Here is a 72,089-nt window from a genome sequence, read left to right on the forward strand (position 1 = left end):
TATTGAACATGTACAATTTGTTTTTATTTTTCTCTAAATGACACAGTATAACAACGATTTGCATAGCATTTACATTGTAGTATATGTTACCAGTAATCTAGAGATGATTTAAAGTATAGGGAGAATGTGCATAGGTTACGCTGAATACTACACCATTGCATGTCAGGGACTTGAGTGCTAGGGACTCTGGTATCTGGGGGAGGTCCTGGAACCAATTGCTCATAAATACTGATGGATGACTGTATGTTGTATCTTGATGCAATGAATAAACAAAGCAGATAACAGTAATTGACAAGCGGTAGAAGGTGAGGGAAAATGAAGGGGTTGCTATTTGCGTGTTTATATGGGATGATCAGGGCAGACCCCACAGAGGGGATATTTAACAGAAACTGAAAGTACGGGAAGCAGTCCTGAGAACATGTAGACCAAGAGAGCTCGGTGTGGCCATGGGAAGGGACTGGTCAGATCTCGTGGCCCCTGGGGACTGGGTGACTATTAGCTGCTAGCCAAAAGCCGGCTGCCGCCCTGAAATCTACCACTGTCAGCCAGTAACCAAGCATGGCAGGGTATAAAGGCGGGCCTGCTGCAAGGAGGTGAAAGACCCCTCTGCTGGGCAGCCTGGCTGGAGGGTTCTACTACCAGCCTTGCCAAAAGTTTCTCAGAATTGCACTGCATTTTAAGACTTTGCGTCCCCAGCCTCCTCCAGCCCCTTCTCGTTTTCCTCCACAGGCATTTCTCTCAAATAATCTCGAGTGTCAGATACCATTCCGGTGTTTGCTGCTCCAAGAACCCAAACATACACAATGTTCCAGCAGAGGCTGCACAAAAACAAAGGCCCTGAGGAGCCTGGCATTTTCCAGGAGCATCAGGGAGGCCAGTGCGGCGTTTATGGAGAAGACATGAAACTAGGCCTCATAAAACTTAGAAACTAGGCCTCATATAAAAAAAAAAAAAATTAACACCAGGTGGCTCTGGATAGGGTCCCACCCTGCCTTGATAGGGACCCACCCTGATAGGGTCCCACCCTGCCAATTCCGGGAAACAACCTCATGGGGTCCCACCCTGCCAATTCCGGGGGTCCCACCCTGCCTCGAAGTTCCCGGAATCAACAACTCCAGGAAAAAACCTCATAAGGTCCTGCTCTAACCAATTAGAACAAGACACCTTGCTCAGGCCATAGCTAGACCCAATTACCACGCGCCTTAAGCTTTGTTTGAATTTCGCGCCATAAGCTGTGTTTGAACTTGTGTTTGCCTATATAAACAGCCTGTAACAAGCAGTCGGGGTCCCAGGGCCAACTTAGAGCTTGGGACCCTAGCGCGCTAGTAATAAATAACTCTCTGCTGTGAATCTCGTGTCGGTGATCCTTCGCCGCGACCCCTGCCCAGGAGGGAATCGACAGTTCGGTTCCAACATTAGAGGGAGAGTGGGAGATGAGGCCAGAAATGCACTTGAAGTCCTTGCGGAAGAAAAATAGTTGACTTGCTTATTATAAAACCCTTTTTGTTAAGGAGGAAATAAAAACTGTTAACCAACGGCATCTGTATCCATTACAGAATTTAACGGAAGGGCATCAAATAGCCGGTACCGTACAATCTTCCATTAGCAGCGTTCAGCACATCTGTCTAGGTAGTAAACCTAGGTAGCCCAGTTCTGGGCCATTAAAATTTTGATGTAACCCATTAACGAAACTTACGGCCTTAGTTCAAAGGGCTGTTGCCATTGTGTCTGTGAGAGCAGTACTGCAGAGTGCATTTTATGCAAATCTAATAGATTTTAATGAGTGATCCTGCTTAATAAGCTAGTTAGACCATTCGGGCATTTACTTGAGAGTGACCACAAATCCCTTTGTCTGAAACCATTTCACAGCGCTAACATTTAACAGAAACAGCACTTAACACAACGCCAGGCACACAGGGAGCACTGAGTGTTGTGTTACTGATGACGGGGATGGAAAACAGGGGTCTTACCCAGTGTGTTAGTCTCGATGCTCCTGAGTGACCCAGACAAAAAAGGACTAGAATCTTTCTTTTCAGGAGTTTGTGTCTTAGATCCTTGTTTCACCACAAAGCATAAGCTTGACGTAGCCTGAACTTGACAGCACTTTCCACAGGGCACTTAAAAATACTTTTACCTCCCTTCTTTTACTTCCATAAACCATGACAGGTCTTTGCTCAGCCTCCGATAAGCCAAAGATTAGAAACTCCCTTTAAAGTTCAGAAACAGAGCAACGCTCAGTCAGGCGGTAAAAGCTGCAGAAACTGGTCTTGAATATCATCACTGTGTATCAACTGAAATCAGATGAAGAGCTTCACAGTCACCCAAAGTTCTTTTTATACTAATCAGATGCTCTTCAAAGGTGTAATTACCATTTAAAAATGACTTTGGAGTGCAGGATGCACAATAGATTTCTAATGTCTTTTAATTTCTTTCGATGTTTCTCATATTTCATCAGCGTTTTCTTGTTTTACCAATGAGTCACAGGACTTTCAAGGACTCTTCCTCTCCCACAGTTAAAATGCTAAACAGAAGCTAAGCTCACATGAAAAACTTGTCTCAATGACCAGAGAAGGACTATACGAATTACAATTTGGATTTCAGGGATTATCAACTTGTCCGATACCCCGTTTGCCTCCACGTTGAGGAGAGAACTATTTCCAGCCCCAGAGTCAAGCTGCCTCATTGCACGGAAGAGGGGCTAAAATAAGAAGCCTGGTGAGGTGCTTATTGTCACAACTTGTAGTACAGCTGACACTTAGACTAAATCTGCCCTTGAAGCTCAACCTCTTTGCCCTACTCCTGTCGTGTGTCTTGGCATCTGGTATCATTTCAAAAGGGTAAGAATGGCATAGAGAAGGTTTCTTGTTGCTAAACATGGAGTAGGAATATTTTAGTGAAGTGTCAAGTTTTGTGGCCAAAGTAAAAACAAGTGTGCACACTTGGAGTGAGCTGCCCGCAAAGCAGCACACTTGGTTCTGGGTGGGCAGCTGGCTGAGGTCTCCTGGTCTGGAGGACAGATCCTGGCTTTTACATCTTCCATGTCTTGCTATTTCTCTTTGGATGAGGCACAAATGTCTGAAGATGTCCTCCAGGCCCAAGAGGACCTGCTGCTACTCTATCCAGTCTTGTCTTTCGTGAGCCACTGTGCTTCAGCCACACTGCTTTTCCTTCCACTCGTCTTTCCTTTTTGCCAGGTACAAGGCCTTTGCACGTTCTAAACCCTCTAACCCAGAACACTGTTTCTTCTATTTATCTCAATAACCCCAACCCCTTCTTTACATTCTATTTCAAGCACTGCTACCCAGGAAAGCTCTCCCTGCCCTCTGCCCAGCCCGGGGCCTGCTGTTGTGGGTCCTCACAGCACCAAGGGCCTCCCCTCACTGTACGCATGGGTTGTGTGGTTCTATTTGTGCATGCAAATGTTTGATTCAGGTCTACACCCTCCAGCCCCCTTACAGAATATGCTCCTAAGGGCAGGTATGGGGTCTGGTTTTGCCCACCCCTGCATCTGCATAACATAGCACCGTGCCCAGCACAGAGGAAGGAGAAAGTGCTCCATGAGCATCTGCTGACCCAATGCCTGACCCGGTTCTAGAAGGATTGCTTGTGCTCTCGTTGCACAGACGTGCTGCAGGAGCCTCGGCTGTTCTCCAGAATTCTGGCTCTCCATCTCGAAATGATTCTGTGAGTGGACCAGAGTCAGGAGCCCTGCCATCCTTCCATACCTCTGCAGTTAATGAGTTTTCAGGCACAGGGAAACCATTTAATGTCTCTATGTCTTCTCACATGTAAAATTGGATTTTTAATATCAGCTTTATTTACCTTGCCGAGTTATTCTTCTATAACAAGAACATTAAGAGCCTGGCTTATATTAGTTTGAGCGAGACATTGTTGGTGTGAAAAGGATTGGTTATGGGCAGTTTCTTACTTCCACACACAGCGGATTCCTACACATGTGTTTCAAAGTTGAATAACAAACAATAATGAGGGAGACATTTCCAGAGAACTAAAAATATATTCTAAAATTCCCAATAGTGGTTAATTATGTGCTGCCTCCCTCAGATTCAGACACCCATGAGACAGGTGAGAACTTCCAATGCACACAGCACAGGTGGCCACCAGCCATCCTGGGGATGGGAAAGGTGACCCGGGCACCTCCTCTTCCTGGCCTGACCACTCCTCTGCCCACTGCTGCAGCAGCCACAGCATTTCCACATCTTTAGGAAGCTTTGGGTGGCTGGAAACAGATATCCAGATATCGGGAAAAACAGTTCTGTCTTCTTGCCATCTGTGGTAGATTGCAAGTGTGACCCCAAATCTTTACTCTTTCTTTTTTCTCCAGCCTTTGCCATGTAGTTTTACAGAGGTCTCCCAGTTTGACACTGGGCTTAGCGCTGTGAATTAGTCAAGGTTCTCCAGAAGAATAGAAACAATAGGATACGTGTGTATATATATAAAATAATGTTGTTCATAATATTATTTTTATTTCTTTATTTCTTTGAGACAGAGTCTTGCTCTGTCACCAGGCTGGAGTGCAGTGGCACGATCTCGGCTCACTGCAACCTCTGCCTCCTGGGTTCAAGCAATTATCCTGCCTCAGCCTCCCAAGTAGCTGTGACTACAGGTGCATGCCACCATGCCCAGCTAATTTTTTTATATTTTTAGTGGAGATGGGGTTTCACCATGTTGGCCAGGATGGTCTCAATTTCTTGTCCTTGTAATCTGCCAGCCTCGGCCTCCCAAAGTGCTGGGACTACAGGTGTAAGCCACTGCGCATGGCCCATAATATTATTTTATAAATATATACTATAAGAAATTGGCTCACATGATTATGAAAACAGAAGTCTCATGATATGCATTTGCAAACTGCAGACCTAGGAAAACTGATGGACTAATTCTAGTCCAAATGCTAGTGGGCTTCCAAGAGAAATTCTGATGTTTCCGTTCAGGTCCACAGGCAGAAACACAAAACACAAAACCCAATGCCCCGGTTCACAGCGGTCAAGCAGAAAGAGTTCCCTCTGACTTGCTCTGTTCAGGCTTCCAGCTGACTGGCTGAGGCCCACCCACATCAGTGGGACAAGCTGCTGTGCTCGGTCTGCCAACGTAAATGCTAATCTCATTTGGAATCACCCTCCAGACAGACCCAGAATAATGTTGAACCAAATTTCTGGGCACCCTGTGGCCCAGTCAAGTTGACACATACAATTCACCATCCCACCATGAGATTTGCTGTTGCCAGTGGAATGTTCGCAGATGAGATGCCAGCAGAGCCTTGAAAGACTCTAGACCCATCAGGCCACCCAGGTAGTCACTCAGGAATGCACGTTGATGGAGGATGCTTTCCTGGCCACTGTGGCAGGCGAAGGGAGTGTGGTGTCCCCTGTACTGTCCTTTGCAGGAGGTGACACACGCTGTTTCCACTCGTGATTCCTGCCCGACTTGCATGAACAGTCTGCACAAGGTGGGGTGTTCCAGCCAACTCCTACAGATCTTGTCATTGCTGATTTGACATTCACTAATCATAGGGCCAAACTAACGGCCAAAGGTGTCTCCATCACCCTTCAGTCCCGCTTTCGAGGTAGCATAAAGATCATAGCACAAGCCCTCCAGCCACAGACAAATCTGTGATTTGTTTCATGCCGAATAAGGGCTCTCCCTACTTTGTGACTTCTCCCCTCTGTGGTCATGGAGGCTTCGGTCCATGCTTCCTGTACTCCTGCCTCCCACCCCATCCTGGTGCTGCCTGGGCAGCCCTGTGTGGCATGCCAGTGCTCCTTTTTCTTGGGAGCTGTAAGAAACAAGCTCTTATTTCAAAGGCAGTTGTTCCTGTCTGTGTCTATCACTTTACCGTACCCGAATTAAATCCTGAATTCAAATCGTTAAACATGGGGAATGCAAGCGTATTATGTGAGTAGAAGGAGTGGAATATCTGTGGACAGCCCTAATAACTCAGACCCTTGGTTCCCACAGTGTTCTGGGCACGCCAGCTGATCTTTGCTGACACTGACCTCCGTGCATGGCATTTGCTGCCATCCCTGGCACGACAGGAGGTTATGGTTGTTGAGTGCAGTAATTCCTTAACCACTTTGCTATCCTGCCTTTTTATTGTCAATAAACACTATAACATATGCTAAATTTGAGCGTTCTGTGAAATGAGAAAGGGGGTATGATATTGTTTCTAAGGTGGAAACCAAGACAGCGAGAGACCTTACTGCACCATTCTGTGGCTTCCCAGCACCAGGTCAGTCTGATGATCCAGGTCTCACACTGGCACCTTCAGGAAACCATGGTGCCACGAAGTTAAAATCTTATTTGAATCCAAATAAAGGACATATTCAGACTCCTAGTGGCTCATGACCTGAAGTCCAAGGTTTATTCGGAATTAGTGGAGACAGCACTGGTAAATATATATGCTTTTTTAAAATGAAGGGTCCAAAAATAGGACATTTCCCTAAGCATTAACTCAGACTGAGAAATTTGTACCACTGATTTGGAGCCTGGGGGGAACTAGGCAAAAACTTCATGAGCTTATTCCGGGACCCCCACCTGAGTAGAGGCCTCAAAGCCCTAAGGACACAAAATTTCACTGGCGGCTTGTGGCCAATAACAGAAAAGGCAGAATCATGAGCAAGCCGGCTGTGTGCCCACCCAAGAGAGTGCTCACAAACGCTTGGCGACGCTCCCCACCTGTGTACTCCCTCTTTCAGCCTGGATGGCTTTCCGCATTCACAGTGTGCATCCTCGTGACATTAAAGACATTATCCCACGGCGCTTACTCTGAGCAAAGCTTCCTCTTTTCAGCTCCCACAGCTTGGCTGATGCCGCTCAAGAGTCCCCCACAGTCCTGGCATCTGGTTTCCTTGTGGGAGGCACCTGCCCTGCTGAAAGACAGGAGGCTGGGGAAAGAACAGATAGAACAGGATCCCCGGGGCTCCGATGCTTAAGGGAAAGCAACGTGGCCTTGGCTGGGGATCTGCTCACAAGAGGCTTAAACAGAGGCCCCATTGCTGCCTACGAGAAGTTTGGACGAGCTGTGATGAGGCAATTGAAAGAAAACCTTCCGAACACAGTGCAAATCCATTTCATAAACAAAAGAAGCCTTTTGTTTGCTCTCTGTGCCCCTACATGGTACACTCAGTACACAACTACATGCTGTTCTGCGAGAAAATGAAACGACTAGAATTTTTAATATCATGTCTGAGATTTCCTGTGGGAGTTGGTGTACACTTTCTACTAAGTTCAAGGTGCAATTTTCCTCTAATTGTTTTCAATAGTTCCTTCCATTGTTAGCAACTTTCAGAAAAATATCGTCAGATTGCTTTCCCTAGAGGGAATAGAAGAGAATAAAATCCCATGATTTAATCTTTAAAAAGTTGAGAAATAAAGTCAAAAACATCCAAATTTAATGCTGCCTTTTCTAGTTTATACATGTTACGTTAATATCTAAATGATGTCCAGAAGTATTTACTTGTCTCATATTTACAAAACTTGATCACAGATTTTAAGAAAATTGTTCTGGCTTTTGTTATTAATGTTCTCAGGAACACTTGACATGAAAGTTCTGGTTTCCTATAAAGCAGAGTTTCAAAATTTTTGGAGAAACTTAAAATAGATCTACTCGGTTCTGGTGAGGGCAGAATATTCAGAGGATATAGCATGACAGTAGCATAGGATTTTGTGCCTCAGAGCATTTACCATTGATTACAGGCCTTTAGGCTGGATTCTGACCTGGAGGTAGTGTCCACTGACTTCACGGCAGTCTCTCTTCTGCAAATAGCAGTAGTGCTTTGCCTCATCCTTATGGAAATGATATAGTGGGATCTGAAGACATGTGCTAGCCCCCTCAAAGTTCTAAACATTCCAAAAGCGTCGTTTACTCACTAGATCCTTAATAGATCTTCCTTCTAATATGGATTTAAATTTTTTTTTTAATACCACTCTTGCTTTCATGATTGGAAAAGGTGTTATTTAGAGAAATAAGGCAAATGGAAAACTTTAAGATTGACATTTGCCTAAGGTGCCTCAAACATTTCTAGAACATTAGGTAGATTATCACTTGATCTGCTTTGTTTGAAAGCAAATTGGTTTCCAGAAGACCCAATGGTGAGGCCTGCGGAGGTTTTCATCGCATGTTTACCCTGAGGAGAACCCCTGAACGCGGTGGCCAGATGAAAGGCAGCTCAAGGCTGAGCTCTTGGGACTCACCTCTGCCGTCAGCCACATTTTCCTCTGAGTTTATGAAAATGATGCACCCTTACCCTCAATGCTACAGTTCTTGAGTTAGGATTGTGAAAGTTGATTATCGAAATTGAGCCATTCTTGTCATACCCAACTAAATCAGAGAGGAGGGGTCTGAGTAAAGGGCACTCAGGGTACAGAACGCCTCCCTAGAAATGCTGTTCTCTCCAAGTCCCGTGGCTGAAACTGCCTGTTACAACCAGAGACCACTTTTATCTGTAGCAGGTGAGATAACAACTGCAAACCAAGGACTAGTTTTGCCCACCACAGTCACCCACCAATCAGACCTTACCAGCCCCAAAACTTTGCTAATATCAAAGAACTTTCTCACAGGACCACACGGAACAGTCCTCTTTCTTCACCTTCTCTTTGTTCTTCGGACCATCCTGTCTGCCTCTGTATCATGAATTGCAATTATTTCTTCCCAAATATTAAATTTAGAGATTCATCTCTACATTTTTAATTTGCTTTAGAGAAGTTCAAGCAGGCACTTGCCAAACCCTGTGGTTTCTTTGTCACTGCGTGACTGGGTTCATTCCTCCTCCTTTTGTCTTCACTCAGAGCTTCCTTTGTCTGTAGCTTCCTTCTCGCTGACCCGCTCACTTTGGGTGGCTTCTCTTCTGTCGTGTCTTAAGAGGTAGCTGTGGCAAGTCTTTCTTAATTCACCAGGGAATAATGGCAGCCTCTCCAGGCCTTCTGTGTCAAGACCTCAGTCCTGGTGGCAGATAGTCTTGTTTTGCTTTCTTCTAGTCTTCAAATCCCACTCTGATTTTCAGGTTCTTTTGTTAAAGCCAGGCAGCAAGGATGGTGGAACGTGCATTGGGTGTATGGGTGGCAGGACAGCTGGTTTCTAGTCTTGGGTTGGAAAATACCAAGTGGTTTGGCTTTGGGAAAATGATTCCCCTTTTTGGGGTTAGGGATTATTTCCAGTAAATTGTAATGAAGAGATTTCATATCAGTCAACAGAAGTGGTTCTGAGCATGACCACTAAGTGGGAGCGGGAGTCATAGGGCCTCAAAGCTTATCTCCTCCAGGGCAGTTTTGTGTCCACCCCAGGAAGCGAGTACTGTGCTAATGTATTTCCTGGTCTGGCTGCCGGTCAGAAGTTGTGAGGGTGATTGCCAAATGAATTCTGTATATATAATCCAGATATCAACTGGAATTTCCTGTCTCTGTGATCTAGATGAGAGGCCTAACAAGCAGGCCACTTGCCGTAGGTGCCAAGTTTATGGTGTCTATCATTTTTTTATGTAGGCTGAACCTGGTCCACATGACGTCTGCCCAGATATACAATTCCACCTCTTCCTTGATTTCCACCTAAAATGTCACTCACCTGAGGAAAAGATCCACGGAGATTTGAAGGAGACATGTGACAGTATGCTTCAGAAAGGCACGTGCTCCTAGTAAATGTTAAATACTGAGATTCTTAAATGTTTCCTCATCCCCCAGTCTGTATTCTGTATCCCTGAGAGGGAACCTAATGAAAGGAGTTATTTTTCTCAATAAATGGAGTTCATAAAAAGGACTTTGAGATCTTTCACAATATGATCTAATATAAGAATCATTTATTTTTGGAAACACATTTGTTTATTCATTCACAGTTACATTCATTCATTCTAGGCTTTTTTGGCTTGGCCTCTACAGAAGAAATGATAAAACCAATTCTGTGGGGAAAAGAAAGAGAGATCAGCCTGTTACTGTGTCTGTATAGAAAGAAGTAGACATAAGAGACTCCATTTTGTTCTGTATTTGAGAGGCTGTTAATCTGTGACCCTACCCCCAACCTTGTCCTTGCAAGAGACGTGTGCTGTGGTGACTCAAGGCTTAATGGATTTTGGGCTGTGCAGGATGTGTCTTTGTTAAACAAGTGCCTGAAGGCAGTTTGCTGGTTAAAAATCCTGCCGGTCCCTGGGCAATGGAACATCTCGGTGTAAAACTCGATTGTATGCTCTGTTTACTGAGATAGGAGAAAACCGCCTTACGGCATAAGGTGGGACTTGCTGGCGGGACTTGCTGGCGCAATGCTGCTAAGAGGTTTGTGGAGATGTTTGCATATGCATATCAAGGCACAGCATTTGCCTTTGAACTTATTCATGTCACAGAGATCTTTACCCATATGTCTTACTGCTAATTTTCTCCCTAAAATGATCCTATTGTCCTGCCACTCGCTTATCTTTAAGATGGTAAAGATAATTATCAATAAATACTAAGGGAACTCAGAGACCGGTGCCAGCGTGGGTCCTCTGTATGCTGAGGGCTGGTCTCCTGGGCCCACTTTTTCTGTCTTTATACTTTGTCTCTGTGTCTCATTTCTTTTCTCAAGTCTCTCGTTCCACCTAAGGAGAAACGCCCACAGGTGTGGAGGGGCAGGCCACCCCTTCACAATTCAGTACTGCCCACCCCTCCCCCACCCCGCCAAACACACAGATTCCCCAAATAACAGAAGCCAAAGATTTCAGCATGTGAATTGTCCAGCTTTTAAAGTCAGCCATTTGGCCATCTGTGGCCCTTTGGTGATGTGTTACTTGTGTGTGAACTGCCACAGTTACTAGCGTGGTCCTTTCCCACAGAAGGCAGCTTTTCAGGGAAGTAGTAAAGCCAAACTGCATGAAGCAAATCCTGTGGCCGACAACAATTCGGCCAGGCTTTGCAAGATTTGCTCTAGTGATTCCAATAAACACAATTCAGACTTATCAACAGATGAAAGGAGAAAAGAAAGGAGCCTTTAAAGACAAAAAGAGGGCTTCTTTCTGCCAATGAAACATTTCTCATGTAGGATCACATCATCTCTAATATGGCTTGCAAATGTGTGGTTAAGATAATTTTTGGAACAGCCTAGACCAACCAGTTAAAGTGACTAGGGGTTAAACTCCAGGAGGCACAACTGAATATATATGTCTCTCTCTCTCTCTCTCTCTCTCTATATATATATCTTCACACCAATACACACAAAAACCTTTATCTCTTTGTTATTTCACAAACTCTAATAACACTAAGCTTCATAATATCTCTCTTAAAGACATAGGCGTTAAGAAGAAACTGCTTAGACAGATAGTGAGGGTATGGGGATCCTCAGTGGTTTTCCTTTTTAATGAAAAGCAGCCCGAAAATAATTTTCTAACAAAGATCACCCTGTAAGATTGAGCTGCAGACATAGACAAGGCAGCTGGAAGCTGGCAGGGGTGAAGGTCAGCAGGAAAAAGCTACCGGGACTAGGCATGTTCAACAGGGCGGCTCCATCTCCCCTTCCCTTTGCCAGCCACGTGTACAGGAAGGAGCAGACAAGACGGCACCGGTCAAGTGGAAAGTCCATTTGCATAATAAGATGCGGTGGGGTGGCCAGCCTTACATGCTATGTAAACCTATGTTAGCTCTACGTAAATCAGACACCGCCTCCTCAAGCCTGCCTAAAAAGTCCTGCACGCTCCTTGCCCCTGGTCTTCCCTTTGGGAAACCCCCTTTCTCTCTCCCTAGAGAGAGACTATTCTCCTTTCTCTTTCTTTTGCCTATTAAACCTCTGCTCCTAAACTCCTCCTGTGTGTCTGTGTTCTAAATCTTCGCCGCGCAAGACGATGAACCCTGGGTATTTACACCAGATAACTTTCCATATGATTTGTTGAGGCTTGTATGCTGGGCACCTCTTCTGTAGAGGCCAAGCCAAGCTGACTACGAACAGTTGAATTTGTTGTAATTTTCTAGAAACCTAGTATAATTTCCTGTTGAAGTCCAACTGACATTTGGTAAGTGTTTCTCTGTGGATTGATTCACCCAGTAGACAGCAGGCAGGAGGCCTGGACGTAGCTTGGGAAGGCTCTGCTTGCAGCTGGTGTGCAATGCGAGGAAGGTTTTCCCCATGAGCCTCTTCACTGAGGGTCCATTTGAACAGGACGTTTCTCTCCCAGCCCATCTTCAGGGGGAATCTGCCGTTGGTGAGTGGAGACAAAGGGCAGGAGTTGGGGTCTCAGTACTGTACTGCCCCCCCTACGGTCATCTCTGGAGCCAAATTCCCAATACGCTTAAGGCTTCGTCTCATATCGCACGTCCCCCACCTACTGATCTTCCAGGTCTGTGAAGCGTCTAAACCGTTTTTCATTTCAGGGCTGTTTGTGCTGTTTCCTCATCAGAGAGGCCTTTCCTGCCCCTTCCTGTCAGTCCCATTTTCGTTTTTACATAGCGCTTTCGTCAGTTTTTATTTATTATTTGTCTATTCAGCACTTTTTTTTTTCTGTTGGTCCTGTTGTACTTTTCTATTAGAATATAAGCAATGAGAGGGCAAGGCTGGGTCAGGCTTATTTGCTATTATATTTGCAGTACTTATCTTGTAGGCAGTTAATGAATGTAAATAAATTACCTTCAATGCTATGAATTATAATAGTTGCATTTGCTTCTTCACACAATCGTCCCACGATTAACATAAGCTTGTATGTGTGTTTAGGTTCTTTTCTTCATAGCATTTCCCATAAGATGATTACCTGAGTCAATGTATTGCTTAGGGTTCACCAGAGAAACGTGTGTGTGTAGGAGGGTGAGACAGAGAGAGATTCTTTGAAGGAATTGGTTCACACGATTATGGAGACTGCAAGACCAGAATCTGTAGGATAGATCAGCAGGCTGGAGACCCAGGGAAGGGCCCATGTTGCACTTTGGAAGGTCGCCTGCTGGCAGCATTCCCTCGCGATGGCGGGAGGTCAGTTTTTGTTCTATTCAGGCCTTCAACTGATTGGATGAGGCCCACCCACATTACAGAAAGCAATCAGCTTTACTCAAAGTCCACTGACTGAAGTATTAATCATATTCCAGAACACCCTCACAGAAATGGAATATAGAATAATATGTGACTAGAATAGTGTTTGACCACGTATCTGGGTGCCATGGCCTAGGCAATGACCACATAAAATGAGCCAGCACAGACAATCTGAAACTTCAATACAGACGGACTTGTCCTGAGGTCAGGACACATCATCACCCAGGTGGGGTGAGGGGCTTGCCATGTTTCCACAAGACCTGTGATTCTAAGCAATCCTTAAGTCTCTGAGATTCAGATGCCTTGTATCTATAACAGGCAGATTAGTCTAAATCCAGAGATCTCACATTGTAGCCCCCAGACCAGATCCAGCCCCTCCTGCTTATGTGTGGCAAAACAGGCTGAGAATGGTTTTTATGGATGTACATTTGGGATTAATTTGGTTCTAGGGAAGTAACTTTGAACTTCCAATAAGCAAAATGTTATCTCCTCCTCAAAGAATTCCATTTTTTCTCTTTCGTGGGCCTGTATTATCAAAACAAACAAAAACTAAATGATTATAGTTTGAATTTTGTCAAGAAAAACGTTGTGGAAATTTATCTCTTCTTTTATTAGCATCTACATAACAGCTTTGATTTTGTCTCTTGGCTCATGAAGCCTAAAACATTTCCAATCTGATCCTTCATAGAAAAAGTGCGCCAACCTTTAGTCCAAACGCTTCATGTTTTCAAGTCGTGACGTTCTGTGTGCTTAGGTGCTCATGGAATGTAACACGTTATAGGGATCAGCCATTTGGTGAGTCTCTGGTAAACCTTTTATTGAAACAGCAGCATCTTAGAGGAAATGGGCTTTGAGCGATTTGGGGAGGTAGAGTGGTGGGGGTTGGGGAAAGACTCTGCTGCAGACAAAGGGTCCTGCATGTCTGCCCCGATCCTGCACCTTCGGGCCCTCTGAACAATGAAGACAAGCCAGGGAGACCCCAGCGATGCTCTCAACTGCAGCTCAGGACAGTCTCCACTCTGCCTCAGACTTGCCCGGCTACCTTCTGGCTTGTCTGGTGTTCAGCCACGGGCTCACCTGTCGCTTGCAGCGACACCCCTGTCTTTGGAGTTGGTGCTGGTCTTTGAATCATTTCTTTAGGTGTGACTCAGTGAAGCCTGACTGGATTCAGACCAGCATGAATAGTCCTACTGCCCCTAATTCTCCCTCGTAGCTGGGCCTGCTTCCAAGCCTCCAGCATTCAGCCCAGCAAACCACGATCCAGCCCAACACTCCTTCTGGACATGTGCCTCTCCAAGATGCCGCAGGCAGAGGAAGCCGAAAGGCTGAGTGAGCCTCCCATTTGAATGTCTGCTTTTTCTAGGGCAAGCTGTTCTTTTCCATACCTTGTTTATGAGATAGAGGAATGTGCCTGAATTCTACCGGGCACTGTGTTAGTGCTTCATGCAGATGGGCCAGGTTGCTTTCAGATTAATAGTTGCATTTCATACTCACAGAGCCATTTCACAGTTTGATACCAAGCACCCAGACAGACAATATTTGGAGTCAGTGAGTTTTTTGCAAATGTCTTAGAAGATAAATTAGCGACAGTGTGAGAGATCAATTTGCACTGTGCTTTAGTTTTCCATTGTAGGCTTTTACTAACCTGATCCCATTACGGCTTTGAATTAGGAAATAATTACGGCTTTGAATTAGGAAATAAGCCTGAGGCACAAATAGCTGTGAAAGCTTTGTTTGGTTGAGTGTTTTAGAATTTGAATGCTTAACAAAAGTTTGCAAAATCCTGTGAAATTTCTTTACTTTTTCTTTTCTTTTCTTTTCTTTTTGCATTTCATTTACCTTGTCTTACTTGTTCTTTCTGTTCTCTTTAGTCTTATTTTCAAATGCAATTAAGACCACGTAGTTCTGTCATTGGCTGGAATTCCCAGGAACCAGTGACCCTACAATAGAGGTGCGTGTGCCCTTCCCAGGGGACCCAATGGGGGTCATGAGGCTCCCCTCTCCCCTTTCTCAACCAGCCCTGGAGTACGTTGGAAATAAAACAGCTAAGAATGTGGAGAAACTGCCGGCCTGAACCCAACCAGAGTGGAAAACATCCAGGGAAGGCTGGTGGCGCTGGGAAGTGAGCTGTCTCCTGGGGTTCTATAAAGCTGGAAGGACTGGAGCAGGAACCCAGCCCCACACATTCCAGCTCGTTTTGTCAACAGGAATGTGTTGCTGGAGGAAAGGCCTGAGGAGAATTTTGATTTTCTGCTACTCAAGTATATTTGGAACATTGCCGTTCCTTTCCATTGTAAACAGTTTTTTCTTCCACTGCTGATAGTCGTTGAGATGGTTAACTCCTGTGTATTTAAAAAAGAAGGGGATAAATAAATTCAGATACTAAAAATATTACTTGCATTAATTTACATATATATTAATCAAAAATTCTGAAAGTGATTGTAACGCTTACTTCATGTATGGATTTAGCAATTTTTCTACGTGAATTGATCGGAAGCTGAGCTTAAATGACAGTCACTTCCTGAGCTTTGGTATCTCTTACTCCTTAGAGGACACTTGGTTTCTTGCCTTCAGTTCAGATTGATTCGTGCAAAGTTGAACTCTTTGTCTTCCCCATCAAGTGAGTCCCCACCCACTACTTTATTTTATTCAGTTATGCCATCGTTCTTTCAGTTACCTGGACTCAGAAGCGGGAGCTGCTCGTGATATCTTTCTGTGCTCTGTCTTCCTTGTCTCTGCATTTCCAAATCATGTGACTGTATCCCTAGTGCCCCACTGGTGTTTCCACCTCCATGACCTCACCCTCCACCCCTATCCCACTGGTGTTTCCATCTCCATCCCCCCACCCTCCACCCCTATCCCACTGGTGTTTCCACCTCCATGACCTCACCCTCCACCCCTATCCCACTGGTGTTTCCATCTCCATCCCCCCACCCTCCACCCCTATCCCACTGGTGCTTCCATCTCCATCCCCCCACCCTCCACCCCTATCCCACTGGTGTTTCCATCTCCATCCCCCCACCCTCCACCCCTATCCCACTGGTGTTTCCATCTCCATCCCCCCACCCTCCACCCCTATCCCACTGGTGTTTCCACCTCCATCCCCCCACCCTCCACCCCTATCCCACTGGTGTTTCCATCTCCATCCCCCCACCCTCCACCCCTATCCCACTGGTGTTTCCATCTCCATCCCCCCACCCTCCACCCCTATCCCACTGGTGTTTCCACCTCCATCCCCCCACCCTCCACCCCTATCCCACTGGTGTTTCCATCTCCATCCCCCCACCCTCCACCCCTATCCCACTGGTGCTTCCATCTCCATCCCCCCACCCTCCACCCCTATCCCACTGGTGTTTCCACCTCCATCCCCCCACCCTCCACCCCTATCCCACTGGTGTTTCCATCTCCATCCCCCCACCCTCCACCCCTATCCCACTGGTGTTTCCATCTCCATCCCCCCACCCTCCACCCCTATCCCACTAGTGTTTCCATCTCCATCCCCCCACCCTCCACCCCTATCCCACTGGTGTTTCCATCTCCATCCCCCCACCCTCCACCCTTATTCCACTGGTGTTTCCATCTCCATCCCCCCACCCTCCACCCCTATCCCACTGGTGTTTCTATCTCCATCCCCCCACCCTCCACCCCTATCCCACTGGTGTTTCTATCTCCATCCCCCCACCCTCCACCCCTATCCCACTGGTGTTTCCATCTCCATCCCCCCACCCTCCACCCTTATTCCACTGGTGTTTCCATCTCCATCCCCCCACCCTCCACCCCTATCCCACTGGTGTTTCCATCTCCATCCCCCCACCCTCCACCCCTATCCCACTGGTGTTTCCATCTCCATCCCCCCACCCTCCACCCTTATTCCACTGGTGTTTCTATCTCCATCCCCCCACCCTCCACCCCTATCCCACTGGTGTTTCTATCTCCATCCCCCCACCCTCCACCCCTTATTCCACTGGTGTTTCCATCTCCATCCCCCCACCCTCCACCCCTATCCCACTGGTGTTTCCATCTCCATCCCCCCACCCTCCACCCCTATCCCACTGGTGTTTCCATCTCCATCCCCCCACCCTCCACCCCTATCCCACTGGTGTTTCCATCTCCATCCCCCCACCCTCCACCCCTATCCCACTAGTGTTTCCATCTCCATCCCCCCACCCTCCACCCCTATCCCACTGGTGTTTCCATCTCCATCCCCCCACCCTCCACCCTTATTCCACTGGTGTTTCCATCTCCATCCCCCCACCCTCCACCCCTATCCCACTGGTGTTTCTATCTCCATCCCCCCACCCTCCACCCCTATCCCACTGGTGTTTCTATCTCCATCCCCCCACCCTCCACCCCTATCCCACTGGTGTTTCCATCTCCATCCCCCCACCCTCCACCCTTATTCCACTGGTGTTTCCATCTCCATCCCCCCACCCTCCACCCCTATCCCACTGGTGTTTCCATCTCCATCCCCCCACCCTCCACCCCTATCCCACTGGTGTTTCCATCTCCATCCCCCCACCCTCCACCCTTATTCCACTGGTGTTTCTATCTCCATCCCCCCACCCTCCACCCCTATCCCACTGGTGTTTCTATCTCCATCCCCCCACCCTCCACCCCTTATTCCACTGGTGTTTCCATCTCCATCCCCCCACCCTCCACCCCTATCCCACTGGTGTTTCCATCTCCATCCCCCCACCCTCCACCCCTATCCCACTGGTGTTTCCATCTCCATCCCCCCACCCTCCACCCCTTATTCCACTGGTGTTTCTATCTCCATCCCCTCACCCTCCACCACTTATTCCACTGGTGTTTCCATCTCCATCCCCTCACCCTCCACCCTTATCCCACTGGTGTTTCCATCTCCATCCCCCCACCCTCCACCCTTATCCCACTGGTGTTTCCATCTCCATCCCCCCAGCCTCCACCCTTATCCCACTGGTGTTTCCATCTCCATCCCCCCACCCTCCACCCTTATTCCACTGGTGTTTCCATCTCCATCCCCTCACCCTCCACCCCTATCCCACTGGTGTTTCCATCTCCATCCCCTCACCCTCCACCCCTATCCCACTGGTGTTTCTATCTCCATCCCCCCACCCTCCACCCTTATTCCACTGGTGTTTCCATCTCCATCCCCTCACCCTCCACCCTTATTCCACTGGTGTTTCTATCTCCATCCCCCCACCCTCCACCCTTATTCCACTGGTGTTTCCATCTCCATCCCCTCACCCTCCACCCCTATCCCACTGGTGTTTCCATCTCCATCCCCCCACCCTCCACCCTTATTCCACTGGTGTTTCCATCTCCATCCCCCCACCCTCCACCCCTATCCCACTGGTGTTTCCATCTCCATCCCCCCACCCTCCACCCTTATTCCACTGGTGTTTCCATCTCCATCCCCTCACCCTCCACCCTTATTCCACTGGTGTTTCCATCTCCATCCCCTCACCCTCCACCCCTATCCCACTGGTGTTTCTATCTCCATCCCCCCACCCTCCACCCCTATCCCACTGGTGTTTCTATCTCCATCCCCCCACCCTCCACCCCTATCCCACTGGTGTTTCCATCTCCATCCCCCCACCCTCCACCCTTATTCCACTGGTGTTTCCATCTCCATCCCCTCACCCTCCACCCTTATTCCACTGGTGTTTCCATCTCCATCCCCTCACCCTCCAGCCTTATTCCTCACTGATTTCTATCCTTCCATGACTGCACGCTTTGGTGTTGCTTTTGGTGTTTCTCTCACATATTTTAAACATTGATCAACAAGCTTTTCTACACATTACACATTATTCTTCTCATTTTATAGATTAATCAACTGAGACACAAAGGAATTGATGGGCTTGTCCAGTTCACACAGATAGTTACGGATTGAGGCCAAGACTGGTATCCAACACCTGCAGAGCAGCCTGCCTGGCCTGCTGTTGCCAGTAGTTTCTCCTCTTCCATGGGTCATGCAGACCTTTGGCTTCGTTCACTGCTCATAACCAGGAGCTACGGACAAAGGCATTTTATTACCTACAGGGATAAGTCTGTTTGTTCCCAGACCAAACTGGGAGTTGGGCTGCTTATTCTTGTGGCCCAATAATGAGATGCAGATAAACTGAGAAAGAAGAGAGCTTATTTCTGTAACCAGGTACAGGGAGAAGGCCTGGAAAATACTGCCAGACCAACCGAAAATTGCAAGGTTTACAGAGCTTCTATACCTTTTAAGCTATATGTCTGTGTGTGCATGTGCATTCATGTAAAGACATAAGTGATTAACTTACTGTAATCTATAAGGTCTGAGTTTTGAAGCCCTTCCTCTGGAGCCTCAGTGAATTGACTTAATCTAGATGAGTCCAGGTACCGGGGTGATTACATTTATCCTGTCTCCTGCTAAATCATGGAGGTTTGGGGAGTTCCTTTAGACCCCCAATACAACATTTTTGTGGAGGTCTGGGGAGTTCCTTCAGTCCCCCAATAAAAAGGTGCTTGATTCTAAACAGGTCCTGTTAAGAATTCCTTCATTATCTTGTCGCGCTTCAAGGCCCAGGAAAGGCCTGGGCAAAACTCTTGGTGGGCTTTTGTTACATTCCAGCCTTTGTATAAGGACACTGGCTCTCTCAGCTTTTAGTGTGTGGCTTAACCACTCAGTCAGTGCTGAGACAGTTGTGACGGAGGCTGCCTGTTCAGCTGTTAGTGAGACCGGGCCTGCCACAAAAATCTCCTTGGTTGGCATAAACTAGCTTCTCCAATCTGTCTAATTGACTTACCTGGTCTTCTATCACTCTTTTCAGCCCCTGAAAAACTCTGCTCCAGGCAGATGAAACTCATTTTTGTCCTTCAGCTCTACCTGCACAAATCACCTCCAGATCCTGCTCATAAAGTACCCTCTGCCTAAGATGCCTTTCTTCCTCCTGCTGGAGTCCTTATTTTCATGGAGACTTTCCTGTCTGCTCACACAGACTGTGTGTGTCTGTGTGACAAGTGTGGTCAATTTCGATTGATTTGTGCGGAACTGAACTCCTTGTTTTCCTCCTCGAGTGGCTTCTTGGAAACCCGAAAAGACTACATTTCCCAGACTCCCTTATGGGTGATACTGGGAGCCTATGACCATGTTCTGACCAGTGCTGTGTAGGTGAATGTCAGCCACTTCCAAGGTTGACCATAAAACACGACTCTCTTCTTTCCTCCTGTGGGAATCCAGGAACCCACGTGTTCCAGGTGGCAGGATTACGGTACGGAAGCAGCTCCTGTCCTGTCAGTAGGGCCACTGAAGGGACAATGGCTTTGCATGAGAGAGATGTTTTATTTTAAGTCACTGAGATTTTGGGTTGTTGGTTATAGTGGCCAGCAAACATTGCTCTAATTTGACCTGGCTATCTGGTTTGTTATATCTCTCCATCTGGAGTTTAATGATTGGCATGCCACTTATTTTTTACCTTTCTCCCCTCCCTATTTCCTTTCTCATTTTCTCCTTTCTTTTCTTCATTCCCCATTTAATTTTCTGTTCTCTCGTTTGTTCCCCAGCTTTTTTGAGGTCCCTATTTAATCTTAATTCAGAAACCACCAGGTGGACAAATTCTACTAATCGCAAAAATGTAATAAAAAATTTAATAAAAAATGGTCTGAGTTTTCGAGGAAGTGACTGTTTAGTAAGAATTTTACAGTCTGGTAGTTGCTAATAATTTAAGCTTTTTGTTCCTCCATTACTCAGTTGTCTGGGCAAAACCAATGCTCAGAGACCAGTCACTGAATGCATATTGGGCTTTCCAGGTTCCTAAGGCTTCACTGGTCTTGCATGATGTTGCAGGAATGGTGAGTTGGGGCCAAAATTTACTTTCTGATCCAATAGCCCATATGTTCATTGGTTGGGTAATAAATATGATTAAGCTTCTACAGCCCTATAGGCTGCAGCACCGAGGAATTACAGGTAATCTTGATTCAGAGAGTGCATTCGGATGAGTGTTCCAGTTTATTTGCATGGCAAAGGGTTCTGCTAAGGCCACTGACTTTGTTCTCTGTGAACTCCCAATTCTCTGGGAAGCAGATAGTATAGATTACTCTGCTTTCATCAATTTCCAGTTGTATTCTTCCGAAGCACCATGAGATTTGTGTTTGGCCATTATTTCAGTTCGCATACTTTGGCCCTGGGGTGATTTTTCATCATTATGATGTCAGCCTCCATTTTCATGCCCATGATACAGTCGTACCTGTTTTTGGTTTTTGACATCCCTCTCTTCCTTCGTCTGGCAGGCATTAAATCATTGTTTCAAAATCGCATACAGCTGAAACTTTGTAAAACAGCACCAGACGATCCAGTCCTCTCTTTTCTCTTGGCCTTCGCCGACCTCCAATTTTACTTCAAACGAGGATCCAGGGGGTTGTCTTCGATTGACAATTATTTTTCCTGATCTCAGATGTATGAAAACCTGTCTTTTGTCATGAAAACCTTTCTAGAATGTAGGTATTTCTCTCCATTACTAATGCAGGGAGCTTTTCGTCATGATTTGTATCTTTCAGATTAAATTACTGGGCAACATGGCCCTTCCTGAAGGCTGTTATCTCTACGGCAAAAATAGTTCCGACTTCACTCCTTCGCTTCGGCAGCCACGATACATCACTGCCTCTCTGGCTAATTAGCAGCTTCTTTCCTGGTCTTATTTTTCCACTATGGGGATGTTTGCAAAACTTTTTTTCATGTCGAGCTTCCATCTTACCTTAGCAAGCACTTCACCTAACTGCTGAAGTTTATCGTTCACCAGGGAGACACTGCTGAAAATCCCACAGGAATCCCAGAGTGACTGTCCCTGTACGATTTAGGAGACAGTCACGGAAAATGAGGAGAACATAAGCAGCTGACCATCATGACACACACACAACTCACATACACACTCGGTGGGAGACACAGCCGTGCCCTGGGATTAGCTCATTTAATTCTTGCTACAACTGCATGAGCTACAATCGGGTAAGAAATCTGGTTAAGAATTTAGAGATTAAATAACTTGCTAAAGGCCATAGAGCTAAAAAGCAGCAGAGATGGATTCAAACACAGACATGTCTGGCTTCGGTCACTGTAAGGGAGTAGCTGATTCTGTTCTAACACCAATGCTAACACCAACACAAATGCTCATTGAAACCATGGAAAAGTCATTAGACGTAACTAACAACAGGGGAAATGCAGATGTAATTTGTGATGTGCAACCACAGATTTCAGAAGTTATTCCTATTAATATCTTATTTGTCATGAGTATGAAACTTCTACGAATATAAGCATATTATTACACTGATTGTCACAGACAGCACAATGCAGAATTTAGTGGGGATGAATCTAATTCATCTATGAGGCTACACCATGCCTGTGACTGGTGGTGGGGGGTCAGGAGTCTGAACAAACTGTGTGCTAAAAATGGGGAGAGAGAGAAGGAGGGAGAGAGAGAAAGACAGAGAGGTGGCTACTTGTAACGTACAGAGTAGAGGGCTAACCTTCCCCTCACCCCTTAGGGTCCCTTAAGGGAAGGGGAAAGGGGAAGTGGGAATGTCTTCAAGAGCCCACCATGTAGGGAGTGGGAGGACTGAAGGGCCAGGGCCAGGGCTTCCCCGCCCTGCCCGGGAAACCACAGTTGCCACGGGAGGAGCTTTTCCTTTACGGACACTTTGAGACTCTGCATTCACTTCTAATTCAGGGAAATAAATCCAGCTCCCTCATGACTTTCCCTCAGATTATCTGCCTTTCGTAACCCCTTGTGTCATGTTACATGTCACTTCTCTTCCTAATCTCCACGCTCCAGAACCCCCCAGGAAATGTCATTCGTGAATCCTCGGTTAATTAAGTCTTTGTTTTTATATCTTTCTTCTATTTCATAGGAATAGAACATAAGATAGTATAGATATGTAACACATATAAAATTATGCTCACACACATGCACACACGTTGTACTAAATATAAGACGCACTTTGACCTCTGCAATTGAAAAGCACTTTATGAGGTGGCAGAAGTTCTCAGCTGGGCTTTGCTGTGCCCATTCACACATCTGAGGTGACCCTATTTTTCAGACGGTGTCTCAGCCCTAGCACTGATGTATTTTTCCATGGATTTTTCATTGATATTTAAACACTATTTTACACTCCTTTTCTGCTTTAGTAAACGGATGATAATCCAAACTTTTCTTACTGCTTCAAGTCCACCATTACAACTTACTCTCCTGTACTTTCAATGTAGGTTTTTGGCTGATTCTACCATATTGTGTTCCCTTAAGTAAGTTCTGGATTAATTTTTTTTCATTTCCTTTTTTCTCATAAATGTACAATTAGAACGAGCAGCTGCACAGCTCCCTGGGCATCGCACATCTCAGTTGTCAGAGTCACCACATTCTCCACGAGTGACATCATCTTCTCAGCCACCTCCTTGTGCTTCGCCCCACCACGCTCCTGCTTTCGTTAGCATCTGGCATGTGTGGACCGCCCTCACAGCCTCCTCCCATTTCAGCGTTGCCGTCATCACAGTGCTGTGCTACTTGCCTTATTTTTCTCCTTGACTTCTCCCTTGGCTGATTTTTCTTCTCTCTGCATCATTTAAACACATTTTGTTCCCCCTATTTAATCCTATTCTGTCTCTTCCTCTACTTGATAAATTCTCCCTAAAAGGGACCCTCAGGACTTCTCTCTTGAGCCTATATATTCTCTGTGATCTTTGTGCTTTTATGTATGTGCACCTTTGAGAAAGAATTTCCTCTGAAGTCTAATCCGCAGCGGCTCCTTAAGCAGTGCGACCTCTTTCTTCACCTGGGGATGGAGTGCTCGTCCACAGTAAGCTACGGGGTCTGGCTATCCAGCAGCTGGCTTCATGCACGGGACTCTGAGGGGACTCTTTTTGTTCTTCCCATTATCTCACATGTTTACACAGTGCAGAGGGATTTTTCCTGGTCCACGGGTCTGAGAGGAGAATTCTAGTGCACTGCATCTAATCCTTTCATTTGTATCCAGTTTCACTTGGGCTGCTAATCCCACTTCCTAATTGATATAAATGGATCCTGACTGTGCTCATGGCTATCTGTGCCTTTCACCTTTGAAATTTCTGTTATGAGAGTCTGTAAAGTCGCCATTTCTCAGAGGCAAAGACAGAATTGTCCTAGAAATACAGAACACTTGTTAGAAGGGCTTTTACAATTTAATTCTTGGAATGTTGCTCTCCATTGAAGAATAGTTAATCATTGGTAGAGATGGGTCAGTCTCACACTGCAGCTTACATACAGTCATGTGTAGCTTAATGGCCAGGATTTGTTCTGAGAACTGTGTCCTCAGGAGATTTCATCACTGTGCAAACATCATAGGGTGTCCTTGCATAAACCAGGATGGCAGAGCCTGGTCCACACCTAAGCTGTGGGACAGTCTGTCGCTCCAAAGCTACAAACAGCAGGTTACTGCACTGAGTACTGTAGGCGGCTGTAACACAATGGTAAGTATTTGCGTATCTAAACATAGAAAAGGTACAATAAAAATACAGTACTATAATCGTATGAGACACTGTCATACATGTGGTCTGACATTGACTGAGACGTCATGGGGCCCATGACCATATTACATGCTTTAGAATCAAGATTAGACTAAGCTTTCCAACAACCTGTTGTCCTGTTACTTGTTTCAGGGCTGAAAAATACTGTTGAGGCCGTGGCATGTTTTGTGCTATATAATCTGCTCATATTCCCTGAGCTTTCTCGTGTGAAAAACTGTCCATGGCTTTGTTCTTGGAGATGCTGAGCCACAATGTGGACCTTTCCCATCATTTACCACGCCCGTCACTGCAGCCCTTCTGAGAGGCTGGAGAGAATTCTGTTTCTTTTTCTGCTTTTTAAAATTTTTCCTACTGATATTTTGTAAAAAATTTAGGTAGACTTTCCCATCTTAAACTGATAGCAAAAAGAAGAGGTAAATAACAGGAGGAACTATCAACCCCTGGCATTGTTGCCATTCATGCTTATTCTTTACAAAATGTTTCTGCGCATGGAGGGGAAAAGACTCTAAGAATGCAGCTAGAACCCACCGTGTCCACGGAGATGCTGGTTGTTTCCTGGCATTCTCTTTGGTGGTGGGAAGCATCTTTTCCCAGATTCCCCTATGATGACATAGACTCAAGTTTGAAAAGCATCAGCACTGTTTCTGTCCCAACACCTGCCTTTCTCTGCAATGACACATATTGTTAGTGTTGAGATAACACATTTTGAACCTTCATTTTTATTTTCTGTGTCCTTTTATGCCGTGTGTGTGTGTGTGTGTGTGTGTGTCTGTCTGTCTGTCTGTCTGCCTGTCTACAGTGAGGGGAGATGGGAAGAGGGAGAGGGTAGGGAAGGAGAAGGAAGCAAAGACATTTAAGAAATATCACATGCTTTCAAGTTAGTACAAAAAGAATATTTTCGGTAAAAAGTTTTTCCTTTGCCAGAGCAAATATTTGATTTGCTTCAATTCTTCTAAAATATTCTATTTTCTTCTTGTTTCAGGATCTAGTAAATTTTGGGCAGTCCTATTTAGCAAAAGAGAATGAATCCAACCAGCATGTCTCATAACGTATAGCAATAGTGTTGGAGGAAAAATAATGTATGAAAAAAGTGAACTGGAGTGTGCTTTTAACTCATTTATAACAGTTAATCAAACTAAATATCTAACTAGCAAATTAACCACTTTGAAGATATTTTGCCACGAGAGTGATGGTGGCGAAAGGTATAGGTGATACCTTACATGTGCCAATCAGCCATTTATCTTACTGGCCAGCCAGAAAATGGATTTCTTTAGTTATATAGCTTTATGGAACTAAACCCATTTCTTTGAGGTGTGATGGCACAATAAAGAGAATATTCCCATGCAGACTGAGGCCAGTCTTCTGTTTTGCCCAACAGGCCACTTTCAGAGGGAGAGTATTTTCAAAACTTGAGGTTTGTAGGGCCCGTCGGTGAGTCAATTGTCGCAGGCAGGTCCCTTTCCCTTGGTTTGGGTCAGTGGCCCCGAGGTGAGCTGTGCTGCTTTGATTCTTGTTTGGTTTATACACGAAGGCATCCTCTGTTCAGGGTCTAAGTTTTCATCTCTTTACCAGTAGAAACAGGATATCTTCTCAATTTCTTAATTAGAACTGCAAGTTTAATTCTTTATCAAACCATCTAAATATGATAACCCCAATCAGTAATTAAAATTCCCCCAGTTTAAAAATTGTATTCCTCCCTGAGAGGTTTGAGAAACAAAATTTAAAATAAGAATAAACAATTTAAAACTGAAAGGGAGCTCTCAGATTCTGTCTAAGCTTCTCATTTTAAAGGTGGAAACAATATAGTTAACACATACAGCACTAAAGGTTCTGTTGTCAGTGTCTTATATTTGTATGATGTGGCTTGTGTGTGTGTGTGTGTGTGTGGGTATGAACTGATACTTGTAAGCTGATTAGAGTTGTTAGATTATTATTATCGCTGCTTTACAGATAAGAAACCTAGGCCTTGAGAGGTTACTTTCCACGGCCAAAGATCTAGCGGTGGCAGCAGCAGAAGCAAGCGCAACCAGGTGGCCCCTGGAGGTCTGAGGTCTCCACCACCTTGGAGGAACTCAAAACCCAGATGAAGGCTCTTGTCAAGGCCACACAGCTGGTGGTGGCAGCAATTGCACTGCATATTGAAAATACGTAACGAGCAAAATTTAAATGAATAGCTTCATACCGGTTCTTTCCTTTTAGATAAACTTTTAACATAATAATTCCTATGTCAACACAAATCTTATGCACAGATTCCATTGAAATATTCCCTAATAATTAAACCAGATTCTTTTAACTTCCAAGGACATCCTTTCATATCTCTGTTAACTTTAGGTAAAACTCATTTACAGAGAGCTCTGCCAGTCTCGCTGGCTTCTGTTTGGAACTCCAGTTTCTTCTTTGCAAGGGGCAGGAAAAGAAAGAATATTCGAGGTTAAATTTCTGCTAGTTTTGTGAACCTCCTTTGTTCTGATCAGAAGCGGCTTCGCTTCACCAAATATCCCAGATCAGAGAGAAAGTATCTCATTCCCAGGAGCTGCCATCGAGAGTGCTTACAAGAATTTGCATATGGCGGCCTCTCTAGTAATCAGCTATTTTGCCTCTCTAGTAATCAGCTATTTTGCAACTTCTATGGCAAACTTTTTTTTTTTTTTCAGAGATCCAGTATTTCTTCAGAACCATGGTTTTTAAAGGTCTTCACCTTTACCTTGGATTAATAAATTAATGCATGTTCAGTTGTAAAGCAGTTGGAAAATATAAAATAAAACATATGGAAAAATTGATTACTATTCTTTACATTTTAGTCTATTTCCTTCAGAATATTTTATTATGAATACCTTCAAACAGAATTGGAATCGTAAGTGCAATCTGTGTATTTTCCACTTTAACATGATATTGTAAAAAAAAGCCATTTTATTAACTATTTATCAAAACCAGCCTTTTAAATTGCTACACAGTATTTATTTCATCACCCAACAGACCATAATTGATATTACTTTTCTCTTATTTTTCAAGGTTTAGTTTGCTTTCCAATTTTGCTGTTAGAGAAAAATGTCAAGACATCTTTTAAATATATCTTGGCCTAAATTTGTTTAGATAAGATTTCAAAAAGGAATATATATATATATATATATATATTGATGAATTCTTAGTCTGTTGGCCAGGGTGAAGGGCAGTGGTGTGATCTCGGCTCACTGCAACCTTGGCCTCTTGGGTTCAAATGATTCTCCCACCTCAGTCTCCGAAGTAGCTGGGATTACAGGCGTGCACCCCATGCCCGAGCCACCATGCCCAGGCAGGAATAATAATTTTACATCCAAAGTTATACAGAGTCTTACCAAGAATGATTTTACCAAAATTCACTTTTACTAGCACAAGAATGGGTATTTCACTGACACAATCCATATTGAATACATTTACTAAAAATAACTGCACTGCAAGCACTCAATAATTTGAGAGGCATTTCAAAATTTGCTGTAATCTGAGTTTCTTTAATGGATTGTGAGATTAATTTTTGTTTTTCCAAGAATTTGTAATTCCATCCCTTTATTCATTTTTCTTTTCTCTCAATTTTTTAAAAAATAAATCTTACATATAAAAATATTAACTCTGTGACAGTCATATTCTTTGATTTTCATTCTCTCCAAATACTCTTCTATTTACCTATTCCCTGACTAGGGGTAGAGAGGTCACTTGTGTGTGATGTCAGCACCTCTGCTGTCCTTCCTAATATCTTGCTCCTTTGACTTGATGGACTCACATGGATCTTGGATTATTGGAATGATAGGCCAAGCAGGTAGGATGTGGGAAGTTATCTGCACTCTTGGACAGCTGCCAGTAGTTTTACTTTTGTTTCCACACTCTTTCCTTTTGTTCCTTGTGCTGCTACTATCTTTTTAAAAAACTTGCACTTGATACTCTAAGTAAGTATTTGGACGTCAAGTCTATGGCCCAGTAGGGAAAAACAATGACCTATCTGATATATGTGAATATATGCATATATTTATGTTGATAAAGGAAATATATGTGTGTATATGCATTTGTGTATATATACATACAAATAAATGTAAAGTAAAAATGAGTATATATCTTATGCAAACATTTTATAATCTATCAATATATTAATCTAAAATTATCAATTATATATTATATAATATATATTGTATAAGTTATATAAATTATAAATGATTACTATTTAATAAAATTATCTAGATGATATGGTTTGGCTCTGTCCCCACCCAAATCCCATAATCCCCATGTGTGGTGGGAGGGACCCAGTGGGAGGTAATTGAATCATGGGGCATTTACCCTCATGCTGCTGTTCTCGTGATAGTGAGTAAATTCTCATGAGATCTGACGGTTTTTTTAAAGGACTTTCCCCTCTTTGCTCGGCACTTCTCTCTCCTACCCCTTTGTGGAGAAGGACATGCTTGCTTCCCCTTCAGTCATCAGTGTAAGTTTCCTGAGGCCTTCCCAGGCATGTGAGTCAATGAAGCCACTTTCCCTTATAAATTACACAGTATTGAGTATGTTTTCAAAGCAGCATGAGAATGGACTAATACACTAGAATATAAAAATATGAATAAATTTAATAACATATTAATATACAATAATCATGTATGCACACATATCTAAGTGTACAAATAAATATTCAGTATTGTTTGGGAAAACCTCTCAAACTGTGTTTCCTGTGCTCTGACACCAACATCAACAATCAAGACAGAAGATTCTGGGATCCCAAATGTGTGAGGATTTTTTTCCCACTGGCAAGCAAGCAATCAATTCTGCCATGGACACCAGATGAGTGTCCTTCAATTCTATTCCAACATTATCTACCTGGAGACAGCATCAGATTCCACAGGTTGGGGGCTCAGTCCCCAAGACTGCCCTCCACCCCAACACCAGTCTCCAGTCTGGGCCTCTGGATCAATGGGCTTCAATTCAAGGTTCTCATGACCGCCTCTTTGTGTTTAATTAATTTGCTGGAGTGGCTCACAGAACTCACGGAAACACTTACATTTACCAGATTATTATAAAGGATATTGCAAGGGACACAGATGAAGAGAGGTATAAGTTGAGGTACGGGGGAAGAAGCAAGGAGCTTCCGTGTCCTTTCTGGGCACCACCCTCTAGGAACCTCTCTGCGTTCAGGTGTGTGGAAACGCCCCCAATCTTGTCCTTCTGGGGTTAGTTTTATGGAGGCTTCATTACATAGGCATGACTGATTAAACGATTGGTCACTGGTGCTCGACTTGACCTTCAGCCCCTCTCCCCTCCCAGGAGGTTGAGGGGTGGGTCTGGAAGTCTCAACCCTCTAATCCTCCCTTGATCTTTTTGGTGACCAGCCCCACCCTGAAGCTATCAGTCAACATTAGCATGTAAAAAGACAGCACTTTAGAGATTCCAAGGACATTGGGAGTTGTATGTCAGGCAGAGATCCTTCTGTTCTATATACCAAATATATATTTCACAGCATCACAAGTACATATGACATAGGAGTTGAAAAGAAATTACTTAGATACAGGGTACAGAAGTCCTCAGTAAAGTTTTCCTTTTAATGAAAAGCAGCCCCCAAATCATTATTTTTCTAACAAAGAGCAGCCTGTAAAATCAAGCTGCAGACATAAACAAGGAAGCTGAAAGCTTGCATGGGTAACTGCCAGCAATTGTGCCCATAGTAATGTACTACCTGGACTAGGCACGTTCAAGGTGGTGGCTCCATTTTCTTTTTGCGAGCCACTGTACAGTAAGGAGCAGACAAGATGGTGAAGGTCAAGTGGAAAGCCTATTTCAGTAATAAGATTAGGGTGGGACTACCTGCCTTCCCCGCCTGTTATGTAAATGTCACACCTAGTGAAGCCAATCCATGTGCCCTATGGAAAGCAGACACCACCTCCTCAAGCCTGCCTATAAAATCTGCTGTGGTCTGACACTGTCCCCCTTTAGGACACCTCTCTCTCACAAGGAGCGGTTCTCCTCTCTCCTTTCTTCTGCCTATTGAACTTTCCACTCCTTAACCCACCCACATGTGTTCGTGTCCTTAATTTTCTCAGCATGAGAGGATGAACCCCTGGTATTTACCACTGACAATGACGTTACTTCACACATAATGTAACTATATATTTAATAACCTACATATTTCTACATATATTGATGTGTATACACACACACACACACACACACACACTCAAATTGGGCCACAACAGATGTTAAGTTCTAAAAGAATGGTGCAGACTAATGCCGCGGTTGAGGAGAGAGAGTGGGGCTGGACAGGCTTAGCCCAGCACGGGCACCTGCAGCCTTGCACTGAGGAATGGGAAGTCCCCACATACGGAAAAGTTTCAGGGAGGACATCCTTAATAAGTTCAGTCAACTTTTTCTGAGCATATTTTTCCCACCAAAAATCTCTTTCCAAAGGTTCATGTCAGGTAACCAACACAGCACGTTCTTGAGAGAATAAGCTAGTTTGAACTAGAGGGTTAATTTAGGTGAATAGTGGCAAAATTTTGGCGATCGTGAGTTGCGTTTTGAAGTGTTAGAATTTTTGACCTGTTAAACAGGTTTTAACCTTCAGCATTTGTAAGGAGCCATCGGAGGTTTCTCTAGAGAAGACTGACCTGCACAAATTATTTTTGTAATAAAGAATTACATTAGAAATGGAAGTTAGATGGACTGAGTGAGACAAAAAACTTGAGGCAGGGAAGCCAAATGAGAGAGGGTGGCATTTTCCTGGGTGAACTGCAAGGGGAGTGTTGGGATGGCTGTGTGAGGCGTCCCTAGAGGAGGGCTGGGAGCCGACTGCATGCTGGGATTCAGATGGGAAGAATCAGATGACTCCATGCTTTATCAGTATGTGGTTGACAGAAATAGCAGTCAAGAAGGAACTTTGGCTTTGAGGAAAATACCTGATCTATTTTCTGTAGGCAAAGCAGAGAATCAGGTGAAAAGCCATCATCTTCTTTTAACTTGCTAACAACTCTTACAAAATCTGCCAGGGACTGGGACGTAAATGACGGTAAGACACATAATTATTATAGGGTTTCAGGCATCCGTGTTTCTCTTTTCCCTATTAATTCTGAAATATGGCGAGGCTGTGTTCAGATTTTTAAAGAAGCATTAATTCTCTCAGGTCATTCTTTACAATCTGGGGCCATATTTTTCCACTAGAGCAAACCGCTTCCTTTTTGCTGGATTTTTTCCTCCCTCCCTCCCTTTCTCCCTATCTTTTTTCTCTCTCTTTTCTTTCTTTTCATCTTTCTCTTTCTCCCTTCTTTTCTTTTTGTCTTTTATTTTCTTTCTCTTTCCCTTCCTTCCTTCCTTGATTCCTTCCTTCCTTGCTCCCTTCCTTTTTTCTCTTTATTTTTCTTTAGAATACATTATACTCTGGTTTATAGGACCTAAGAGTTAATAGTATTTAAAACTTGATGCCCCTATTTAGTCAAAATAACGGTTGGGACTGGTTTAGTTTCTAACACAGGTTTCCCTCTTGTCTCCATTGTCAATATTGGTTGAGAAATTGTCAGTTTCTAAACTAATGAAATAGCTCTTTATGATTTTGGAGGAGACGCCCTGCAGAATTTGTATCAAATTAATTGTAATTCCTAAAGGTTTACCCTGCTTTTTGCAGGTGCTATATAAATGCCAGAGCCTCAGGGCAACAACATTAACATCTAAGGTGGGCTGGGGAGCTCCTTCTGCTATTCCTGCTTCAGGAGAAAGGAAGCTGGCCTGAATAACCCACACATCCAGGCTCATGGTTGATTACTATGTCGTCTCTAAAGATAGAATGTTTTGGTTTTATTTCCTGGAGTAAATAATCAAGCAACAAAAATGTGAAGGGGACTCACTTTAATTGCTTCCACCCTCTACCATAGACTTCTTACTAAGACAAGAAAATAAAGTAAAAAGAACATTTTAATTTCAAATTTCAGGTTAACAACAACAACAAAAAAAAATAGGAAATTCCTACTATTGGGAAGGGAATGCGTACTTCCATGTCCTGGAAACATAACAAAGGCGAAAAAAGAATGTTTGGGACAATGCTTAAGTTTTACATTTCTCCAATTTAATAATGAAGCGACAACATTGGTGTAAATACTTGGGGTTTGTTGTCTCACACCAAGAAAATTTAGGACACAGACACTCATGGAGGAGTTTAGGAGTGGAGGTTTAATAGGCAGAAAAAAGAGAAAGGAGAATAGCTGTCTCCCCAGTGAGAGAGAGAAGGGCTTCTGAAAGGGAAAGACCGGCCAGTGGCAGAGTGCACCAGGTTTATAGACAGACTTGAGAGGATGGTGTCCAATTTACGTAAGGCCCACCGACTGGTTATATCAGGTGTGAGGTTTACACAGCGTGCGGGGAAGGCTGGCCGCCCCACCAGAATCTTATGCAAATGGACTTTCCACTTGACCGGTGCCGTCTTGTCTGCTCTTTCCCGTACACGTGGCTGACAAAGGGAAAGGGAGACTCCCCGTTTTGAACATGCCTAGTCCTGGTAGCTTTTCCCTGCTGACCTTCACGCGTGTGAGCTTCCAGCTGGCGTGTCCATGAATGCCGCTCAGTCTTACAGGCTGCTGTTTCTTAGAAAGTGACTTTGGGACTCCTTTTCATTAAAAAGGAAAACCTTTACCGAGTCCTTCTGTACCCTCGCTATCTGCTTAAGTAATTGCTTTTTAACTCCTCTATCAACAACAGGACTAAACAATGAATGGTAACATTTTAAAGTCAGGGTTGATTGAGGTATAATTTACATATGGTGACGGGGTTCTGGATATACGACTCCAAAATATGTTACTTTGGCATTTGAGGAAACGGCAGATGCAGAAAGGTCACTCTCTCCTTCCCCTTGCTCGTCTCCCATGAAACAGGTCATAAAATAACTCTCTGACCTTCCTCTAAAGTAGATCATGGAACCTTCACTTCAGGGCTACCCTCCCTATGCCCTGGGAGAGGAACACGTCTATCCTTCAAGACACAGAGATGTCAAGTAGAATCTGAAGAAACAGGCCTTGCTCAATTTCCCCCAGTTTATTACTATTATATCAAGGCTTTGGGGCTCCAATCATATTTCTCTCCTATACACTTCTTCGCCAAATTTTGCATAAAAATACACAGGTTTTTCTGTTTTGTTAGGCCTTCACTTCTGAAGTCTTCACGTTCTGTATAACTTGTATTAATAAATGTGTATGCCTTTCGGTCGTTAGTCTGTCGTTTGTTTTAGTACTCTCAGTTATGAACCTAACAACGAAAGAGGAAACAAATCCTTATCGTACTTCACGATCGCCGCAATCATGATGCAGACTGTGCCGGTCACCCCCACTTCTCCCTGCCTCATGGCAGGCGGTCCTCTCCCTGAGACCCAGCCCTGCAGCCCCTCATCCGCTTTCTGTTCCTAGTGTTGCCTTCTCTAGAATGGCATCTAAATGGACTCAGTCTGTGCCTGGTTTCTTTCGTGTAGACTGATATTTTGGATATTCATTTGTTGTTGTTTGCATCAGTGATTGTTGCCTTGTCATTGCTTAGTAGAATTCAGGTGTATAAATGTACCAGAATTTATTCACCAGTTGATGGAAATTTTGATTTTTTTTTCTTTTCCTCAAGGCTTTGGCTGCTGTGAATAAACCCACTGTAATATCTGCATGCAAGTGTTTATGTTACATATGTTTTCATTCCTCTTGGGCAACTATCCAGGAGTGTGACCGCTAAGTCTTACAGGAAATATACATTAAACCATAGAAGAAACTGACAAACTTTCCAAAGTGGCTATACCATCTTGCATTCCTACAGGCAATTTATGAGAATTCCAATTACTCCTCATCCTCATCAGCATTTGGTATTTTCCCCATATTATAAATTTAATTAATATTATATGCATTGTTTCAAATATTATATATAACTTTGTGGGTTCTGTCCCGCTGCAAAGAATTGTTACTACAGTCAATCCAAATCCTCTAGCTCAATTTTCATTATAGTTTGGAGGACAGGTTGCTGTTATGGAAATCATTATTTGCTTCTGCTTAGAGCAAAGGCATTAATTACAGCTTCTATTAGAATTTTTTCTTCCTTTTATTAAACCAATATTGATTGATTGCCTAACATATGACAAATACAAATAACACCTGATTCCTGCCTTCTGGGATTTCAGGTTCCTGTGAGGGAGATGGACCAATACACACAATTGCAGTATAATGTGGTTCATGCTAAGTCTCAGAGGGAGAATGGCTACTCGGTTCGGCATGAGGCCGTTAGGTGTTAGCAGTATTTCTCATATCTAAAGGCAGAACTGACTCTGGAATGGCAGGAAAATTGTTGAAGTTCATGTGGCTGAGAGGTTTTTATTTCCCCTGACACCAAAGATGTGGTATCTTTTTCAGCATGGATTCTCCATCATCAACTGAGTGTTCTGTTGAATTCAATTCCATTCTGGCACCTGGTTCCACAACACTGCCTCCGCTTCAGATCCCAGCCACAGATGGTCACCCAGGCTACCCACATTTTTGCCTGGCTGACTATAAATGTGGAGGTTCCCTTGACACCTCCTTGTGCAGGTTTCAAAACTCAGTAGAATGACTCATAGAACTCACAGAAAGCATTACTTACTATAATTGGTTTACTATAAAGAATGTAGCTTAGGAGTAGCCATGAAAGAGATGCACAGGGCAGGGGACTGCGGCATGTGTGTGCCTGGGGCTCCCACACACTCCCTGGATGTGCCGCCCTTCCAGCACCTTGATGGGCTCCTCAACCTGGAGCTTCTCCAAACCCCGCTGTTTGTGGGTTTTGATGGAGGTTTCATTACATAGCATAATTGATCAAATTATTGACCATTGGTGACTGAACACAATCTCCAGCCCCCCTTCCCTTTTCAGAGGTAGGGGAAGTCCGGCTGAAAGTTCCAACCTTCTAACTGCTTGGTTGGTTCCTCTGGCAACCAGCCCCTATCCTGAATCCATCTGGGGGCCCAGCAAGGGTCACCTCCTTAACATAGACTCAGTATTGTTGAAAATGGCTTATTATGAGTAACAAAAGACACTCCTATCACTCCAGAAATTCCAAGGGTTTTAGGAGCTCTATGCCAGGAACCCATGTCAATGATCAAATATATTTTCTACCATACCATAGGAAGTCTAGCTTATTATCGGAAAAAAAAATCATTCATGACATTTGTTAAAACAATAAGGCTGAGTTTATTCAGGGGGACTATCTTGATAGGTACAGAGACCACTGCCATGGGGTTTTACAGTAGGGAGTGAAATTGGACTCAGCTCCAAATATATCAGGGACAAGTGGGGATTTACAGCCAAGGGTGGGAGTCAGTAGGTGCCAAATTATGAACAGAAAACCTCAGGAGTACAGGAGATTCTGTCTGAACTTACTCAGAATCCTGGAGGCACTAGAGTGCTGAGATATTACCTGGGGATGGTGGGGGAGTGAGGACACTGATCAGAACTTATGTTGAGGGCGGGAGGTTCTGGCTAAACCAACTCATCAGGTTTCTGGCTCTTGGCCTTGAGGACAAGGCCCAAGGATGAGACCTTGTTCAAAAAGTAGCTCAGAGGAGCCTGACTAGAGTTGGGTCAAGAAAAGAACCTTTGTTGTTATTTGACCCAAGGTTAAGAGTTATTTATCCAGAGCTCATTTCTTCATGGGTGTGTTTGTAGCTACTGAAAATGAGAGGGTTTCTAGTCTGACCACCAATTCTCTTACCTCAAGCACAGCACTGGCAACATCTCGAAAGGGCTGGCGCATAGATCCTCTCCTCCGACTGAGGCACTGACTGGCGTCTCCAGGCTTCTGTGTGCACTTAGATCTTTGTTATAGATTTATTATAGAATATTCCGTGGTTTCTATGGTTTTATAGTGAAGTCTATATGCTTATCTGTGCGAGTTCCTTTTGGTCAGAGACTGAATCACATTAATCTTCATGTCTTCCACATTTAGTAAAGTGACCACCTTGATATGTGTTAAATGCAAGAATGAAATGCATCAATTTCCTAATCTCTAAAGCAGAACTAATAATTTATATGACCAGGACTAAAATAATGTAAATGATTTGGGAGCCTTTAGTGCACAGAGAGCAAGTCCGCACAGTCACAGCAAAGCTCTGATAACTTAGGTAAAATATCTGTTTTTTGACTCAGATAATCACCTGAATTTTCCACTTTGTTTGAACGAGAAACTTATTGAAAAGAGAGACAATGATCACAGGAACAATATAAAATAAATGAAGGGAGAGTCGTGGGGCATTTCTGTTCTACTTTACAAAACAGTTTGTAATTTGAGGGCAAATCTCTTAGCTCTGTGGATGGAAACATGGTCCTCAACATAAACTTTTTTTTTTTTTTTTAGATGGAGTCTCTCTCCATCGCCCAGGCTGGAGTGCAGTGGTGCAATTTCGGCTCATTGAAACCCCCACCACCTCCAGGATTCAAGCAATTCTCCTGCCTCAGCCTCCTGAGTAGCTGGCACTACAGGCGCGCACCACCACACCCAGCTAATTTTTGTATTTTTAGTAGAGACGGGGTTTCACCATGTTGGCCAGGCTGGTCTCAATCTCTTGACCTCATGATCCGCCTGACTGGGCCTCCCAAAGTGCTGGGATTACAGGTGTGAGCCACCATGCCTGGCCAATATAAACATTTTAAATATTTATGTTGTGTTTAATATCTAGAAAATAATACTGGTCAGAGCTATTGAGCAATGGGTTCTACTCGGTGACAACGGAACCATTCTATTTCATGTGATTCATCTATACAGTTCCTCTAACATAGCAGGTGTGCTTACCACCACACACACTGTCTCTTCCCTGTGTCTGTGCACCTGCAGGAGGTGTGAGCACAATACAGCCGGGGCATTTAACGTGGCATTTCCTCCTCCCATTTTTCATGAGGGTTTTGAATTTTATTAGAAGTTTGTCAAGTACTATTTTCTGATTTTTTTAAAATGTAAAAGCCTTCTTTTAGATGTTTTGTTTGCTTACCTGTGCTTCCTTGCTAGATTGCGGTTCTTACGTATCAGGATCTTGAATGGAATTTCAGAGATTTACGTTGAGATCTGTTTCTGAAGCCCACTGACGGTTAGTTACTCTTGGTGTCTCCCACTTCATTAAATTTAGATGAAAATTATCCTCGGTTTGGTTTATTTTGTATTCAGTCACCCTTTGATTGGATACAAAACATTTTGAAACAAACATTTATTGTTTTCTAGGTTAAATGTTTTCTTTATTATTTTTCCTCAGGGACAGGGTGCTTTGTTCCCCATTGCTTACATTGAGGGTTGAAATTCAGAACAGAAACAGTCTTTCCAGTTCCACAGGAAGGAGGATGGCAACGACATATATGAGGCCACGGTGGAGAAATCAAGAATTAGACAATTGTAAGGGTTTATCACCTGTCATATTCTGTTTGGTATTGACAAGATACGACCAAAGGGATCCTCACCTGCTCTGGTATAGGAAAGCTTATAACAAACCATTAGAGGAATGAGCAGGAGCAGAGTGGAGTAAAGAAAGAATAATAGGGCGTTAAGGTGTTCGGGGACAGCAGCAGGTTTTTTTTTGTTTGTTTGTTTTTTGTTTTTTTGGTTTTTTTTTGGGAGAAATGGCTATTGCTTTAGGAAAGAAAAGCATGGGTTACCTCTCCTTGCTTCTGTGGGATCTGGAAAAATATGAGAATAAACACCTTCCCATCTATCTTTTTTTCCGTCATTTTCTAAAGGTGACTTTATTCCATGGTAAAGAGTTAACTTATAGGATAAATCATGTCTAAGTGTTTAAGTGGAAATTTTTTGTTTACTTCTCAGTTAAAATACAGAAAGAAGAAACCCTGGTGTTCAAAAACAATTTCAGAACTCAAATTTACATTTCCCCTTGGAACAATGAAGCTGCCACCATCCTGAAAAGTATTTTCACAGAAAAAATAAAGGAAGGTGGAACTAAATTTCTGGAACACAAATCAGGAATTTATGTAACAACTAAGAAAACTGGATATCTGCTATAAACCCATCCAAAAAGGAACAACATATCAGGTTAAATACAGGAAAACATTTCACTTAAAATTTAGAGGTGTTAGGATCAGGTCAATAAGTAATAACACTAATGTGTCTTTCATAAAAAGGAAAGACGTCCATGTATGATGTAATGTTTCCACAGGAAAACAGTTGCCTTTATTAATAGAGGTGACTTTTCAAGGCTTCTGGCGATCTTTTTCTTTCTTTCTTTCTTTTCTTCCTTCCTTCCTTCCTTCCTTCCTTCCTTCCTTCCTTCCTTCCTTCCTTCCTTCCTTCCTTCCTTCCTTCCTTCCTTCCTTCCTTCCTTTCTTTTTCTTTCTTTCTTCTCTCTCTTTCTTTTTCTCTTTCTTTTTCTTTCTTCTTCTTCCTTTTTTTTTTTTTTTCAGATGGAGTCTCACTCTGTCGCCAGGCTGCAGTGCAGTGGTGCAATCTCGGCTCACTGCAGCCTCTGCCTCCCAGGTTCAAGCGATTCTCCTGACTCAGCCTCCCGAGTAGCTGGGATTACAGACACGTGCCACCACGTCCAGCTAATTTGTATTTTTAGTGGAGAAGGGGTTTTACCATGTTGGTCAGGCTGGTCTCAAACTCCTGACCTCAGGTGATCCACCCACCTTGGCCTCCCACAGTGCTGGGATTACAGGTGTGAGCCACTGCACCCAGCCCTAGTGATTCTTTTATGTGACTCATGTAGTTTTGAAAAGTGCTGAAATAAAGTAAAAATTTTACTTAGTACAGAGAGGGGTTGACTTTCTTTTTCTGTCAATGGTGAGTTGACTTTCTTTGAATAGTTTTGCCTTTACGTGATTCCACTGGTTTCCATGTATTTATAATTGTTTTTGGAGTCTGGCCTTGAGAACATTTTCAAGGTCACTAATATGCACTAAGCACATACTGATCACACTGCCAAGCATTGTGTTCGGGATGGAGAGTCACAGATGAGAAGAAATGGCCTTTGGGGAACATGGAGTCCCGTGGGAACATGGAGTCCCGTGGGAGCAGGAGAGCTGAAAGCAGTTGCAGCTGATGAAATCGGGGCTTGACACCACCAAGTATGGCTCTTGGCATTTGAGAAAACCACAGAAGCAGGAAGGACCTTTTGACCTTCTCCCACCCCTGGCCCCTGAAGCAGGTGATAAAAACTAGAAAAGAGGCCGGGCACAGTGGCTCACGCCTGTAATCCCAGCACTTTGGGAGGCCAAGGCAGGCGGATCACCTGAGGATAGGAATTTGAGACCAGCCCGGCCAACACGGTGAAACCCCATCTCTACTAAAAATACAAAATTAGGCAGGCGTGGGGGCGGGTGCCTGTAGTCCCAGCTACTCAGGAGGCTGAGGCAGGAGAATCGTTTGAGCTCAGGAGACGCAGGTTGCAGTGAGCCGAGATCGCACCACTGCACTCCATCCTGGGCGACGGAGTGAGACTCTCTCTCAAAAACAACAACAACAACAACAACAACAAAAACCAGAAAAGAATTTTCTGACCATCCCCGGAGTTAGGTCATAAGATCCTCACGTGAGAGGTGCTCACCTCATAGCTGGAAGTAACGAATGTCCTTGTTCTGAGGACATGAGGACAGAGAAGAATCTGAGAAAGGGCCTCATTCAAAAAGTGTTGTCTCGGTTTGTTACCATTAGGCCCTTCCTCCTTTGTCCGATTATACTTCTCCACAGCTGTCCACATCATCACACCCAGCATAGAGGTACACAGAGCACTCTGTTTCTTTGGGTATTCATTTTCCAAGGCTCTCATGTCACATGAGACTTACTTTAGAAAACCTGTACGCTTTCTGCGTGTTCATCTGTCTTTTGTTACATGGGTTTCAGCCGTGAACCCACTGATGGGTGAGAAAGGAAATCTTTCCTCCAGTGTCCAGGCCACTGTGATACGCGCGATGAGGGGTCTGAGTAGAGACCCAACTGAATCCCATCTCTTCATAGAGGCACAAGACCTTTATTTAGAGCAAACAAAATCTCCCTAAATCTCCATCCTAACCTAGAAAGACAAAAGTTATTATGATGTGGACAAAACTAAGCTCAGCAAGAAAATACTGTTGGTGCCTCTACTTTTTCTTTGGTTTACTTTCTCAATGGAAATGCAATATGGTTAAAACCTTTTCCCCACATAATCTTTTCCTGATGTAATATTTTGTCTTCAGCCTCATGAGACTTCAAAATCTTAACATAATGTTGAAAACCTTGAGAGAGTTGCTTGTATTCCTGTGGGGTCAGTAGAAAGCCTTTCCTATGGGCCTTTCTGAGGGCAAACATCTAGCATCTGTGGGTTTCCAGGACCTCATGGTGAAGTCTAAAGTCTTCTCTTTTTTTCTTGGAGGCAGAGTCTCGCTCTGTCACCAGGCTGGAGTGCAGTGGCGCGATCTCAACTCACTGCAACCTCTGCCTCCCGAGTTCAAGCGATTCTCCTGCCTCAGCCTCCCAAGTAGCTGGGATTACAGGCATGCGCCAAACATACCCGGCTAATTTTTGTTATTTTTAGTAGAGACGGGGTTTCACCATGTTGGCCAGGGTGGTCTCTATCTTTGGCCTCATGATTCACCCGCCTCGGCTTCCCAAAATGCTGGGATTACAGGCATGAGCCACCATGCCTGGCCTAAAGTCTTTTCTACCTTCATAAAGGTTTACGAAAAGTTCAGATTTTTCCATAAATGAGCTATCTGAAAGTCACAAACACAGACTAACACCTATTACAATTGTTTGGCCAGTAAATAAAAGTTACTAATAATGTGGAAATTACTATCTTTTTGCCTGTGGGAGTAAGTGCTTCTCTGGTACAGGTTCCCTGTTATCTTTATGTGAGCAAAAGAAACATTCTCTCTCTCTCTCTCTCACACACACACACACACCCCAGTTGACTGGGATTCTGAAAACCAAATTCTCATTGTTATTCTGATAGCCTCTTTTTACTTTCAGTGTTTTTGTTGAGATGAGGCCTTGGATGAGACTTGAATGTAGTGTAGGGAAGATTTCAATTGTTCAACTGTCTTTGGCTTTATACAGATTTTTAACCAACAGGAAACTTCTCGAGGAAAAATAAAAAAGCAAAGAGAAAAAGATGCTTTTAGACCTTCAACTATGAGTCAGTTTCACAAAACTATTTTTAAATTTCCTCTTAAAATGTGGCTCTATTTCTTAGTATATCATTTTGGTATATCTGTTTATCTGTATTAACAAATAGCGCATACTGTTTGCCTTTGGTACTTTGTACAATGTTGTTTATCTCAGTGTACGTTGGTAGTGTGTCGACAAGGGCGACTGGAGTATGAGGCACAGTCCTTAGCAGCCTGTCTGCCATCTAAGTCCTGTTAACATTTTCCTTTACTACTGTTGGAGGGAGAGGACCTCAGAAGGGGCACAGCAAACATATGAAAGTTTTGTTACAGAGCTGCCAGTGTTTTTCCTTAGAACAGGTCCAGTTGACAAAGTCGCTGCCGGATATGAAAGATTCTCATTACAATGTCACGGCAACATGACTGAAATTATTAACTCTCCACGTGGGATGACGGATGGTGTAGGGTGGGGATGTCCTTGGTGGAACATATTGCTTAATTATCTTCTTTTAGTACCAGCGTAGAGGCACGTTCCTATGATCAAGTACTTTCCAAATGAATTCATAAAGACAGAATATTTAAAGATCTTATCCAATAAAAGAGCAGATTAAATGTCAGATCCTCATTAGGGGTTCTTTAATCAAAGTTCTTTTTGTGGTTTTATGACAAATGCTTTCATTTTTGGCACTTGAACCTAAGACCCCTAGGTCTAAAAGGAACTTTTCTCATTTGAAATAAAGGGGGATTTAATGATTTTTAAAAGTAGAATTTATGGTCTGGTGGATAGGACTTAAAGGAGAATCTGGAAAGCCTTTAATTTTGATGTTGGAATGAATGACATCTCTGATATTTTACAGGGTTATAAAGACCTGTGACTTAGTTTCCCTATAAGTTAAAAACAGAATGCCATAAAGTATACGAATACTTGTAATATTGTAGATTGGTAACATTTATCAGGTGACATCAGGATTCTTAATAGTCTGCAGTGGGCTCAGGTCATTCTTAAAAAATATATATCACTACCTTTAAGCAAGTTACCCATGTAATTGATTTAATTAGTTAATATTTGACATATATTTTAGAGATGGAATGGATAATGGGATATCATTATATCCAGGCCTGCAGCAAAACAGCTTTAGTAGTGTTCTGGTTTTCCAGATGAGAAGTATATTGTATGAACAGGAAGCCCGACAACAAGGAGCTTCCAGAAAGCCCATCCTAGGCAGCTTCCAGGAAATCTCAAAGTAAAGGATCAGATCCCAAAACAGCATAGCTCTGCCACGAATGAGTTGATTCAGCAGAGGAATGAAACTAGCCTGTCTTCGATAATACGGAACTTAGAAATAACTTTCATTTTAGTATTTCCAAATGTATTTATTTTCCTGGTTATCAGATGCAAAAATAAAAATGGAAAAACAAAATTTAGCTACCAGAAACCAAACCTATGTGTTCATATCTTAGAAAATCATATACTTCCAAACCTAAAGTCAGGTGTTTGTCTTATCTGAAGAGATTTTGTGTGAGAGATTACAGCCTTTAGACCCTTATGTTGGGTTCAAATATGAAGGAAATCATCTCATAGATAATTCCTTTTTGGTCTATTAATTTGTAGAGCAATTGGAACTCTTTGTAACCAGGGTACTTACGGTACAGTAATCAGTGCTGCTATTGAGGATGACTTAAGACAAAGCAATATTGTGATGGAACTCTGGATCATGAAGGCCAATGATTTACACTCAGCTGAGTATATTAATTAAATTGTTACACAGGTTTGCGTGCTTTCAAAAACCAAATCAAATAAAATAAGTGTTGATACTCAAAAAGATAATAAAATATAAAATGTTATAAAACAAATATCATGTAAGACCCTAAAATAGAAAACGGTAATCAATTGGGACCTGTTTGTATTTGCATTAAGTCATTAAACTATATCTTTTTTTTTTTTTTGATAGGATATGGTTCTCATAGATCAGATATAGCAAATATGGCCCCTGTGAGGGCTTCATAGTCTTTCTTTGTGAACTAGTTGTAGAAATATGGGCTGGCATACAACACATTCACAGAGATTTTAGTTCACTGGAACAGCTGTATTAGCATCTGTTGATGAATTAATATTAGCTTTGGGGAGAATCTAGTAATATGACAAAGGGTTAAGTGATCGTTCATATTCCATTTAATGTATATATTTTTATTAATGCCTTCACTATTGAGAATGTTCAATAAATATATGTTGAAAAAGAAAATAATTTACATAAAATATGAACAGTATGCTTATTGAATAATGACAGTTGAAGAGGTCGATATTCAGAATGAGATTTTTAGGTTAGAATAGAGGGTGAGGTCAACCAGGTACAACTTTACAGGGGTAGAAGCAAAGTCATGGCTATAGTGGAAAGAAATATTGATGTAAATATCAGGCAGTAGCTTGACAGCAGTACCTGTGAGGAAGGTTAGGGGTTGGAGGTAGTATGTGACTCAGCTGCTACAATTATTAACTTGCAGGGACTATGGATTGCTTGCATTCTAATCATTAGGAATTAGCCTGGTATCTGGGCATGAAGGGCACTCATCAAAGGTTTGCTGAATGTGGGAGATTGTGTTTTCCAACCAAGTGTGATCACAATGTCTTCCAAAAGCTCTTCTATAACGTGACCCCTATCAAGCAATGGAGTCTACCTCTCCTCTCCTTTAACAGAGGCAAGTACAATGACTGCTTTGACCAATGAAATAAAGCCAAAATAATACTGTGCTAGTTCAGGGTGTAGCCCTTAAATGCTCTTGAAGCTTCTGTTTCCTGCTTTTTAGAAGTCAGCTGCCATGTTAGAAGTGTGACCACTTTGGGATTCTCAAGCTATTAAAAGTCCAAGCCACGGATCACGACGTCAGGAGTTCGAGGCCAGCCTGGCCAACATGGTGAAACTCCGTCTCTACAAAAATACAAAAACGAGCCGGCTGCCTGTAATTCCAGCTACTCGGGAGGCTGAGGCAGGACAATCGCTGGAACCCAGGAGGCGAAAGTTGCAGTGAGCCAAGATCACCTCATTGCACTCCAGCCTGGGTGACAGAGCAAGACTCTGTCAAAAAAGAAAAGAAAAGAAAAGAAAAGAAAAAAGAGTCCAAGCTGAGTAGCAATTTCCTTGGAGACTGACAGCACATGTGGAGGCAGCTGGGGGAAGGATGGCTGAGGTGAGTGAAGAAGCCACCGCACGTGAGCTTTCAGATGGTTCTAGTCCCACTGCCATCTAACTTGCAACCACTTGGGAGCTTCTAATCAACAACGATGATAAAGTCAATCAAACCACAAAACAATGAAATACACTAATAAGTAGTCTGCAATGCTTCTCGAGTGGGTGCCATGTGTTAATGCTGTCCCGAAGTTTGATTTGGAAACTCTACATCTTTAATTGGTTATTATGGTTATTATGGTTATTATATGGTTATTATGTTAATACACTAATAATACCCATTGTATTAGCACACATACATGTCATCAGTTTATTAAAGTAACGTCATTACCATGGAATAATATGATTTATATTTTTTCAAAACAGTCTTTAAAAGACATGGAACTAATATTGAATGCATTTCCTAAAAGCGGTATGAAGACACTAATGGGTAACATTTTATAAGTTTTAACATTTCTAGAAAGGGTAGGATTCTCCGATATTTACTCTGTGCTTCCCATTCAGATCTCCTGTTACTATTTACTCTGTGCTTCCCATTCAGATCTCCCGTTACACGTTTCTATCATTTGATTCTTTTAACATCTTACTGCACTTCACTGCTAACATGCCCTAGTGCCTGGTCCCTAGAGTCAAGCCTGCCCGTCTACGTGTAAATGGATAACATTTGTGTTTGTTGGAATGAATAAAAAAATGATTCATTGGTTATGCAGTCACATTAAAGTATCTGTGGCAATTTTGAACTTAAGAGGCTGGAAAGGAAGTATAGGGCCAAAATTTGGTATGACATATAGATAACTTGTGAATTTTTGTTTGTAATAAGTCCTAGGCATCAACAACACTATGCATCTGCTAAATAAAGTTTAGCCTAACAGCCTCCTTACATATTTTCTGTTCAGCCTAAAAGTTTCTCTGTACATAGTGAACTATAATCTAAAGGGAGGTGTAAACAGATTGTAATCTACTCTTGTGCCAATTGCCGAGTTTTGGGCGTCAAAGGGCGCCAGCTGTTCAAACCACATTCAAATAAAGCAAACACTGAGCTGTAACCAATCCAACTGTTTCTGTACCTCATTTCTATTTTTGGTATATCACTTTCTCTGTCCATAAATCTGCTACCATGTGGCTGTGCGGGAGTCTCTCTCAGCCTTCTCTGATTTGGGAGGCTGCCCAACTGGTGAATCGTTCTGCACTCAGTTAAATTCTGTTGAATTTAATTTGGCTAAGATTTTTCTTTTAACACATTATAGAGGTGAAGATAAACAATGATAAGAAGATATCAAAATCCTCCTGGGGAGCACTGGAAGCCTCTTGCTATGATTCTATGACATAGTTCAAACACCATATTTTGTTGACAACTTCCTGAGTGGTATTGGAAGCACAGATATACTGCATTTCTGGCCAAACAACCATGACATACACTGTAGATTTGGAATGAATGCTATTAAGATAACCTGTCCCTCTCTCTAGATGGGCAGCCAGCCACGTGTGTCCTCTCTTCCCCTTTATCACCAAGAATGACTGGCGCTGGAGCAGCAATGTTGATGGGCATTGATCTGTTTCAGAAATGAATTAACTCAGCGTTTCAAGGGCTGAGAAATGACTTCAGGCGTTCCCTTTTCAAAATATGTTATCTCATTTTCTTACTAAAGAGATGAGAGAAAAGGTGGAAATTGAGAGAAACAAAGTAAAAACTCAAATGTGAATTAATTCTGAAGGAGATTTTTTTTTCACCTCCTATGAGGTATTTACTAGCTGATAATCCTGCAGTGAAAGAATATCCAGCCAGTGAGAGTTAGGAAAAAAATATGGATTGTTGATTTGGAAGGAGACTAAAAAATTATCCTTGCCATAATGTTTTTCATTTTACACCCCCCTAAAATAACTAAGAAAAATATTACTTTTATAAAATAGTGCAGTGAACACAGCCCTGGAATTCTGGTATTATAACAACTTTCAGATGGAGGCATAAAGTGATATTCCAAAATGTTAAAAATCATCAATATGAGTAAAAATCTGACTTTGCATATGGGACTACAGTGTTGTTACTTCCTGTTGGTGGTGTGTTTCCAATTTTAGGGACGGGGGGAAAGGCAAGCTGCATACATACACGCATTCTCCCAATATCGGCCCCATTTGTTTAGATGGATCTAATGATTTTACTTCCAAACTTAATGCCCCTGAGATTCCTTAATAATCTCAAATTCTATCAGAAATACCCCCACCGTCAAAACTATGTCTTATGGATTCATTTATTTTGATTTGTAGAGTGACAGGGTCCATAAAGTTAACATGTGTCACAGTGTTCCATAACACCTTCATTAGGCCAATTACAGAGAATAGTTTGAGTGGGCACCGTGTGGGCGGTCATGGCCCTGTATATCTTCTCACTCACATTGCTGGGACCAGAGTGTGGGTGACAGGACAAAAGGATTCTGCCCAAACGTGTTAGCAGGCCCCTTCAGGTAGGCTGTGGGAGGAGAGAAAAAGGATGGTTAAATAGATTATTAAGAGGATGCTTCAACATTAAAAATGTGGGGCAATTATGTGAACACTACATGGTACTAAAAGTAAAATATATAATAGAAATGTTCTGAGGCAGAAAAACACATTCAAATGCAAATGAAGAGAGCCAAAATGAGAAAATAATGAGCAAAATAGCAAAAGTTAAAACTTGGGTATGTTTGTGTGACAATAAATCTCTTCTCCATTTGAAAAACAACTAAATGTCTCTATTCCATTATATTAAATTTAAAAATTCTTAGAGTTTAGTTTTTTTTTTTAATAAAGTCGTGTACACATCCAAGCATAATAATTTACTATTCACTACAGTGCGTTCAGCATAGTGTGTTATATCCAGTATATATGTAAATGCCTCAAGAACATGATCATAATGCTGATTAAACTCCTCAATAAAATACTCTCTCAATGCAAACTTCGCTTTTCTATCGTTTGGATTTTGTTTAGGAAGAAAATTTCAACAAGTCTGCTACACAGACAAACTTCGAAGGCAAAGACTTTTTTGAAATAGAAAGTTACAGAGTTTCTATTTTAAAAGTTCCTTGTGTGTATACATCTTTGGGTGCTGCTGTTCCTTCATTATCAGAGACAGCAGTGCCTCAAGTCTAATGTCAGAGGCACCTCTCTGCACCCAAGGCACTTTGTCAAAGTCAGGAGGGCTTAATAAGGCTCGATTTTCACTGAATGCATTTGTTAGATTCTTGAATGTTAAATTGCAAGCTGAATCATTGTGCAATTGCTTCCTTTTCTGTCTTTTTTTTTTTTTTTTTTGGCCAGTCAGAAATGGCTCTGCAGAGACAAGCTCTGAGTTATCCGTTAGTGGATTAATGAAACACAATTTGTACTAAAACTCATCTCATTTTTCCTTTCAAAATGAAGCTTATCTTCCTCAATGTGTTTTTTCCATGAGGTGCATGAAATTATCAAAATGTTACCAAGAAGATAAATTTGGTGCGTGACCCGTCAGCATCGTCGATACGTGGCAGTGTAATGGCAGAGCTGCAGCACAGAGCCACAGCGTGACACCAGGGCTGGAGCAGCCAGGGGATTTCTTGCTCTACACCAATTTGTTCACATACACAGAATACATATATTTACTGTTTCCCACAGATACGTCAGCAGCCCCTTTCCCAGGGACAGTTGAAAAGCTCTGGCTCTGTTTTGCTGTGTCTGCTCTGTAAACCTTCTACCCTTCTTTAATTTGCTGACTATCCATTTCGATGTTGGCTGACTGATTTCTCAATGAATCTCCTCTTCAAACTGGGCTTCCACAAATTGAATATACTCTCTGTGGTGTGTGGTATATTGTCCACAGACGTCCATAAGTGATGGAGAAGGTAGCATATTGAATATCCTCTCTGGTTGGTTGTATTGTCCACAGGCATCCACAAGTGAGGGAGAAGGCAGCATATTGAATATACTCTCTGTGATGGGTAGTGTTGTCCATGGGCATCCACAAGTGAGGGAGAAGGCAGCATATTGAATATACTCTCTGGTTTGTAGTATTGTCCACAGACTTCCACAAGTGAGGGAGAAGGTAGCGTATTGAATATATTCTCTGTGGTGTGTAGTATATTGTCCACAGACTTCTACAAGTGAGTGTGAAGGCAGCATATTGAATATCCTGTCTGTGTTGGGTAGTGGTGCAAGTGAGGGAGAAGGCAGCAAATTAACATTAACTTCCTATAGAAATATTTTAGGAGAGAAGTTGTTAGGACTTTTGAAATAGTGTTTAGGTTTTAGTGCATGCCCTTTAACATATGTCTCCTCGCAAAAATACAATCTAAAATAAAATTAATAAAATATACAGGGATCTGTAGCTTCCATCAATGAACATGTAGTTTGTGATTAATACGTTGTTACTACAAATAAGAAAGGGTTGAGTAATTTTAATCGTCCCAGTTCACATACTGTGGTGAGTGAGGGATAGAAGTTGAAGATCCTTGAGCAAAGCAGTGTTCTTGTGTAGCCTCATCCTGGTACTTACAGAAACCAAGGTTTCTTGATGAAGCTTCCTTCTAAGTGGGCGTGGGAGAAGCAGGGCAGCTTACAGCTCTTCCTGAGCTGCAGTGTTTGGCTGGGGACAGATTCTCAGCCTTCTGGAGTCCCTGTTGGATGCTGGCTTTTTGTTCTTAACACAGTCCCTGGTCACGCCCCCTGTGTTCCCCAGAATCCAGCTTTTAGTCTTGGTAATTTCACTCTTCCCAAAGACAGAATCAGCTGTGGCTCCCCAGAGCAAGCTGACTTGCTTCTCAGAAACCCCAGAAATAAACAGTCTTTGAGTCCCAAAATGGTGTACTTGGAGGTGCCTACAACATTCAAATTTCATTCAAATCCAGGGCTTAAAGGAGTCTAGGTTACCAAGAAGCAGATGACACACAGAAAAACTGCTCTGTGAGCTGGTTATGCAATATTCTTTCAGAAATGTGGAGCTTCTGGAACGAAGGAAGAGGATGACGGAATTAAGGCACACATGTGGTTAGCCCTGATTGCTAAGGGGAGGCATTCTCTGATATAAAAATGACTTCCTGTCAAGGGAAAAATCAGTGTCTTCCAGGGAGGGAAGAGGCGGGAAGTCCCAGTCTAGCAAAGACCACAGCTTATGCCTGTAGCTGTTTTTAGTTCTCTGAGCCTTTATTTCGCTCAGTTCTAACCCCAGTGTTAGCCACCTGCTAACCTCACGCTTAGACACCTGCTAACCCCACTCTTAGCCACCCGCTAACCCCACTCTTAGCCACCCGCTAACCCCACTCTTAGCCACCGGCTGCAGTCTTCCCAGGGGATGGGCTCCTCTTCCTGTGGGTTGGGTGGGTAATCATAGTGGGCTCCTGGTTCTACACTGCCCCTCATTACTGTATTCTCGCCACCATTTTTTTCCTCAGCCTGGAAGCTGACTCTTGTAATTTGGCCTTAGGCCCCAGTTAGTAGTAGCTCACCTGGGCCCATGGAACATAACTAAGCCCAGGGATAGAACTGTACTTTCAGGTAATTGGTTTTCATCGTAATCCTATGTATTTTGTTTTATTTATTTTATACACTGATAAAAGTTGCTCTAAGAAAGATTCCATTGACTTCGTTAGACTAACAAAAGTGCTCATGGCCCAGAAAAGGTTAATTCTTCCTGGCAGTGGGCCTGCTGTCCCCCCTTCAGTGACTCTGGTGTCCTTCCACTCCGGATCAGGTTTCATTCATCAGTGCCTTCATCAGCACAGGCTTGTAGCCCGAATGATATCTGCCATCCTCCACGACAGAGCTCAAATGCCACCAATACACTTATTCCCAGACTTTGTCCATATTTCATTTTTACCTGTTGTCATGTTCCTTTTTTCAGCAATAGTGACAAGTCCTGGGCCCTTATGTCCTGGGTCCTATCTAATTCATCTTTGCATCCCAGACATTGTTTGGCAGAAATGAAATCTCCAATCAAAGTTTGATGAATGTTTGAATGAGGAATCATCTTGTGGCACAAGAGCCTGATTTTCCTTTCTTCCTATCAGGGCACCAGCGGCCCTGCAGCTGCCGGCGCCACCTCCAGCCAAACTGTGCTTCTGGGCACCCCTGAGAATTCCTGGTGGGCCCAAGTAAGGTAAGATAGAAGAGAAAAAAATGGCATGGGAGAAAAAGAAGTAGAAAAGAGGAGATAGAGAAACAGGAAAGGGAAGAAAAGGAAGAGAGGAAGAAATTGTGGAGTGGAGGGCTGTCCTGTTCCCCACCTCAGGGACATAAGTAAGGTGCCTGTACAGGTTCACACGAAAATGGATTTGATTCCAGAGACCTTCCTCATTGTGTATATTTGCATTATCATGTTGTGTAGTTTTTAAGAACCCATAAAAAAAAGCAAAACCCTGTGGGCCTCTAATGATGTCTACAGATAAAAAGATGAGATCAATTCTACTGTATTTAAAAAGCCAGCAGGATGCCGTGGTTCACGCCTGTAATCCCAACACTTTGGGAGACCACGTGTGCCCAGGAGTTCAAGGCTGCTTGGAGCCATTGATTTCACCACTGCACTCCATTGCGGATGACAGAGCGAGACCTTCTTGTCTCTTAAACAACAAAAAAGCCATCAACATTATCACTGTTAACAGTGTGCTGAGGTTCATACCATCCTCTCCTCCTCTCTGAGGTGTCTCTACATTCCAGTGGAGAGGGAATGTGAGATCTATTGTCAGCTAGGTCTGGGACGTGTCTGCCCTAGAGGCAGGATGGCTATTTTGGCATAATTTAGACATTGACAGAAAGCAGGTTTTGCCTCCTGAATATCTAGAGTTTTCTCTCCAGTCTGATATTATGCCAATTCTAGTATACTATGACAAGTTCTTGTCATCTTTTTTTTTGAGGGGGGGATCTCAGAGTCACCTGCTAATACATGGAGGAACATATTAAGCCTTTATCAGCCCATCTCATCACTCCTAGTGCCTGGGTCTATGCCGGCGGGTCCTGTAGAAAAGGTACAGAAGAGGGTTTTAGTTTTTGTTTGTTTTGTGAGAGGCTCCGGACCAGGAGAGCCAGAGCGTGGGGGGTGCTGTCAAGGACAGCTCAGTGCCTTAGGGTGCGAAAGCCTACACCAGGTGATGCTGTGTGTCTCCTGAAGTCATAAGCAATAAGGTTTATGGGGAAACAAAGGCCATCACTCCAGTAAATGTCATCTGCAGTTTCCCCTAATCTCCGAAGTTTGGGAAATGCTGAGACCCTTGACTTCTCAAAGGATGCATGTGGGTCGATGAATCAGAAGGGAAACATAAGACAGTCTTCTCCCTTCTTTTATGTGGCAGGCAGGGGTGGCAGGGAGTTACTTGTGTAACTCGAAAGGCTTCTGATTTTTTAAAAGGAAATTGTTGTCATTGTTAATCAGGGCAAGGTCTTCTTGCCCTTTCTCGTAGAATAGCTGGGGTTTGAATTTTGACTTCAGCCCAAAGTTTCTGGGTTACGATTGCACACAGCAGGCTTGTGAGTGCAGGTGTCAAAGGAGGGGATAGGATTTTCCTAATTCCACTCTCTCAGCTCTCAGCTTTGTGACTGTGCCGTTACCACCAGAAGTCCTCTCTGTCTGCTCAGGTCTTCCTGCTCTGCAAATCTCAACAGACATTGATGAATCGTCCCTCAAGACTGCTCTGCATCGTACATTTATTTATCCGTGTTTCTCATGATGAATCGTCCCTCAAGACTGCTCCTCATCACGCATTTATTTTTCCGTGTTTCTCAGTCCCGGGTTGGCGTCTTCCTTCTCTCTTCCTCTGTCCCAGGATGTCTCAAGCTCAGCACTGTTGACATTTTTGGCTGCATAATTCTGGGTCACCAGGGGCTTCCCTGTGTCTTTTAGGGTATTTCAACAGCATCTCTGGCCTCTACACTAGGCACCAGCGGCATCCTCCCCAACTGTGACAATCAAAACTGTCTCCAGACACGGACATGTAACCTCTGTCGGGGAGGAGACGAGAACCATCCTCAGTGTGTCCTCTGTCGGGGAGGAGACGAGAACCATCCTCAGTGTGTCCTTTGTCGGGGAGGAGAGGACAACCATCCTCAGTGTGTCCTCTGTCGGGGAGGAGAGGACAACCATGCTCAGTTGAGAACCACAGTTCTATCCCTTTTATAACAACTAGTTTAGAAAAAAAATGTTTCTTGTGTTTGCTGATAAAGTACTTATTAGTCAATCATTTATTCCTTTAACTATTGTTGCATAGTTACTGTATATATGCCAGTCTGCAAATGCTAGTCTAGCTGTATGCTAGAAGCTACAAAATATTCCAGACTCCTTTTGCAATTTTGTTGGCCAAATCTCCTGACCTTGATTGATTAGCATAGCCATTAAAATAAGTGTCCTCATTGGTTAAGGCTGGGCTTACATAAAGCACATAAAGGGCCTGAAGCTCTGAAGGGCTGGGGAAAGCACACTCAAAATCCAGAGCCTGGTCCGTGAGGCTCAGGGTACCAAGAAACCGCAGTGAAGACTCAAAAACTACGGAATATCTACTGTGACGTCTGCCTTTGAATTGTTAGGTATTAGCAAAATAATATTGGTTTTGCTGGCACCTCAGATGCTGGTAGGCTGTGAGTCCATATGTGGAATGATTATGAATTTTTGTAATGAGCCAAGCCAGCTAAGGCTTGGTGGGTGGACTGTTAGGAAGCGTGGCTGGGTCCATTAGCCGGGTGTTTCAGTAGACGAAGCTCTGGGATGTGACACTAAAGTCAGCAGGCCCAGGAAGCACACCACACCTCTTGAAACTGCAGCCTGTGGCACAGAAATAAAATGGGAATAGATTAGTCTTTTGGGAGCTAATCTCCAAGTTGAAATGCAATAGAACGTACAGCGAGTGACAACTTTCTAAATTATTTTCTTATGCCTCATGCTGTTCTTTTGTCTCTAGTTTTACTGTTTCCACCTACTAACTTCATTCTCTCTCCCACTATTTCTAATACATCTCCAGTGATGTATTTTCAATGAGAATTCAATTACCTAGAGAGGCAGATGTGCTAACTGGCAATCTGAGGATTTTTTTCAAGTTGATGGCAAAGCTGACTCATGGTTCTAGTCCTGCTACTGTCAGGAGAAACTCACTGTCAACAAGCTGTTACAAATGAAACTTCACAATGAGGGAGAGTGTAAGGAACACCAAGTACTCTCCTTGTTCTTACCGATTGCCTCATTTAATTGGCACTGTTTTATTGAATTTTTAATAAAATGAAATGAGATTTTAATGTAATCTCATCGAGTTTAGACCTAATTCAATATATTAATTTATTATGAATCTTTATTAATTTGTTTTTTATGAAGTTATGCAATGAAAAGTTTCCCAAATTGCCAGTTATTTGTAAACTTTAAAAAACTTCTCCAAAGTAGTTTTGTTATTTGTAACAATGTTAAAAGCAACATGAAACCATGCAAGAGCGTTTTGTTGACTGTCCCCGCAGTTAAGGTACTGTGTGCTGTTAAGAGAATGTATGTTTATATTTGCTAAATTTTCATGAACTTGGTGATTGAGCCATGATTATATTAACCTTTTAGATCGATAGAACTATGGCAATAACTATATAGTCCTGTGATAGGCCTAGCCGTTGAAAAGGTGAGTGGCTGATTTCATTTAATTGTGTGATCTGAAGTAGGTCTCATTATAAACCACATACTTCATTTGAGTCATACATTGTAACTTTTAGTGAAAGCTGTACGGGATTTCCTGAAGAAATGCTGAGGGTGCTTTTGTCTAGTAACTGTATTCTGATTATTGTATTTCACGGTACTCAGGGAATTAGCAGCTTCTCAGATAGAGCACATAATGAGCTACCACTATTTTAACAAGGAGACACTGAAACCAGAAAGACATTTCCACTTGCCCAGAGGAAAAGTACATAAAAATCACCTCAGGACATTCAGTGGAACCCAGGAATAGCTTTAGGTAAAATGCACAACGATTCATGTGGCTATAATTTTCTGAAAATTTTGTTTTAAATACCTCTTACATTTCATAATATATGTTCATTTTTTAAATATTAGACTGTAAACATAGAGAAATACAATGTTAACTTGTAATTTTATACCCAGAGGAAATCACTGTTGATATTTTGTTGTATAATCTTAGAGACAATTTCTGTTTTGTACAATATTGTGAAAAAAGCTGTTCATAATATTTTAAAGTAAATTTTCTAGTCAATAATGTAACTAACAAGCACATTATCAGCAGCAGCAGCACTGATTAACGGCGCACAGCGTCTTCTGGTACGGGCCTACTGAAATGTATTTGACCAATCCGTTATGTAATTTATTTTTAATATTTTTGCCACCATAAATGACGCCGTGCTGAGAACTTGCACTTCAAGTTTTCTGCACGTCCTCACTGTGGTCTTACGATACATTTCCAGAGCGAAAGGGAGTTTATACAGCTAAAAAATGACGCCCAGAGAACCTCAGGATCTCCCAGACAGCCTATTCAATTCTTTCTGTGGTTCAACAGATGGAATAATGTTTCAACAGGCATTTCACGGAAGAGATGAACACAACGGAAAAAAGAAAGACAGTAAAGTAGGCGCCTTCTCCGCAGAAGCCTCTCGCTGGAGCAGACACGTCCCTGGCGGCAGGTGTTACTTATGGGGGATCCGGTGTCAGCGGCTGTCCTGGACCCTGGCCACACTAGGCCGTCCTCATCATTCCTGCCCCGGGAGGAGAAAGAACACTGCTGAGTTGCTGTTGGGCACATGGCCCTGGCCTCGTGGCCTCCATATGTCGGTTATTTACAGGGTTTACCCTGTTGGGCTGGTTTCCTGTGGTGGCACAACAAATGACTACAAATTTAGCAGTTTAAAAAAAACAGCAGTTTCTCCTCTCCCGGGGCTGGGGGCTGGAAGTGTGGAATCAGGTCCAGCAGCGCGGGGCTCACTCTCCAGCCTCCAGGGGAGGCCCTTCCTGGCCTCTTCCAGCCTCTGGTGGCTCCGAGCTCTGTTTGGTTGTTTTTTACAGTTTCTATTTCTCTGCGGATACAGTCAATCTTTCCACTCATGTGAAGTGCACTTACCTGCGTCTCACTGAGCACAAATATGCGAGCGTCGCTTCAAAGTGTTTTGCGGGTAATTTTGACACTGGCTCATCTCAGGCTTGGGATCTTCTCTCTTGAGAACTGGTCACATTTTCCTGGTGATTCGTATGTCAATTAATTTTGAATTGTGTCATGGGCATTTTCAACATGATTTCGGGTCTTTGTTTTAAAGTGTACTTTTTTTTTTTTTTTTTTCTAGGTCTTGCCCATATATTTATTTATTTATTTATTTATTTAAATTTATTTATTATTATTATACTTTAAGTTGTAGGATACATGTGCATAACGTGCAGGTTTGTTACATATGTATACTTGTGCCATGTTGGTGTGCTGCACCCATCAACTCATCATTTACATCAGGTATAACTCCCAATGCAAGAACTAGATGTACCATATGACCCAGCCATCCCATTACTGGGTATATACCCAAAGGATTATAAATTATGCTGCTATAAAGACACATGCACACGTATGTTTATTGCAGCACTATTCACAATAGCAAAGACTTGGAATCAACCCAAATGTCCATCAGTGACAGATTGGATTAAGAAAATGTGGCACATATACACCATGGAATACTATGCAGCCATCAAAAAGGATGAGTTTGCGTCCTTTGTAGGGACATGGATGCAGCTGGAAACCATCATTCTTAGTAAGTTTTTTATTATCCAGGTATGGTGAGGCCACCAAAGGAAGTCACGATTGCCATCCAAAATATAATTTACTGTTCACAGCTTTCAAGAAGTGGGGTGACCCTTGATGTGCAGGGACGCCGTGGAAGCGAAGGTTTGGTCATGGACAGAAGGAGGAGAGGAGAAGGTGGCAGGCCCTTCATCATGGGATCTGCAGGAAGGAATGGGCAAGGCAGCCTACGCTGGCTTAGGACTGGCTAGTTTGCTTTCAGCAGGCTCTGGGCTGAGGGCCGTCCCGAGTTGTTGGGCGCCTGGCCCTGAGACGATCAGGGAAGGGGCAGATGTGTTTGGTGCACAAGGGCCAGACAGGGGAGGTGGGGGTGGGCGGACTCCAGCTCAGCTGGTTTCCCCGAAGGCTGGGCTCACAGGTGAGTGGTTTGCTGTCTCTAGGAATCAGTTAACCCTGGGAGGGGTAGTCTGTCCCAGGTCAGCAAGGCCCCAGATGCCAAGGCATCAAGAACACAGAATATAAGAAACTGGAAGGAATGCAGCCTCGTTGAAACCCCTTGGGGAATGTCGTTTATTTTATCCCCTCAGGCAATCCCTGTGGCTTGGCTCAGAGGACAAGTTCCATCTCCCTGTGCGTGGGACGGTCCCAAGGCCTTTGCGAAGCTGCCCTGGTGGCTCCGATTTTTGTCCTGTGCACAAACAGCTGGGGGGTGGGGACAAGGACTGTGGGGGCTCCACACACAGAGCCAGGCAAGCCCATTCAGCTGCTCTCTCCTCTAGGGACTACCCCCCACTTCCCAGCTCACACGGGCTCCTTCTCCTGATCCTTTGGCCTGAAGGAAGGGGTTTCCTTTTAAAGTCCTAACTCTGAGGCACCACACAGATGTGGCTCTGTAACTGGTGCTACCTAAAGGGAAATGTGACAAGAAGGGAGAGGGAGAGAGACAAGGGATGGGGGGAGAGAGAGAGAGACAAGGAGGGAGAGGGAGAGGGAGGGAGAGAAACAAGGAGGGAGAGAGAGAGAGACAAGCAGGGAGAGGGAGGGAGAGAGGGACAAGCAGGGAGAGGGAGGGAGAGAGGGAGAAGCAGGGAGAGGGAGAAGGAGGAAGACAGTGAGAGGAAACTGGGGAGGGAGAATGGGGAGAGAAAGGGGAGAGAAGAGAAAAGGAGGAGGGAAAAGAAGTGGGGAGGGAAAAAGAGAGGGACAGACGAGGTGGGAGAAGAGGGGTGAGAGGGAGGAGACAGGAAGAGGGGAGCAGAGGAGGGAGGAAGAGAGGCGGGAGAGACAGGGACTGAGAGAACACACGGGATTTCTTCCCCCCACGCTTTGGAGCACAGGAGTCCTTTTTCTTCTGGCTGGAGACACCGGATTTCCCCTGGGATTTAGCTGCTCGTGCCACCACAGCTGGCGCTCCACTGGGGAGAGCCAAAAAACAAAAAAACTAACCCCCCCAAAGGAAGCACTTCCTTTTATATGGACTGAATCGTGTCCCCCTTGAAACTCACAAAATGAAGCCCCAGCCCCAGTATCTGAGAGTGTGACTGTATTTGGAGACAGCAGCTTTAAAGACGTGATTGAGGTAACATGAGGTCATCAGGGGCCGCGTGCAATCCGGCCGGTGACCTGATGGGAAGGGGAGACTGGAACACGACACACAAGAAGAGGAGACTGGAACACGACACACAAGAAGAGGAGACTGGAACACGACACACAAGAAGAGGAGACTGGAACACGACACACAAGAAGAGGAGACTGGAACACGACACACAAGAAGAGGAGACTAGAACTCGACACACAAGAAGAGGAGATTGGAACACGACACACAAGAAGAGGAGACTGGAACACGACACACAAGAAGAGGAGACTGGAACACGACACACACACTGCAGGAGGCACAGAGCGAAGACGCCATCTGCAGGCCAGGGCCAGACGCCTCGGAAGCAGCAGCTGCACACCCGAATCTTGGACTCCAGCCTTCGTCACTGTGAGAGAGTAAATTTCCGTTGCCAGCCAGTCTGCGGCCACCTGCAATGACTCTGGGTAACGAATATACCCCTCTGTGGGTTGCTTCCCAAGTTTCGATTCTCTTCCCAGTCTACCTGCTCTTGTGGATGCCTAGAGCTCTCGAGCAGTTGCTTTCTGATTTTGCCCAGAGCTTTCAGTTGCGATCAATGAGAAAGAAGCTGCAGGAACTTATTTCATCTTGACCATCCGTACATATTAAACTGATGTGTTTGTTACATTGTACCATCTCTTGATGGTCATCAAGTAAAAGAGCATCTGATGTAACAGGAAAATAGAGCAGGCTTTCCCGACCAGCTTGTCCTCCCTCCGCAGACACCACACAGAACGTTGGTTCCTGGAGGCTCCGGGTCATGTTGAGGATTGGCATAATGGGAACGGAATGATCTCGGGCCACAGGTTTTGCCTTTTTTTTTTTTTTTTTTTACTTATATTCAGAAAAAAAATCATACTTTAGAATTCTGATTAAAAACCCAAGAAGTGAAATAAAGTGCATGCTTTTTAAAAAAATGTTTCACAGGAACATTGCAGTTTTATTCTACAAGTTGTAGCAGGGAGATTTTGGCTTCATGTAGTAGACAGCCCAATGAGAATAAGATTAAACGCTAAGGGAAATGGGTTAGCTGCATGTGAAGAAATCTAGAAGTGGGCAAGGCCTGGACTGGCTAATCCAGGGGGTTAGTCAACTCTCTTACCTGGGGAAAGTTGCAGATCATTTCCATGTGAATTCTCCTGACTCCTGCAGCCTCAGTGAGAAAGTGTGCAAGGTGCACTCACGTGTGTGTGTGTGTATGTAATGTGATGTGTGTGCAGCCTCAGTGAGAAAGTGTGCAAGGTGCACTCGTGTGTGTGTGTGTGTGTGTAATGTGATGTGTGTGCAGCCTCAGTGAGAAAGTGTGCAAGGTGCACTCGTGTGTGTGTGTGTGTAATGTGATGTGTGTGCAGCCTCAGTGAGAAAGTGTGCATGGTGCACTCGTGTGTGTGTGTGTGTAATGTGATGTGTGTGCAGCCTCAGTGAGAAAGTGTGCAAGGTGCACTCGTGTGTGTGTGTGTGTAATGTGATGTGTGTGCAGCCTCAGTGAGAAAGTGTGCATGGTGCACTCGTGTGTGTGTGTGTGTAATGTGATGTGTGTGCAGCCTCAGTGAGAAAGTGTGCAAGGTGCACTCGTGTGTGTGTGTGTGTGTAATGTGATGTGTGTGCAGCCTCAGTGAGAAAGTGTGCATGGTGCACTCGTGTGTGTGTGTAATGTGATGTGGGGGCTTTGGACAATCCATTCTCTTCTGTGCAGAGGTGAACTTTCACTTTGGAGAAACGGAACGACTGGCTGAGTGGCAGCAGTTCTATCCAGTGCGATCAGTGGTGCTTTGCTGATGATCCAAGAAGGGAGAGACAACAGGTGGAGCAGACATTAGAGTCCACAAGGCCGTGTTACTCCCACCGGGCCGTGTTACTCCCACCAGGGAGGGCTGCACGCAGTAATACACGGAAAAACTTGCAACACGTCGCTCCCCAGAAAAGGCTCCGCTTTGTAGCATTTGTCAATTTCCGTGGTCTAAGTATTGACCCACTTTTGGTTTCCAACATGATGTCCCTAAAAATGGTGATGGCACGAGCTGGCGCCAGTGCACCGCTGGTTTCCACTCGAAATAGTGAGAATATCTGGTTTTTACTGAGAACGTGGCTGTGCACAGCCTGGAACAGGGCTTCTCAGCCTCAGTACTACAGGCCTTTTGGGCCGGCACATTCTCTGTTAGGAGGCCTCACTGTCTATGGCAGGATGTTTAGCAGCGTCCCTGGCCTTTACCCACTATGGACCGGTAGTATTCTCCCAGTTGTGACAACTAAAATATCTTCAAACTTTGTCAAATGTCCCCTGTGGGCAAAATTGTGCCCATTGGAGAACCACTGGCTTACAAGAAGGGTGAGCTGGCTCAGTATGAAAGCTGTGTATTTGTTCTGAGGTCCTGCTAACATTTGAAGGCAAAGAGAAGGCCTGACTTTTACTGTGGGCTTGGGCTTGATAAACGCCCATCGAAGAATGGTCTGTGCAAAGTCAGTGGTTCCACATATTTCTGAATGTGGATTTGTACATTTTTTTCTGGTTAGTGTGTGTCAGGTGCAGAATCACTGCATTCTCTTTGCTCTGTAAGGTAGTATTTTAAGCACTAATTGAAACGTTTTAAACTATTGATTTTTCATAATAGTTTTTGCTCCAGTAGAACTTAGGAATCGATCAGTTCTTTTTAACTTCAGGTGTACAAAGCAATTGGCTGATTTAACCTACAAATAAATACAGTGGAACCCTTATGTTATTTTCTGGATGAGAACTAAATGTTAAAATTTGGGGAAGGTGAGGACAAAATACTTTATGGATCTTGGTTGGGGTTTCAAATGTCAATCAAGATATAAATAAGATGAATGCTTTGTGGAATTAATTATTTTTATGACTGTGGTATGATGTGAAAATGTTCTGATAGGGAAAAATGCAAGAAACTGTTACCCCTGAAGGAATATTGACTTTGTAGCCTCAGTTAGAAGACAGGCTCCGATGGAAAAATTTGCTGTGATGGATCATGCCACAAAGACTTGACTCTCTCTACCTTTATGCCACTGAAGCCACCCTGTGGTGTGCGGTGTGGGCACAGGCTACGTCTCTCAGAGAAAGCACACCTGGCAGTGGGCAGGCCCTGGCTGTGCCTGCTGCTGTGGTCTGCCCCTTCTTCCTCTAGTAGGGTGGGGACCCCCTGACCACGCAGCTTTGGACTAGACCAGTGCTATTCGAAGAATGATCTGGAGACAGTGACCAGGAGTCCTTTGTGAACCTGGGGGCTTAACACTAGGAGTAGTAAGTCCAGAAACTGAGCGTTGAGAAAGTTGTAAAGAAATCCGATGTTGCCATGTGAAGTAAAAATGTGCTCTGTTTTATCAACTCATTTATTTTGTAGTTTTTAATAGTGTTGATCTACAACAGATTAGGAAAAACAAAACCAAACAATAAACCAACCAACCTCTTCCAAATCTGGTTCTTTTCCTCTGAATACTAAGACAAGCACAAGAACAGACTGTTTGCATCCTAGAGCCTTGCACGGTCTGTTTCCAGCTCATGCACCATGAAGGCTTCTATGAGACTAATAAACTGTGTTTCTTTCAAGGGAGGTGATGAATATTGGAGAAGGTGGCGAGGAAGCTTGAGTGAAGTGAGTCCACAGCAGACTCCACAGGGGCCTTGGGAGCCTCTGCCAGGTGCACGTCCAGCCCCCTCAGCTTCTTTATGGACATCCTGGGTCCCTCAGGGCTCTCTCTGGGTGAGGTGTGGGACTGGATCCTCACATAGCTTCCAAGAGAACGGAAACCAGGACAGGGACGCAACACACTCACCTGTGCACTCTGCAAAATACTACAATTTTCAGCACTTCATGTGGAACTTACATCTCTTGGACTCTGAGGCCTGCTCTCCTGTAACCTCTAACTTAAGTGCTAGAAGGTAAACTAAATACATTTTCAGTTTTGTTGCTATATTTGCAAGTGTCTGAAACTCTGCCTATAGTTCATAATTGTAGATAAAGAAGTTAAAAAAAAAAGAAAGCATTTGTTCTGTTGAAGGTAAAATATACTCACATGTCATATGCAACATGATATTCATGTGAAAGCCATTTTCTCTCATTTATATAAGACCAAGTTCCTTCTATGCCCAACTTGTGTAGAACAATATCTGGAAAAGCACAGGTGAAGGAGAGGTGTGACGGAGGAATTCCAAACTGGACACTGAGTACAGAACTTGTTGCCCTTGTCTAGCAAGTTCAGGTCGCCATAAGGAAGTCACCATGAGTGTCAGGTTAAATGGCCATTGCTACATTCACTTTCTCTTAATATCATCTCAAACATTTAAAAATACATATTAGAAGAAATGCTACCATTTTCAATTATATTTTACTGCTTTCTCTTTCTGTTAATATAAATATACATAGTTCTTTTCTTCAAATACAAAGCTGATTGGAAATTTCTAGGAACTAATTATCAAAAGGAAGAAGAATATGAACAATATACTTTGAAGTTCATATTTCTCTTAGTTATAGCATTTTCAGATATTCATTTAAACATGAAATACATTTGAGCAACCTTGTTTTACCAACAAAACAACAGATTCCTAGATATAATTTTTATTTAGTCAGGCTTCTCATTTTTTTCAGTCCTCAATTTTGTTTTCTTCTTTTGTCTAAAGGACGTCTTGCCATGCTGGGTCCCCGTTGGCGTCGGTAAGGATGGCACCAGGTTCAAGAGACTGAAGGAGAGACCTGGAGTCAGTGAATGAGACGTAGAGTTGACTGAGGGGACGCACGTACAGGGCAGCCCACTGTGGGCGGCTGGACAGCAGAGCTGCTACCATTCATAAAAAGCATGAAGTTTCTACAGACCAGGCGAGTCTGCGTGCTCAGGGTACGCTTAAGTTAAGCTATTCCTGTCAGGCGTGTCTGCCATACCCTCCCCCCTGCAGACCCTGGAATGCCCCTCACGTTCTCACTGTGTCGTTCCTCCACGATTTCCCTGGGCCAGGAATGTGGAGGAACGTGGCAGCCAGATCTCACAGCAGCAACACAAGTTACAACAGAACAGAATGACAAATATAATAACAATCATAACGTTTTTCCAGGTGCTTGGGAGTTGACCTCAGACGCCCAGTGGCCTGCGGTGGAGAGGACAGCTCTTCGCAGACCCAGTGGTCTGGATTTTTTCTGGAGAGATGCCCCCGTCTGCACCCAGTCGGCAAAGAGGTTTGCTGCACACCATCCGACCAGATGACACCCGGGTGTTTGGCTGATAAGCCTGGTCCCTGGACTCTGTTCTCCAAGTGATACAGCAAGGCGGGTGTTGCAGTTTGTAAGCTGGAAAGACTCGAAGTTAATGGAAAACCTGTACCCTCCCCGTCCGGGATGATACTTCCGGAGGAAGACGGTAAAGGCCCATTGTTCTTATGTTTGATGGAGTGATAATATTTTGTATATTACAAAGTGATTGTGTCACAGCCAACGGGTCACCCTGCTGGCCCTCTGGCTGCCCCTTTCCTTTGGCTCCCGTGACTTTCATCCTCATAGCCTGCATCCCTTGGCCATGCAGTTTCTTCATTTCCTCTAAGTCAGTGGCTGCTTGGGCCACCGGAGACACTGGCTGTCCTACCTAAGGGTTCAGGAGAGACACTAGCACACCGTGCCGCTGACTGGATGCTGGCTGTAAGATGACATCGTTCACACTGGCAGTGAAAAAAGCTGAGTTTTGGAAACTGGACAGTGCTCAGCATAGATAACATGCGTCCTTCTCAGTTCCCAGAGGATGCCTGGCACTTTCGTCGTGGTCTGGCGTTGCAGAGGAGATGGGGGAATGTCTCACTCATTTGGCCGGTTTCCCTTGCAGCCACGACCACCCAGCTACCGTGGGGATGGCTCAATTCTCATGACTGGTGCTGTAGAGGTGTTGCCTCAGGACCGGGTGACTTGTGGTGGACACCATTCTACCTACCTCAAATGCAGACAACACCTCATGTCCCCTAGAGGGAGAAGCCACCTGTGCTGTGCTCTCCCCTTCCTCCTGAAACTGTTTCCCAGCTTCGCCAGTTCCACGGTGGTGCCGCCCTGCACTGTGCTGTGCTCTCCCCTTCCTCCTGAAACTGTTTCCCAGCTTCGCCAGTTCCACAGTGGTGCTGCCCTGCACTGTGCTGTGCTCTCCCCTTCCTCCTGAAACTGTTTCCCAGCTCTGCCAGTTCCACGGTGGTGCCGCCCTGCGCTGTGCTGTGCTGCCATCTTTCAGACAGGGAGAGTGTTGTGGGTCTACTCCCTGAGGGCGTGATTGGTCTGCCTGTATCTTGGTGGTGACCACTAGATGTGCAGTGGGGGCTGGGAGCCTCCATGGGCTTATCTCAGTCCTTGTCCTCACTCTCCTCCCAGTGGGGCTCTCCGTGGGGTCCTAGGACTTAGGGCCCCAGGATGCCTGAGTCACGATAGCCCTGACCTGTAGATGCGGCAGCCAGTGACCCTTCAGATGGGCTACCCAACGAGCCAGGGTCTCCATTTTGCCATCCTGTTCTTGCAGGCAGGACAGTAAGTCTCTGATGTTTCAACTTGAGATAATCTTGTATCCCTTTCTGGTCACAAATTGTCTTGTACCTCATGCACCTTTGCCTGTGCTGGGAGGTGAGCCTGTGTCTGGAGTGCAGTCAGGAGCAGCTGCCCATCGTGGCTGCTAGAACGTGGGCATCGAACCTTTGTTTAGATAGATGTGCCCCCTGCCACAGCTCTTCCAGATCTCTCAGCATTTTCAGGGGGTTATGATATCCACACATTAGGCCTCATCCATCGAGGATAGTGGCTATAAGGCCCACATAGGAATGGACAGCCGGCCCGGGGTCTCCCCCGTGGATGTCCCTTCCCTGATCATAGACATGGACAGCCGGCCCGGGGTCTCCCCCGTGGATGTCCCTTCCCTGATCATAGACATGGACAGCCGGCCCGGGGTCTCCCCCGTGGATGTCCCTTCCCTGATCATAGACATGGACAGCAGGCCCAGGGTCTCTCCCGTGGATGTCCCCTTCCCTGATCATAGACATGGACATCCGGCTCAGAATTTCCCCCATGGATGTCCCCTTCCCTGATCCCATCATCTTGGCATTCACGGGGTTTGCTCTGACTTACTGGCTTCCTCACCAGCTGTGCTGGATCCTTCTTGGCTTCAGTAGGGATGGCACCAGGTTCAAGAGGCTGAAGAAGAGACCTGCAGCCAGTGAATAGGACACAGGGCTTATTAAGGGAACTTTCGTACAGGGCCGTTGAGTGGGGGCAGGCTGACAGGAGAAGCGCTGTCATTTGTGAAAAGGGTGCAGTTCACATAGATCTGGTGCAGGTGCATTCTCAGGGTTTGCTAAATGATTTCCACCAGCTGCACCTGCTACACACATCGCCACTTCATCATAAAGGCAGGACTGTGTTCCTCTGTCCTTTCCCCAGCTTTTTCATATGTGTAAGTAGTGATGTAAAATGCAAACTCTGGGCATTTTCATCCTTTTTCTGCACTTTTCCACTTACGTCTGGCTTGTCTTCAAGTCTGTTGCTTCTTCTTTCTTACATTGAGATATTTCCATTTACTTACTCCCTCATCGAAGTGTCCTGGGAATGGGGCCGTCGGTGGATTCTGCACACGGCACCGAGGTTGTCTTTCTCAATTCTTCCTCCGTGCTGTTCTCCACAGCAGCACCTTAGCTTCCATTTGGCTCAAATTAACCTCAACGTATGAACTTCAGTGTCCACCATCATCACATCCTCTTGTTTCATTAGGCACCATCTAAACCAAGTACTTCTGAAGTCATAAACATAAAAAGTTCAAAACTTGGAACACACTTTTTACTATGACGATTTTGATTTAGATTCTGTTATTCATGCTCATGTGAATGCCTTCTAGTACGTTTGGCCTTCTTGGATGCAGTCATGGCTTGCACACGTGTGGAATTGCTGGGTTGGGTTTTGTGTGTGTTTTCCATGCAGTTGTCCAGTGCGTCCTGAGAGAGTGTGTGCGTCGCCTGACCTCGCAGAGGACGGGAGTCTGAACTGCCCTTCTCAGCAAGTGTCTGACCCTTAACCCTGAACCAGGCAGAGGCCGGGGGCTAAGTTTCCGTGCAGGAATCGAGTGGGGTGGCCCATCTCAGAGCAGGAAATGAGACATAGGCAACAAGATGTGGGTAAAAGTGGATGGGGGTCAGGAATCAAAGAAAAAGAGAAAATCAAGTATCATCATCTCTCAAGGGTCTGGGTACTGGAGAGAAAACCAGTTTGAAGCAACGAGTGTTTATTTCCAGCTATAACTACAGATAATTGAGTGGGGAGAGAAGGGTTGGAAGGAAAATAGAAGAAGAAACCCAGAAATGTCCAGATACACTAAAACAAGTACCAGCAGTCGCATTAAGAGGTAACTGGGGCCTTGACAGTGTCAGGGAGAGAAACGGCATCAAGGCAGCTTAGAGACGCGCTGCTGGGAACTTCAGTTTGGCTTTTGTGGTAATATTAGTACCTGGATTTTAGCAAATACATGTGCACTTGGCACTGGGCTGATATTTGTTCAAGGGCCTTATTGATGCTAGGAAATATAATTTTAAAAACCACCGCTTTTTATATTTAATTATTTTAGTAGTAGTTATGATACTAGTAAAATATTAATGTTTATTCAGCTCTCCTTTGTGCTAGCATATCCAGGTTTTCATCCACTGTGGCTGACCGAAAAGCACGGCCACGCTATTTTGTAGCTTTCTTATCAGGGCGTGATCTATTTCTCCACGCCTTCACTCTGGGCCGAACTTGTGATTCGCTTTGACTAACAGAATACAGTGGAAGACCCCCCGAGAGGTCTTGCATCTTCTGCCTTCACTTTCCTGGGACATTGCTGCCTTCATGAGAGGAAGCCAAATGATCGCTTTTGAGATTGAAAGATTACCTGGAAAGGAGGAGCTCTTCCAGTTCACCCAGCTGAGCTCAGGCCCAGCCAGCCCTCCAGCCCAATCCGACGCAGCTGAACTCACGCACGATCAGCAAAAGCACTTCTCAGCCCACCCAGAGAGCTGTGAGAAATTCAAGTCAGTCCCATTCGGGGTGCCTTGTCGGGAAGTGTTGGATAACTAACAAACCTACAGTTTTAACAAGACTGCCCTTTGGCATACACGCTCACCTGCACACTGATTCAAATAACAAACTATGCGAGGCCTAGGACACGACCAGGTGGCGTGTCAGTAAACCCCTGTTTCCAGGCCGTTTACGAACTTTTCAATACTCACTAAAGCTGCACAAAAATTGTGCTGTTGCTGCATAAATATTGGCTATGACTGTTTTTTGTTGAAAGAGAGTTTCACATCTTGAAAAGATATAGTTTTTACCCAAATCTGGGATTCCACACTCAAGACATGGCTGCTTAGAAACAATTGGACTGAAGAGATTTATTGCCTCTTGGTTATTACAGGCTCAGGGGAGGAAAGATTTGGGTTTGAATCATTGGCCCTACAAGATTAACAAGATGTGTAACATGGGAAAAATGCCTAACTTTCTGAATCTTCATTGCACCTCTGTAAATGGAGGCTAATGACATTAAGCAATCTAGGTTATTTTGAAATATGTAGTAAAATCACTCAATCTGGTGCCTACCACATACCAGTTTTCCACAACTGTAGTTCTCCTCCCCCGATTACAGAAGCAGTGCTTCTGTAATCGTTGTACTGTTACAATCTGCACCAACAGCAATTGGAGTTTGTTTAAAATGTGGGTATCCAGGCTCACCACCACAGTGGTCAGTTATATTACTCTTGTCTTCTATAGTTCATTTTTCTTGATTGTATTCTTTTAAAATATATGTGATGCCAACTAGAATGCCTAAGATGGAAAATACAGGCAATATGAAGTGTTGGCTAGGATGCGGAACAGTTCGGACTCTCCTAGTCTGCTCCTGGGGCTGTGCACTGCTGTATTTCCTAAAGCCGGGCATAACTGCAACCCAAGAATTCCAATCCTAGGCATATTCCCAACAGACATGTGTGCATGTGATCACCAAAAGATGTTATTAAAATGTTTATAGCAGCACTCTTGGTAATAGCTCCCAACTGGAAACTACCAGATGCCCATCAACAGCAGAGTGGACTGTTCTAAGCTGGGATACCACGCAGCAGTGAGCATGAACAAATGACCACACGCTGCAGTGCAGGCGCATCTCACAAATGTCATGTTGAAGACAAGAAGCGGATGTAACAGTACACACCGTACAATTACATTGACTTAAGCTTAATAACTGGTAAAACTGGCTGGGTGTGGTGGCTCATGCCTATAATCCCAGCACTTTGGGAGGCCGAGGTGGGCAGATCACGAGGTCAGGAGTTCGAGACCAGCCTGGCCGACATAGTGAAACCCTGTCTCTACTAAAACTACAAAAAAATTAACTGGGTGTGGCGGCACATACCTGTAGTCCCAACTACTCAGGAGGTTGAGGCAGGAATTGCTTGAACCCGGGAGGCGGAGCTTGCAGTGAGCCGAGATCATGCCACTGAACTCCATCCTGGTGACAGGGTGAGACTCCATCTCAAACAAAACAAAACCAAAGCTGGTAGAACTAACCTATGGTGTTAGAGGCTCAGGGTAGTAGTTACCCCTGTTGGGGGTAGTGACAGGAGGGCACCAGGAAGGTTTTGGGGGCTCAGTAATGCTGTTTCTTGATCCAGGTGCTGACTAGATGGCTGTTTGCTTTGTGCAACTCTGTTGAGCTGTACCACTTATAATCCGTACACATCTCTGGGTGCATATTATACTCGATAAAAAGTTGACATTCATAAAAGAAACCACGGGACATAAAGGATACGTTTTTGCAAACTTTATGTCTCTCTATAATCTCCCCCATGTTCTTCTCTAGGTCCTTCAACATGAATGTTTGGAGAACTGAGAGAAAAACACAAACCCTGATAACTTTAATTTAGAATTTTTTGACTTATAATAGGTTTACTGGGATGTAACCCCATTGTAAATCAAGGAGCATCTGGACTTCCAATAGTTTACCTTAGGATATTTTGAGTTTATCATGGGTTTAACAAGGTATTAAATGCATTTTGATTTATGATATTTTAGACTTATGATGAGTTTATCAGGCTGTAACCCCACTGAAAGTCCAGGAGGACCTGTATTTTAATTTTAAAAATATGCAAGCGGCCGGGCGCGGTGGCTCAAGCCTGTAATCCCAGCACTTTGGGAGGCCGAGATGGGCGGATCACAAGGTCAGGAGATCGAGACCATCCTGGTTAACACGGTGAAACCCCATCTCTACTAAAAAAAAAAAAAAAATACAAAAAAATACAAAAAATTAGCCGGGCATGGTGGCAGCGCCTGTAGTCCCAGCTACTCGGGAGGCTGAGGCAGGAGAATGGCGGGAACCCGGGAGGTAGAGCTTGCAGTGAGCCGAGATTGCACCACCGCACTCCAGCCTGAGCGACAAAGCGAGACTCCGCCTCAAAAAAAAAAAAAAAATGCAAGCATGTTTGCATATTTGTTTCAGATTTCGTCACCACATCTACAAAGCAGACCACAATTAGCTTTGTAAAAAAGGAGATATGAAGTCTAAATGTTCCAGGACACAGTTGTGAGGGTTGTAAAGATGAGCTGATTGGTTTTGTGCAGGGTCCTCCTTCTTGCTGATGCTGGCTGACCTTGTTTACCTACTGCCGACTAGCCTGTCCCTTCCTCATCTGTACTATCATAAGACTATCTCGTTTTTGTCCAGCTACCCCTGTTGTGGTCTTAAAGGTTGTCTTTCAAAACTTTAAAGACACAAAAGTTGATGTGATGTGGCTGCTCCAACTTGATTCTGTGTCTGTGCAGAAAAACCCTTCCCACAGTCTCGTCTCCCGAAAAGCACTCATTAAGGGTTTGAATGGGATGGAAATAATAAATCTCACCTGTTTGCTCAATGTGTTGTTCAGGCTGCAACTCCAGTCTATGAATGTCTCATCTGCCCATTCACAGCAATTTGAAAATGAGTTTTAAACAGCAGAACCATTAATTTGGTGATCTTTTAGGCACCCTAAAAATTACCAGCCACCTTGAATCTCTCCATCAGTTCACAGTGTGTATTTATTTATTTATTTTTTCACTCACGAAACAGAAAAGTTTGCATGATCTGGCCGGGGTGAGTAGGGGTGAAAGGAATCAACATTTGTTGAAGTGTTCATATGTGTTTTAATAGACTTTGTGTAAAATATTCTATGTAACCCTCACAGTATCCTGAAGGGAAGATAAAAGCATTTTCACTCTACAGATGAAAATAATGATCTGTGAGGTAGGCTCACTGTGCGTTGGGACTGGCGTGTCTGAGTCTGTAGAGGGAGAGCACCCTCACAGGCATCAACTCACAAGATGCAGATCTGATACTCGTGGATAGGCAGCAAGGGACAACAGGAGTTCGTGGGAGCTGCTTCCTCGAGACTCAGAAAGCTGCCAAGGTGGACGGAGCCTTGCCTGTGTGTGCCCCCTTTGTGTGCAGACGGGGGACCCTGGAAAGCAGCCCGCCCTGGGTTTTACACCACAGGGAACCATGATGCAATGAGCTACAGCATTGAAGGACGTCCCACTTCTAGGGGAGGGTGGGAATAGAGCCTGAGCCTTCCAGCCAGCTCCCTCTTATCTCAGAGTGTCGCATTCCCAGAACGTCTTCCGAGGCCACCTGGAGAGCGGTTCTGCAGTGACACACCTCAGCTTACCCAGTGTAAAAGTGAGGGGCTCAGATTCAGCATCCGCAGCTATCCTCGAATGCCATGACTGTTATTCCACCATCCAAGGCTCACAGTGAGTTAACCGTTTTCTTTCTCCTGTCACTCAGGAACCCAAAGGTGGTGCTTCAGCCCCCTAGGAAATGTGCTAGCAAGGCCTACAGTATCAGCAATTTTACCTCTCCATCCCGAAGCTTTCTGGAGTGCTTAGCAGAAGACAGAGGACTCTGAAGTGTGAATGTGGAATGGAAATCAAGGACTCTGTCACTGGGAAAGGCTGCATGGATAAGCAACTTGCGAATGCATGGGGATTCATAGGATAGATACTGTCTGGATATCAGGGCAAAATGTTAATTAGGGATCAAAATGTCCTTTTAAATTAGCTATGTTGAAGAGAAAGGAGAAGACCAGGAAACAGAAGAAAGGTTTCTGTTATGGGGTATTTTGGAATAAATATTTATAGAAAACAATGGTCTGTTTGTTTAAAAAACTACCCATCTAAAATGCTGCCCCAGGTCTTCTCCTTTCTTCCCGCTTTATTTTCCTTCTCACTGTTTATTCCCTGAGATGCTGTAAACTACACTTAGTTATCTTGTGAATGTTTTCTACTAGAATGTAAGGCCCATGAGGGCAGACGTTTCGCTTCATTCTCTTTGGAACAGTGGACACACAGGGGCTTACACTAATATCTGTTGAATGAATGAATGTACGTTTCATATTTGATGCCTTACTAGTGTCTGACCAATAGATACATCTTTTTCCCCATTAACTGATTGGACATGTTCCTTGAAGCCATTACTGGGGGTCTGCTCTGAAGTTTCCGGATCACTCGGATGGTGGGCTTAGGGCTCAGGTGGTCCTAGTCTGCCTTCTAGTACCAGTCCAAGGTGTCGATCAGAGTTTCTACCAAAATGACGATTTTCCAAGTCTTCAAACATGAACTGTTAGGGAGGATTATGCTGGATATTTACAACAATTTCTGGACACTTTAAAGCTATGAAGATAGATATGAAAATAAAGATTTTATTTTTCATTTTAGAGGGCTGAGACAAAAACAGACAATTTGAGGAAAATAAAACTGTATCCATAGAGGTCATTTTTAGCACCTTTCAAAAACTGGTTTTGGTCTCCTAAGAGCATAGAGAATCTACGGTATATGGTATACCAGTATTCAGGGTCTAGCCAAGAAAACAAAAACAACACTAATTATTTTATTAGAGAGAGATTTAAGTGTGTGAAATTGACTAAATAGAATAAAAAGAGGGAACTGAAGTATTGCAGAGTGAAACTGCAGGGGCAGCCACCACCTATCTAGGGCTGAGGAACAAAGGATAGAAGTTACTAGAATCCAGAAGCTGGAGGAGGGGTC

The 72,089-nt window shown here is 44.0% G+C and overlaps 4 long non-coding RNA genes across 4 annotated transcripts; 1 reads left to right on the top strand and 3 right to left on the bottom strand.

Moving 5' to 3' along the window:
* Positions 1–6,354: 6,354 nt before the first annotated feature.
* LOC105466521 (uncharacterized) lies at positions 6,355–8,275 on the bottom strand. Its single transcript, XR_978221.2, has 3 exons — positions 8,101–8,275; positions 7,699–7,907; positions 6,355–6,899 (listed from the first exon to the last, which is right to left on the bottom strand). It is a non-coding gene; the product is annotated as an uncharacterized lncRNA (long non-coding RNA).
* A 10,494-nt stretch (positions 8,276–18,769) lies between these two features.
* LOC105466520 (uncharacterized) lies at positions 18,770–37,521 on the bottom strand. The gene is made up of 4 exons (XR_978220.3): positions 37,456–37,521; positions 36,183–36,428; positions 25,008–25,145; positions 18,770–18,976 (listed from the first exon to the last, which is right to left on the bottom strand). It is a non-coding gene; the product is annotated as an uncharacterized lncRNA (long non-coding RNA).
* On the top strand, positions 37,453–44,344 carry LOC105466519 (uncharacterized). The gene is made up of 3 exons (XR_978218.2): positions 37,453–37,551; positions 37,714–37,850; positions 44,051–44,344. It is a non-coding gene; the product is annotated as an uncharacterized lncRNA (long non-coding RNA).
* A 2,620-nt stretch (positions 44,345–46,964) lies between these two features.
* On the bottom strand, positions 46,965–55,437 carry LOC105466518 (uncharacterized). The gene is made up of 3 exons (XR_011620697.1): positions 55,282–55,437; positions 53,287–53,488; positions 46,965–47,200 (listed from the first exon to the last, which is right to left on the bottom strand). It is a non-coding gene; the product is annotated as an uncharacterized lncRNA (long non-coding RNA).
* Between the last annotated feature and the right edge of the window lie 16,652 nt (positions 55,438–72,089).

Source organism: Macaca nemestrina, chromosome 3, assembly GCF_043159975.1.
Source record: "Macaca nemestrina isolate mMacNem1 chromosome 3, mMacNem.hap1, whole genome shotgun sequence".
Taxonomy (NCBI): Eukaryota; Metazoa; Chordata; class Mammalia; order Primates; family Cercopithecidae; genus Macaca; species Macaca nemestrina.